Below are 72,089 nucleotides of genomic sequence, written 5' to 3'. Positions count from 1 at the left end.
TGATATCAGTTTATATAATTGCTGTCATGCTTACGTAAGAAACTCACAACGGTCCCTTCTTTTTTTTTACTTTAACTTTTATTATACCTAAATTTAAGATTTAATATCAATAAAAGATATAACTTTCAAAAAACAAAATGAACGTTTCAATTCTTTCATGTAGAATATTCTTCTACCATGCTTTGTATTTTTCTGTTGTGGTCATACATAATTCTTGACCTCAAGAACTACATAAAGAAATTATTTTTTACTTTTTTGTTCTTTACCGAAATATTTCCATTGATAATTTTTATAGCAATTTTTTTTAGCGATTTTAATGCGTATACAAAACAAATTAAAAATAAGATAATTTTATTGCCTTACGCTAACATTGTTCATAGAGCCTTTCTCTCTCTTTATCTCTCAGCTATCATAGGCAAATCAGAAACCTGTGCCCCTTTACGTGCTTATTATTACTTAAAATTATACTTATCACGTTACTTATTACGTAAAGTCTTAATAACTCCCAGTATATTTAGTGTGTGGTTTTTGTTTTTTGTTTTTTTAAAATTGTCCATATTGTTTTCTTGTTTATACGATCGACAAAGTTAGTCATGTAAACTCGTTTAAATTTAAATAAATAGTAATTTCACGTCTATTTGGTGTAGGAGAATTCATAAAAAAAATTGGTGGTTCGGATCCAAACCATAAAAAGTTGGCTGGAATAAGGTACTTCTCTTACCATACTATATTTAATACTTCTCTTACTTGTTCTATTAAATACTGAGGAAAACTTTTCTTTTCTTTGTATTTCATGCATACGGATTTTAACTCAATTTAATTTAAAATAAAAAAATATTTCTGGTTATTAAGAGCAAACACTTTTTAGAATACTACACGCGACTATCAATGTTTAATTCCGCGTTTTAAACAAGAGAAGTTCTAGATTAAGTAAAGGGACAACCTCGTGAAGAACTCACCCTCATTTGCGTTACACAGTGAAGAAGACCACGGAAATCTGTCTTGGTTTAGCTAATGCAAAGAGACTCAAATTCGTTATTTGTGTCTACCACTGAGAAAATTTAACTTAATCACTGTGATCAGGGCTAGTCGTCTAACTCAAAATTCTTGATGGTCCCATCTGGTGGTTTATGTTGGTTTCAGTGTGATTCATGATGGTTCAACACCATTTGATGGTCACCATCATTCAACATTACGTGTTCATGGTTTTTGATATGCCAACAAATTTCCATCATTCCATGATGGAAAATGCTACTTTAATACTATGATGATTAACCATCAAGAGAAGTTTGACTCTCATGAACCAACAATCCATGATGATCTGTGGTGGTTCCAACTATGGGAATTCTTGTTGGTTCTCAGGAATATACCCCATCAGAAAAATTTGTGTGTGTGTGTGTTTTTTATTGGACCATCATAAATCAGTCCGAATTCCTACATTGGGATGGTAATTGTTCCAACATTTGATTTCTAAGATGGAAATTCGTGATGGTTCAACCCGAACAAACCAAGTTGTTTCTCTTATGTTGGAGCATCATCATAAATCAGTCCTACATTGAGGTGATAATCACTTATGTTGGTTACCATCAAAAAGTATAATGGTTCATGATAAGCCGCAGTGGCTCAGGGGATAGAGCGTTCGCCTTCCAATGCAGTGGACCGAGTTCAAATCCCAGCGACGTCCAGTCGATACAAGTTCTGCATCCAGCTTGCACCGACCTCAGTGCTGACGTGAAATATCCTCAGTGGTAGACGGATCATGGGTTAGAGTCCCTTTGCCGTCAGGCTAACCGTGGGATGTTCTCGTGGTCTTCCTTTCCATGTAACACAAATGCGGGTTAGTTCCATAAGAAAGTCCTCCACGAAGACAAATTTCTCCCAATACTTAATCCAAGAGTTCGTTCCATTGTCTTCTGAATTGGGTTCAAAATGACAAGGCTACGTAGTTGGACATTGGTATTTTAATTTTAGCCTTTGCATTTTAATTTTATTTTATAACCGTCGTTGAACAGCCGACCCAAGTTTTAGGTTTACGACTACCAATGTTCAACTCCGTAGCCTTGTCATTTTGAACCCAATCCAGAAGACAAGGAAACTCTTGAATCAGCACCCCCAGAGGTATGATTTGTTGCGGGAACATGGAGGACTTTGAGATTCGGCAGATTTCACGTGCATCAGTCACCATTTACTACACGGGGAGTCTTCGGTCGGAGGGGATCGGACCTACGACCTTTTAGGCATGGACACAGTGCCCTACCAACCAGGCTACCCCGGCCCTAACTCATTAGCATTATAATTTTGAATCCAACGGAGAAGGCAAGTATTTGGATAAATCAGCCTTCATGGCGTAATTTTAGCCGCATTTGCGTTATATGAAGATGAATAAATCGGAAATCATCCACGGTTAGCCTTACGGCAAGGGGATTCTTACTCATGAGCTGCCTACCACTGAGGATACGTCAGTGCGAGCTGGGAGTAGACTGTTAGCCATCCCTTTGATTCGAACCTGGGTCAACTCATTACCATCAACTCATACGCGAGCGCTGTATCCCCTGATATAAGCATAGCTCGGAGCAAACTAATCATACAAGCAATCATCCGTGCAACTTTACCAACTTCACATTTTTTCGCGCCAGCCATAGTTTATGTCATCAAGTCGAACCGAAAAATCTTTTTAACTTTTTATGGTGACTTACATAATTAAGATCATCTTCTGAAACTAGTTATTTTATCATGAGTATGTAAAGTCTTTGAAAATTATTTTGCATTTCGTTATCGTATGTAGTGCTTCAAATGTGCTCATTTTTTGTCGAAAGATTTGGCTACGCACTCTGGGCAAGGGAACTCTAACCTATGATCCGTCTACCAATGAGGATATTTTACGTCAGCACTGTGGTCGGTGCGAGCAGGATGCGGAATTTGAACACGTTCACCTCATAGGAAGGCGAAAGCTCTATTCCCTGCAGAAGCGTATCCAGAGCCTGATTTAGGCAGGGACATAAGGGGGGTAGTTGCCTCGGACCCCCAAATCGAGTAGAAATTTTATTTTACGTTTCCTTCTTTAATGAACTTTTTTTAAACAAAATATCAGTATAATGTAAAATCCGTCAGTCTTACGTTCATTAATCTATCATATGAACGCAAAAAATCTATTTTTCGTAAATCCATGGCTTCCTAGGGCGTAATTCAACTAAATTTTCGCAATCACGGCGGATAAATTTAGTCTATCAAAAGCTTGTATTTTTACGTATCGCAAAATGCGATATGCTTGCAAAAATACGGGGTTTTAATTGGCACTATTGAGCCATCGTAAGTGCGAAAATTTTGTTGAATTCTGTCCTAGTGTCAGCAAGGATATGAATTTTTCACAGCTAGATGACAATCAGAAAAACTGCATTCGACATGATGGACCTGGAATTGTCAATCAATAAAATGGACGGAACGATTTTTTGTCTGACCATTGGAGGGGGGGGGGGAGATTTTACACCTATTTTAGGTTCTAGTCAATTTCCTTGTTTTGTTATCTATAATGAGGTGAAAAAATCAAATACCTCCATAAAGTTCGGTTCTTCATTACTGAAAAAGTGAAGCAGAGAGGGGGGCCCGAGCCCCAATTAGGCTAAGTCGGACAGTGGGAGTATCTATGGAAAGAAGCGCCTATGCATTGTATTTAAATAAAGTTAGATTAATAAATAAATACAAATTAACTATAACAATAAAATTACCTATTTTTAATTGTAATGCATTCAAGTGTATTCAAAATCATCATTGGTTAGAAATAAAAGTCTGTTTTAATCAGATTTATCTAAGATTCTATTGCGTTTTTTCAATTGTTAATAAAAATTTTGTCAATCAGTTTAAATGAGCACAATTATATTTGTTCAGTTTATAAAACTTTTCGCCGATAGATGGAGTGATATTCAATATCAATGAAAAACTTTTATTTTTACTTTAATGTCATTTAAAAAAAAAAAAAGATTCAGTTATATATTGGTTGCCATTAGAATCAAAAGCAAATCGATATTGTTACTAAATGTCTAAATCAAGATGTGAATCGAATTAAAATAGTAAAATTCATAGTCTCATTTCTTGGCATTTATATTTTCAGATAAATCCTTTTATTTATTTATTTTTTTTTTTGGCAGCAAGAAATCACAGGTAAGCCCATTTTAATAACATTTCAAAAACTTACCAATCGAAATATTTTAAAGTTTTACAAATATAATCTGGTAACAAAAGTACGCACACACGATAAATATAGCTCCGGGTTAAAAAAGAACTATAACATAAACTGATGATTACCCAATATTTTTAAAATTAAAATGGAAGGAAATTGATTTTTTTTTTAAAAAATAATCATGCTTTGCTAACATCAAAACAATAAAATCATCGCGATATAATAAAAATCTTTAAAGATCACAGTGTAAATAATTACGATTAGTTATGACAATCACAAGTAAAATAGTTGCAGTTAAATGATATATTTTGGTTAATTTATTAACTGTTCAATAAAAAAAAACCCGATGCTCTTAGTATAATTAAGTTTTACAAACAGATAATAAGAAAAAATATACACATAATTACATACAAAACTGTGAACTAAATAGTGATGATAATAAACTTTAATGAGAAATAAATTAGATGAAGTTGACGTTTTATTTTAAGAGTATCCAGAGAAATAATTAATTTGCTAACAGTGAAAAAAAAGGCACAAAATAAAGAAATGAATCAGAATACATTCTGATCTATTTAATAAAATCAAATTATAAATGTACGCCGGGTTCATGTTCGTGGGTTCAAACCCCACCGGCCAAAAACTCACAGTATAGTAAACTGGTGACTGGTGCACTTTAAATCTGTCGAGTCGCAAAGTCCTCCATGTTCCCATAACAAATCAAAACCTCTGGGGGTACTGGATTGGAGATTGATCATTCTCTGATTCATGTCTAGATTACGATCTGTGGATGAATGAATGAACGGGTCCGCCCTATAAACGGGTATGACTTATGGGTGCGGCAGAAGTCGAATTCTTGGCCATAGATGGCGCCACTAAGCCTTAACAGGCATACGAAGAGAGAAATTATGAATGATCCTCTTCGCATCAAAATGGAACAAATAACAGATAAAGCAAAAATATTAAAGAGATTCGAATTATAAATTTTTAGACGTTAAGTGCGCGAAAAAATATTAAATAGAATAAAACGGACAACCCTGATAACTTTTGATCAAATGAAGAGATCTCCACGTTCTAGGACTCATTCTTAAGGGGTGGGGGGTGACTTGAAATGTGCTAATTAGTAAGTGCAGGGGTGATATTTTAATTTACAAAATCAGACACTAAAACGTAATTTCTCTGAATGAACATGCCTTTTTTCCCCCGACGGATTCGGATTTCTGAACCCCAAAATAAGGGGGGTAGTCGTAATCTGAGAAATAATTCGAGAGCTTTTTAAGCGAATTGAAAAATTTTTGGGCACAATTATAAAGATCGTTTAAAATTGTACAAATTGTCTAAAAATAACTTTTCATAAATATTCATTTTTTTGCATAAAAATGGGAAATTTAAATGTAAGGTATACCATTTTTTTACATCGTTATAAAAGAAGGTAATTTAACAAGGTAAAAAATACAAAATTTGAGCGAAATCGATCGAATCAAATGTCCTGAGATATCAAATTTTAAAATATACGACTTTTTAAAATTCGATTTTGAAGGAATCCCAACTCCGTATTCGAACTATGAATTTAGACCAACCTGATTTAATAAATTTAGATGCATAACAAGTTTTTTTTTAAAAAAAAAAAAACAAAATACATTATAAGAATATAATGCTTCTTATTTAAACAAGCTCTATTTATTCTATGCATAAGATGCTTATTGTTTTTTCTTTATATTTTTAAAATAAAGTTAAATATTTAATGTAAAAAATTACTGTTATTGTTCCTTCAATGATACTACTTTTTTTTTCAGAAACTAAACTGTTATAATGGTTGGTTATGAACTACATATTACAGCCTTAATATTATTTTATTTTCATTTTACTTTGAGTATAAGAAACAAATATAATATATCAATAAATGACACGTCATGAACCCTTTTAAAAACAATTTTTCTTCAAGTAATATGATATGTAATGATATAAATGTGATACAGATAGTAAAAGACTTATAAAATTTAAAAAATGGTAATCATTCGATCGAATTCTTTTTTCAGAAAAAGAAAGAAAATGGCAATCAGAAATGAAAGAAAAGATATAGGAGAAAGATTACAAAATGTTGTGCTCGAGATGCTATGAAAGCGTGTTCCATAACTCAAAGAAAGTTTGAGAAATATTAAACAGAGATGATTGTGCTCCGGAAAAAAATCAGAATTTTTCGCTGACCGCGATCCTGAAATCCAAGGTCCAGAAGTTTAAAAAAAAAAATCATCGATCAAATTTATGTATAAAAATTCTTGTTAAAAATTTATTTAAAAGTATTAGAACTAGAATTTATACTTGCCATCTCTAGTATCATCTTCTAAATATTTTTTTTCTGGTAGAATAATAAATGTGATTAGAGATATAAGTAAACTAATACATAATTATTAATTTAAATGATGCTGCATATATTTTATTTAGAATTTCATGTTGCGAAAATATCAATGATTCAAATTTATAAAGACATTAATTTTTTGAAATGCGTCATAAATTATTCAAGAAATTTTCAGGATTCTCGAGTTGGGCTCACTGATTAAATAAATGTAATTTAAAAATACTAAGCAAACATGTTTTTATAAATTAAAAAAATTCTTTTTTCTTCTTCCAAATTGTAAGTAGAAGGATTATTGAAACTTATATTATAGAAGGGTTATAGAAATATTATATTTCTGTGACTTTTGTGGAGGCGAATATATCCTGTTATGCAAGGATTTGAAATCAATTCAACAGATTCCGAAAACGATTTTTCAAAGAGATTTTAACCCCTGATGAAATTGAAGATTTACAAGCCTTTCACTACTGACATACATTTTACTATCACATAATAATTAGTCTAGGCTTTAAAGTGGTTTTCCCATTTCTCTGTTCTCTAGTCATCACCAAAGATCTGTCTGTGCCTGAAGGGGTTCCATCCATTTCCTCCCCGGAAAATTGCAATTTGATATGAAGAGGAGGAACAAATTGTTTATCGTGTCTCTCTGCTCGTGGAAAAGTAAATAAATTAAAGATTTATTCGAGAATTATGGATTCTCTGCATTATGGTCTTTTTTTTTTAATTCCGCATTATTTTTTTTAAGAAAAATTGTCCTTTCCGTCTGGCAAACCGTGGGCAGTTCTCGTGGTCCTCCTCTCCATGTAACGCAAATGCGGGTTAATTTCATCAAAAAGTGGCTCGTTGGTCTAGGGGTAATATTCTCACTTAGGGTGCATGAGGTTTCGGGTTCAAATCCCGTCCAAGCCCTACATGTTATGTTTTAGTAGGCCGGGATAGCCTGGTTGATAGGGCACTGGGCTCCTGTCCAAGAGTTCGTGCGTTCGATCCCCGCCGGCCGAAGACTCCCGTGTAGTAAATGGTGACTGATGCACGTGAAATCAGTCGAGTCGCAAAGTCCTCCATGTTCCCATAACAAATCAATACCTCTGGGGGTATTGATCCAGGAGTTCCTTGTCTTCTGGATTGGCTCAAAATGAGCTGAATCATAGCAGAACATTAGTAGTTGTATACCCAATAATTGGGTCGGTTGTTCAACGACGGATATAAAAAAAAAATTATATAATTCTTGAGTAACAAAAAGGGTTGATTCTGATCGATTTTCCGCCTTTTTGAAATAATGCACATATGGCATTCGCACTACTAGATACGCCACTGATCCCCTGAACGATCACAGCCGAAGCACCTGCATTATCAAATGTCTTTAATTTTACTAGACATGTCATGTTAATATTCTGTATGCACAAATGTATTTTAATTGTAACTTATTATTCCATTGCCGATGTTTGCAGGGCTTCCTTTTTCCTCTCAGTGCATTTTTCCCTCCACTGTCTCAACTTCAAGTTGAGGCTTCCCCGAACTGACCGACTGTACGCCGAAATGGATTGTGAAAAGCACGCTTTTGCATATGTGGCGAAAAGCGATAACGAAAAAAGAATCTCACTTTTGAAAAGGGAAAATTAAGTACTTTTTAAAAACACTCAATGAAAAAATCACCTTTAAGAGCTTTTAAATAACGAAAATAAGCACTTTTTAAAAACGCTACGCACCATGTATCAGTAAAGTTTTTAAATCGAAATTAGGATTTTTCTAGTAAAATAACTTTATAAAGCAAGTTGATAAAGTTGCATTAAAGAACTTAACGCATCTATCCAAAAATTAATAACTGCAATGAAATGCATATTACTTAACATGGGGGTAGGGGGAGGGTACCAGAGGTTTTTTTTTTCTCGCTCAGGCAAGAATTGATTCGATATTGAAATTAAAATAGTTGTCTTTTTTTTTTCGATCTCTCTCACTCCACAAAATGTTCTAAGTAAACAAACGTTAAACTAAGACATTTTTATCATAAAAAGCCACAAAAGGGATTGTTGTAAAGGGTTTTTATCAAATTTATTTTAATTCATTCACTTTTTCACATTATTGTATATCGTGTTGACCCTTCGATGATCCGACCCTGAATATCTGAGAATCAGGATAAAAATTTCGCTTCCTGCAAAAATGCACGCATCAGAAAACGTAAAACCGTTTATAATTGCGCATTTTAGCACTTCATTGATTACAGTTGTCCTTCGATAGTTCTCATATGTGTGGCCCTAGAGTTATAATCGAAAATTATCAACGAATAACTTCTCCATTAATTGATGTGTTTGGTAAAACTGATAAAAATCTGGTTATTCTTAATTATTATCTCCGCACTTTTATTTCTGTTTCTAGTAGTGAAATATCATCTAGTGGCTTACGGCATTTTCACTGTCTATCAGATAAAACTCTAATAGACAGTCTCTACTACTCTTAATCAAATAATTTAGTCAGGCATTTATTATTTTATCTAATAATTTACATAGGCCTTAATAATTTACGAAAACCACTCTATTTGCCGATTATAATGTTACGAGTTTGAAGCAAAAGCCAGAGGACTATTTCAGAGGTCTGGTTCAGATTGGTGTTTGAACATAATAAAGTGAATATCGTCATGTCCAAGAGAAATGTTTTTGCCTCACTCTAAGGCTGGTATAAATTCATTTATGTTCAGTGGTGCATTGCATTCATCCAAAGATTGTAATAGGCTATTTAAGAATTTTTTCTCTCCTTCCAATTGCAGAATCTGTATTTATAATTTGATGTCCTTATCTTGACACATTATATTTAGGCCTTTTAGGTTTAGCTGCAAATGTTTCTTGCTCGTGCCTTTTTAAAAGTAATTAAATTTTCAAGGGTTGGTTGGCAACGAAACTCTCTCCCAGCCACTCTTCTTCGTGGCAGCCTTCATGGGATGACAGTTTGTTTTGAGTCACTTCTTCAGAGATAATATTATTTCGTTAAATGCTAAAGTTGTGCTTGAGATGGCTATTAATATGGGATCATCCTTCATTGACTTTTACATCTATGTATCTCCAAGAGGGAAATTTATTCTATCAATACATCGTTGCGTGTTATAAACAAAAGCATACTTTTTGTGTACATTAAACACACACAACATGTAAATAAATTTTAAAGGCTATCTCATTTTATAGCTTTCCCCCCCCCCCTTCAATTTATGCATCTACAAAACTAGAAATTTAATAAATATTTGAAATGTGAATATATTTCAGCTTTAAACTATCTTTTTTTAGGTGTAAATAAATACTTATTTTTTCCCCAGATATATAAACTCATTCTTTGCTCTTCGAGAGGGATAATTTTGCTACATATATTGCTGTTTGAAAAATAGTTATTTATCTATTCCCTATTGTGTCTGTATTTCTTTCAATAATTAAGTAGATAAAAGTTAGCTTTAAGAGTGCTGACGAAAGGTTTGAAGAATTTTGAAAAGATCTACGAAAGCAATTTGGGGATTGTAGAGCGATAGATAGCAGGGTGTGATAGCTACCTAGTCATATCATGAATAATTACAATTGGGCAACGGATAGTTAATTCGTAGCAACAGATGGCGCTACCTCTCTATCCGCAAAAACAATAACAATAGTCTTTGTTCTGACTCTTACCAAGTGACGCAAGAAGAGAAACCCAAGCCTTCCCTGGTTCCCGTTTTACCCCAATCAGTTTAATGGGTAAAACTTTAAGTTACTTTCTATTTTAGTCAATGTTATGTTGTTACTCAGTATTGTAAAAATGTATGTGCAAATGTATAATTAAAATACTGAGCTATTCTTGATGGTGTTCCTTTCCCTGATGGTAATAAAATAATGCACATCTAATCGCGTTTAGGTGTAACAGCGCTTTCTCTCTCTCTTTTTTTTAATTTAAGAAAAATTCTTTTAAACATATCCTGCATATTGTATCATCCAAGAAGAAAAATTAGTTTGACAGCATTTAGTATGAACTTAATATTATCAAACCCTCTTAAATCAAAATCACTTTAATTTCTTAAATCATTGTAGGTGCAGGAAATCTTATCCTTAATTCATATTCTTAAAAACATTTTTTTCTCTCCAACTACAAATTTGATAAAATTCTTTTTAATTTTAAATTTTTACTTTAGAGAAAACCGTAAAAATTTAGCTTCGGTTGAGCGCGAATTATATGACTTGCACATAAATATCAGTTATCATCATCATAGTTGGCCAGACAGCCCAATGGCTTCATCTGCAGATTTCTCCTTCACGACTTCTGATTTATCTTTGATCTCCAATTCTTTTCATTAATTGCAATAAAATCAGACTCCACTGAATCAGCCCATCTCAACTGCGACTTCCCCACTTTCTTGTCTAAAGAGCAATATCTTATTTATTGTATTGTCATCACTCATTCAAATCACATGGGCAATCCAATTCATTATATTTAATTTTATGTATTTAATAATATCTTATCAGGTTGCTTATAAATCGTGAACAGTTTAAAGTTAAATCTCCAGTTATTGTTTTCATATTTACACCATCAAATATACTCTGCAAAATATTTTTCTCAAATATTAGTGATTATAATTTTCTTCCAGTTTTGTCATTGTCAGAAGCATATGGTCAAAATCAACCTGACAAGAGTGTAAATTAAGAACTTTGTTTTTCTAGAAAGAAAATTAGATTTTACAAATCTTCTCAGCCCATTGGCTATATCGAGTCGGTTTTTTATTATGTATATAACTTTTTATAATGTTATGTACATATTTACTATGTATATAATATAAATATGGAGATTTTATGTTAATTGCTAAATTAAATTTTATTTTAGGATATGTAATTTTTGGTTTAATTTGTTACATTAAACTAATTATAGAATTATTAATTAAATGTTTGTTGACCTTTTTCTTGTAACTCCACAACAATACACCATTAATATTATATCAAATTTTTATTAAAAAAGACTAATATTTCTTAATTAAAAATCTGTAAAATTCAAGAAGAAAAATAATTTTCACAGAATAAATACTTATTTGTAAATAAATTAACAAATAATAAATTATATATTTGTTAATTGTTAAACCATATTATTATAAGCTTCATTGATTATTCTTTGATTATTATTAAAAGCACCAAGACGATAAATTAACAAACATTTTACGGTGTATTTGAAACATTTAAACCTGGTTGCATTTTTAAAAAAAGGTACTATTTTATTCATTTAAGCTAATTATTCCCTTCATTTATTAAAGTCTTTGCTTTATATTGTTTATTATTCATATCAAATGATTAAATATAAAATTAACATTTTGTAACTTCATAAATTTTAAAGTTTGTTTCAAATATCAGACCTATATTTATTAGAAATATTGCATATGATAAATAATACTTTAAAGTAATGATTTTTCTTTAAAAAAAATGTCATTGAATTTTTACAATTAAAAAAAAAACTATACTTCACTCTAAACAAAGTTTTTTGAAAAAAAAGGCAAATAAAAAAATGCTAACAGGGCATCATTTCTTATTAAATTAAACCAATGTATAGGATATTTCAAAAAAATATTTTTAGTTCTGAAAATATCCCTAAATAAATTTTTTTCACTTAATTGTAGATTGAACATTGTTTTGTTGGACTTGAATGTGATTTACTTTAAATAAAGAAAATTGAAGGTTATTTGGAGAAACTGTTTCAGTAATTTTGTATTAAGAAAACCTCCAAACACAATTGATCATGAAAAATATCGAGAATTTTAAATAAAGTAAATGAGAAAGATCCACGCATATTAAAAAAATTTTTTTTATTAAAATTATAATTTATTAGCAACAAGAATAGGAAAAATATAGAACATAGTGAATCATTGACTGTTTAACAAATATATATAAATGCAAGAAAGGAGAAAAATACAAAGATTAAGTAAACTTAGAAGAAGGATTGAAAAAAGTTGTAACAAATTTTTTTTTTAATTAATGTGCAGTATGTTGGAGGATAAAACAAATTATAGTCAAGGAGTGGCTCTAATAGATTTCATATTTTTTTTTACTTAAATTGAAGGGAGGTTTTAATTCATTTTTAAAAGACAAAGTACAAATTTCAAAATCAAAAATGATGCAGATATATATAACTTTATAGCATAAAAGGGTAAGAACATTTTAACATAACATACCAAAATGGTTATAACAGCCTAAGAAAGATTTCTTAAATATTTACAATACTAAAGCATGCACTTTAGCATCCAAATAGAGTCTCGGTGCTGCCATCTAGTGTGGCAGAAACTAGATGTCCAAATTAACATGACCTAGGGTATCTCACCCATTGTGGTGGTCCAGAAAGAGTGGATACCACCTCCAGAGAACGCACTAGGTCTGCTCATCGGCAAGAACGATTGTGTAGCTAATTGGGAAAAAAAAATACTAAAGTTAATAATTAAAATATTTAGAATATTCAAATTGAAATAATAATAATAAAAATTAAAAAAAAACAGTACAATAAATAAATTGCACAGAAGACAGAAATAAAGGAATTTTTTTAACTCTATTAAGGAAGATAAGAAAAAAATTTTAAGCATTGTTACAGAGGACAGGCAAATTTTTAAACTTAAAAATAAAAGAAAAGGAAAAAAAGTCATTAAACAATATTAAATATACAAAAAAAAAATTTTTGCAAATGAAAGTACACAACAATATTCGTTGTAAAATGCTCAATATTTAACTATATACAAGAATTAAATACAATTCTTCTTCAGATTACTACAAGCAATCCTGTTCAGAAAGTTTGATCTTCATTACAGGGTTGCCACAGAAAAAAATGAACAAAATAGTTGCTTTTAGTAGCCTAAAACATGAAAATAGTAGTCAAAAACTAGGAAAATAATTGCTTAAATAAGAACAAAAATTCACCAAAAATATGACTAAAATTTTGTTAATGACGTAATTGTCATATACCATGATCCATTCAGTCCAGTAGGTGGCAAATATGATAATTTTTATATAAGCGTAAATGTTTATATTTATGAAAAGTGACTACTCAAATTCGAAATTCACGCATCGTAATATCGTATTAAATTTTTTTTTTTTTTAAATCAAGCGGAATTTTGTAGAAATAATCATTGAAAAGGCGATAGAGAAATGAAATAGACTTACAATGGAGTCTGTGCAGATTGAACGATTTAAAAAGTGAAGACTCAAATTTGCAATTCAAAATTTTCTATTTTTTATGAAGAAAAAAAAGTTCAGTGTGTTCAGAAACTATCATGTGGGGTGCAGATTTTTCACTCAATTTAGGCTTAAAATAAAAAAATTTCGCTAGGAGTTTAGAAAAGTTTCCCAATAGTCTCCTTTTCCTGAAAATAGTTGCTTTTTTAGCTTTTTCAGGCATAAAAAGTTGCCATAGTCACCTTATGCCAAAAATAGTTGCATTTTAGTCGCCTGTGGCAACCCTGAAATTATTAGATACTAGTTTATAATATTTTCATACATCCACAATTACAGTTAGCTAAGATAATTAAGTACTTTAAAATACAAAACTAATTTTAATTAAAGCGAAGAGGATAGTATATTTTATATGACAAAAACATGTAAAGTCAAATGTAATCTTAATGATGATACTAAGAATTTTGTGACCGAAACAAAACTAGTTTTATTGAAGCTTAAATAAGAAAATCTAAAAGCTGTAAGTACATAGAAGTAATAAAATGTGATAAAAATATAAAGAGAACAAGGAATGAAAAAAAAATTAAAAAGCAAGAGAAAAAAATATTTAAGTCGTATAAACTTCCCGCCAGCTCACATAATTGCATTCGTAAATTAGAGTGCTTTTTAATATTGTACTAATATAGCAAAATATATTAAAACATATTTCGCTTTGGCTTTATTAATAGAATATTAAAAAGCACTTTAATTTATGGACATATTCATATGCGCTGGTGGGTAGTTTATATCACTTAATTAATTTTTTTTCTTGATCCTTAACTTTTCTAAAGTGAATTTTTAAAATATATTTAATTATTTCTGGTAGTTTTTTTTTGTGTGTTTAAAAAATGTAATTCTTTTTTATTTCTTTACTTGCATTTTTTTTGGTAAATTACAGGGGTGGCCAACCTGCGGCTCGCGAGCCACATGCGGCACTTTGAAGGATTATATATGGCTCTTGATAAATGTACCAGAGTTCCTTTTCCATTTTCGTGCTATTAAATTTAAAAAAATTATTATCATTCCGTATGTGTTTCAAAATGTATTTTAAACTACTGAGAACAAATATGAAAGACTAAGTGTAACGTTGTTCAATTCAAGGTGAGTTTTCCATTTCTAATATAATTATGACATAAAAAGCATCTGGAGAATTAGAATTAATAGAGATACAAGAAGATCAAGCTCTACAATGAAAATATAAGTCTACGTCGATTACTGAATTTTGGAAACTTGTACCAGAATCGAAGTTCCTGAATTAAAGAAGGGTGCCTGTCAAATTATTTCAATATTCGGAACAACGTACTTATGTGAATCATTTCATTCCACTTTAAAATTTGTGAAATGCAAACTCCAATCAGTATTAACTGACCAGCATCTCAAAGAATTACTGAGAAGTGCTGTCACCAAATATTCACAAAATTTTAAAGAATTATCAAGAAAAGTAAAATAAATGTGTTTAATTTTTAATATTTAAATTCAATACACATATTTGGTACTTTTACTTTCTTATATATGTTTTCAATAAATATAATTTATGTAAAAAAAAAATCTTTAATACCTTTTTGGCATACCTTTTAAATATGTATTTAATTACGGCTCGCGAAAAATTTTAAATTTTGAAAAATGCCTCGACTATCAAGGAGCTTGGCCACCCCTGGTATATATATATATATATATATATATATATATATATGTATGTATGTATGTATGTATGTATGTATGTATGTATGTATATATATATATATATATATATATATATATATATATATGTATGTATGTATGTATGTATGTATGTATGTATGTATGTATGTATGTATGTATGTATATATATATATATATATATATATATATATATATATATATATATATATATATATATATATATATATATATACATACAGTAGAGCGCCGATAATCCGAACCCTTATTATCCGAACGTTCAATTATCCAAACTATGTCTGAATTCGTTTTTTTCTCTTTTTTTTTTAAAGTTTAGAATACTTTTTAAGATCTTGACAATATTTCTAAATTAAGAAGAATAAATAATATCCCTTACATCCGAAGACCATATTTAATTTACAACCTTTTTAGCAGTTTTCTTAGAGCAGCCATACATACATATATGGTGATACAGTTATACCTACCTACCCCTTTACAACTGAAAATTATCTTCCAAGAATGCGAGCTTCATTTTGATAGTCTACAATGGTTGGAATGCAGAAGGAGTTTATGAATAGATAAGTGCTGAAGTTTTATAATTGGGAAATGGGTAGTTGTCACTTATGTTTAATGATTAGTGATTACAGTGCTTGGAATAATAAATCTTGGAATAAAATTCTTAACAAAAAAACTGAAGTTTCTGAACCAGTAGATCTTTTGGATGAAAATGATGAAATTGTTGATTTTGAATGAAAATCGGAACTCCACAGACGAAGATGAAGAAGCAAGTGATCAAGTTCAAGATAGAAGCATGCGATTCATTAGATATTGCAATGAACTGGCTAAAACGTCAAAATGATGTTGATCCAGTTTATTTAAAAAGAATAAGGGATATATGGCTGCTGAAAAAAACGCATCTTCTTTGAAACGAAATCTTTGCTGGATTTCATTTTCAATGGAAAATAATGAAAAATGTGGTAAAATCAGTAATTGACCAAAAAAATTATGAAAAACTGAAATATGATAAAAATAATTGAAAATGAAAAAAAAGTTTTAAAAAAGGTTAATTAAAAATATTTAAAAATTGAAGAAAAAAAAACTTTTAAACACGCCAAAGCTATTTTAGATAGTACAACCAGTCCTAAGCCTACAAAAGGTGCGATGGAAAGTTAGTGCATAAATAATAATCATGTACACTAGGTTTTAAACAGTTTTCCAATTATCCGAACTTTTCATTATCCCAACCATGTTCGGTCCCGAGCAGTTCGGATAATCGGCGCTCTACTGTATATATATATATATATATATATATATATATATAAATACACAAAAAGGACAACAACAAAAAAAAAAGAGAGAGAGAAACGAAGGAAATTAAAAAAAAGCAATAGGTCTCAATACTGTGCATAAGCTGCAAGTATATAGAACTCATAAAATAAGTTCAAAATACAATACAAATCAACAAGAAAAAACATGGGAAAAAATTACAAAACAATGAAAAAAAAGGAAAAGAAAATTATTAACATTATTAAAAAATTATAAAAATCCAGAAAAAAAGAAGATATTTCTTCATCAGCTCTCATCATCAGTCTGCAAAAAGGAGTGCTTTTTTTAAGTGCTCTTAATGTCATTGTATTGATATATTTTGCTCTGGCTATATTGATACAATATTAGAAAGCACTTTTTTTGCGGATATAACTGTGTGAGCTGATGAAAATATTATTTATATATATTTTTTTTTTCAGATTTCTGTTAATTTTTTTTGAAATAATTTTCTTTTTCTCTTTTTCTATTATTCTGCAATTTTTTCCATGTTTTCTTTACATTTTGAACTCATATATGATATACATACTACCAATAACTTATTTCTTCAAAAATTTGAGTCTAGTATATGAAAAAAAAAATTCTGTACTGGATATATGTATATGCTCTTTTATTGCCTTATAACTTGAAATTTAGAAGCATGCCAACATCCAGTAATAGTTTCAAATCCATTTTTGTGTGTTTTGAATATGTTTTTTTAATTTGTTTTGAAAATTTGGTTTAAAAAAATTACAAATAAATATTAATTCCAGGAGAGAATTCAGCCCATTGATCTTTTCTCAAGACTGATTTCAGTCCTCAAGACAAAAGAGTGGGATGTGAGAGTGTAATAGGTGTGGTCTGTTAATTGTTTAAAACACCATTGCCAAAATTATCATACCAAATTTAATAAAACCTTTAATTAATGAGAAATATAACTAATTTTAATTTCATTTTAGGGATTCCTCAAATATATTTTTAAATTTTTAAGATCATCTATTCCCAGAAAAGCATAAGCAAAAGATGTAATTAGAATTTTTTTAAAGTTTTGAACTGATAGAATAAAAACAAATTTTCTAAATAATGGAGAGAAAAAAATTGTGATGAATAAATAAATAAAAAAAACTTATTTTACTTATCTTGCAATAAATTTGGTAATAAATGTAAGAATTATTGTTACAACAAATCATGACTACCACCTCCTAGAGACCGAAACAAGGCTCTCAAAAGAAGGAAATAATTATATGGTTCTTTAGAACTTAAAGCTAGCTTCATGGATCTATTTACTATATGATGTAAATAGGGCTAGAAAGGGGAAAAAAGTTTACTTTAACAATTAAAAACAACAAAAAAGTACATTTCAAATATTTTTTAAATATAAGTAATTATTAAAGAATGTAAAAATTACTTTTAGTATTTCCTCATTTTAAGCAGGAAACAAAGACACTGATCCAAAAACCAGTTCAAAAAGCTTCAAGTACAAGTTAGATCTGTCCATATTTGCTTTGAAGAATATATAATGTTATGAAATAAGTTTATTTGTTTAAAAATAAAATGTGCAGAATAAGTTTTTCTTTACACATGTAAAACATATATTTGTTAATCACAAAACCTTAAGAAATTCATTTAACAAAAAATATTTTAAACGAAATTCCTACTTAACAAATATACATTCACATGATGAAAATGTACCATTTTGTTGTCTATCATCAGTACCCAAATGACAATTATTTGTTTAAACATTATAGAAAATAACTGTTTATAAAGGAATTGAATAGATCAAAAAATTGTAACATTTGTTCAATGACAATGCAGATAATGCTAAACAGATAAGTGTTAACAGTTATGCTTCATAATAAGTAAATATATAAGCATTTATCACTTTTAATGTAATTATTATTTTGTACATTGAAAATTCACCAGTACACATTTAATTTTGTGAGGCACATATGCTAAAATAATTCTTTGCAAAAAAAAAAGAATAAAAAAAAAAGAAGAAGAAGAATAAACAAAGTTATTTGAAAAAGCTATCAGAGTAAATATTACTTACATCTATTTCTTCCATCTTTTTTAGGAGATATTCTACTAGCATTGTTGAAAATATGGGGGAGGTGGCAGTATTAGCAAGAAAAGAATTTGCTAGAATTTGAAATATAGACACACTCTATCTTATCAAACCAAGAGGTTTTGTATTTACAAAAATTATGACTATAGTTAAACACTTTTAACTGATTGACTGTTTCACATTTGAACAAATCTGCATAGAAATATCTCGCAAACACACAGCTTTTTCATTTAATTACAAAATAAAAAATAGCTGAAAGAACGTTTTTAATTACTTGAAACATTCACTGTTACTCTTCTCCCATATAGTTTAATAATCTATACTATAATAATTATTATGAAAGCAATAAACATACTTGCAATGCAGGATTCTTGAAAATTTGTTCAACCATGTACTGAAACAATATAAAGTTTAAAAATTATAATGAATAGTATTTAAATTGTAATAAATAGCATTAAAATATTATAAGGCATTTAGAGCTTACATGTATAGATGTTGAAAATACTTCTCTATGTTAATGGATGTATGTTACTATGTTAATGGATGTATCATGGTATACTGAAATGAAATTTTATTTTAGACAATCTAAAATAATTTTTTTAAATAAGTGATATATAGTAGAAGATCAATAAATTCAATTCGAAAAACCCCACAAATCTCCATCACCTACATTAACTTTACAATATTTAAAGAAATCAAAACAGATAAGTAAATTTGTTGGATATTATTTCTAATTCCTCTTGATAACTTTCAATATAAAAGTGCATATTTTTGTGTTATAAAGTATTTTTATTTAAAAACTATTGTAAGACATTAATATTGATCTATCCTTTAATATTAATATGCTTAGAATTTAAATTTAATGATGTGTGAATAAATCTATATAACACAAACTTCTATATAACGCAAAGTCTCAGCATTCAATGCTTGCATTATAAAGATCTTTTATTGTACATCTAGATTCTAAAAATATTTTTTTTCAGTTACTATTACTAATATTTAAAGAAAAAATCTATAAAATCATTTAGAAATTACTTTAATCCTGCTGTTGGATATGAAGCAGAAAATTTTATTACTGACTACACTAGGCCTATATTTTAGTTTCTAATAATTTTGGTAAGCAAATGTTAGGAAATATATTTGAGAATCTTATAAAAATTCGCTTGAATATTTCTTTTAATCAAAAATTTTTAAGATTTACCTTTCAATTTTGCAAGATTAAATATAATTTGAAAAGAAACTGATTCAGAAATTGGAAAAAAATTAACATAAATTACATACAATATGGTTGAGCTTGAAGAACATTTTTATAATTTCCCTACACCAATTAGTGCAGCATAAAAAACTCTATCAAAGGTAAAAGGTAAATTGAATTAAAAACACATATGAGTCTTCTTCAGCTCGACACTAAATATTGACACAATCACAAAATAAAAAATCGCTTTCTATATCAGATATCTTTTAAACTCTCTCCACCTTATCTTAACTAAAAAGGATGGACCACTCAAGCAAGATGTTCTAAAATTTCCTTTTCTTCCTTGGAGCGAAAAGTTGCATGCTGAAAAAATTATTCATACACGGGTGAATTGAATAATAGCAGTAATTCATAGTGTTACAATTAAAGTGGAAAAATAGACTCAAAATATTTAAAAGCAACATATGTATTATGCAAGCAATATATGTAAAAGCAACATATTAATAAAACAATTGTAGACAGTATCATTGGTGATTATCAGTGTGGCTTCCGCAAAGGAAGGTCCACAGTTGACCAAATCTTCACCCTACGACAAACTTGGAGAAATGTAGAGAATTTGGAATAGAGACCCATCATTTATTTGTGGATTTTAAGGCGGCATATGATAGTATTAATAGGACTGAGCTATTGAAGACCCTATCTGATTTTAATATTCCATCAAAATTAATCAGACTTGTAATGCTCACACTCACTGAAACCATTTCAACTGTACAAATTCAGGGGGAACTATCTACCTCTTTTGAAGTTTATAATGGAGTTATGACAGGGAGATGCATTGGCATGTCATCTGTTTAACATAGCCTTAGAAAAAGTTATTAGAGATGCTGGCATAAATACTACAGGTACTATATTTAATATATCAGTGCAGATTTTGGCATACGCCGATGATGTAGACATCATCGCAAGATCTAGGACTACACTGAGTGAAAATTTTTTGGCACTGGAAAATCAGCTAGAAAAATGAACTTAAGAGTGAATGTGGAGAAAACAAAATATATGTATTGTGGTACAATGGAAACCATCCCTAAATTGTTTGAAATAGATTCTTTTAAATTTGAATCTGTAAAAAATTTTACTAATCTAGGATAAGAACTAAACTATCAAAATGACATTAATCCTGAAATCAGAAAAAGAATAATCACAGCCAATCGCTGCTTCTATGGTTTAAGATCATTATTGAAATCCCACTTAATAAAAAGAAAGACGAAGATTTTACTTTATAAGGTATTAATTAAGTCAGTTTTGACTTATGCTTCAGAGACATGGACTTTAACAAAAAGGGAAGAGAAGTTATTAGCAACCTTCGTAAGGAAGGTCCTACGCACCATCTTCGGTGCTATCCTCGATAACAAGAACGGGAGAAAAAGATATATTTTTGAAATATAAGATCTTTAATAGTGATGATATCATTAAATCTATTAAACAAAGTAGAATGAGATGGGCCGGGCATGTAGTGAGAATGAGCCCAGAATGAACAGCATTAAGAGTCTTTAATGCAACCCCCTCCAATAAAAGGCCAAGAAGAAGGTCCAAAAAGATGGCTGGTCAATATGAATTTCGCAACCGGCTTCGCTATATGAATTCTGCACACCACAGTGCTGACACAAAATATCCTCTGTGGTAGACAGATTATGGGTTAGAATTCCCTTGCCGTCAAACTAACTGGTAGGTTTTTGTGGTTTTCCTCTCCATGCAACACAAATGCGGGTTAGTTCTATCAAAAAGTTCTCCAAGAAGGCATACCGATACTGATTACAATACTTGATTCTGGAGTTCTCTTGTCTTCTGGATTGGGTTCAAAATTACAAAGTAACAGAGTTTAACATTAGTAGTCATTAACTGAAAATTAGATCAGCTGTTCAACGATGGTTAAGAAAAAAAATTAGAGCCCTGAATTCTAAAGTGAAATACAGGGTATTACAATGAGCAATAGAGGGATGCTCTGAAGAAAAGCACATAAGTAAGAATGAGGCTATTCTATGAGCAGATCTATTGACAGTCTAAATTATATGGGAGAAAAATTAATTTAAAATAAAAGCAGTATCAGGGGTCTGTCCAAACCAAATTTACTGCCATTTAGCGGTACCTTCACAAATTCAACTTTAGGAAAAACAGTAGGAATACTTTTTCTTAAAATTTCATTTTTGTGTCTCGTAAGAAACGATAAATCCATATTTTTACCATATTTTTGTGTTGATTTTTTAATATAATTTTTAATTTTTCACAAATTTTGTCTAAATTTTCACAAAATAGGTACCGCTCAGAAAAACCTAGACAGACCCCTGAGTATTATAATTGACACAATACTTACGTCATTGGTTGCTGCTGAACAGCTTGTCCAGGAGTAGGGGCTGTTAACTTATAAATATCCTAAGTTCGTGGAGCATACTTGATCAATCTAATAAGTTCCTTTAAGTTGGTACTGCTTACTTGGATTAGTGTTTGAATCTGAAACAATTTAAATAAAGGAACAAAATTAAATGTATAATTTGATAGGAAACACCTATTAAAAAAATAGTGATGGCAAGTTAAATATTCAGACAAAAATAGTACTTAAATTGTAAAGAAATAGCATAAAACACAAAAAATATTTTTTTATAATGATAAAGGAAAAAAATAACTCAAATTTTATGAGGATAGCATGATAGAAGAAACACGAACAACTTTCACTTTTTTTTAAAGAAGAATGTAATCTTAGAAATTTTTTTATAATTCTGAAAACTATATAATTTTTACCAAAGGAATATATTACTATCAAATTTTATACTTGCACCCTATGGTGACAACAGAAGCATTGCAAAATAGCACAAAAAAATGTTGCAAAAAGATTAAGAAAGTATGCCACTAGTTATTTGCTATATTTTTTATGAGTTACAACAACGAGCAGCAAAAAAAAAAGGGGGGGGGGAAACTCTATTCAAAGTGAGATTTTATAAAATCATAGAGACATGCAATTTTAATGGTGTATTAATATAGAAATAAGGATGATTCTGGCCATATTTTTTTCAGTGTAAATAACAAAAATTTAAAAACTACTTTTTTAAAGTAATTTGTTTAAATAGTTTTGATAAACTATGTAATGCAATTCCAATAAAGCATGTACATTGAGGAATATGTAAAACAGTTTGAAATATCCCTTTAGGATTAAAATTAATATTAGACTTCTAAAGCATTAAAATGAGCTAAATATAGCTTAAAAATATAAAGAAAATTACATATAAAGGTTTATATTCATCAATGAGAATAATTTTGTTTCTTAAATATTAAAAATCAATTTTAAATTCAAAAAAAGAAATTATAGGAAATTAAGAAGCTCTGTTAAACATAACATGCATTTCATGATAAACAGAACCATACCATTAAAAAAAAACCATAAAATCACATGAAAAAAATATTTAACTTTAAAAAAAACTATTTTAAGCACTATTTCTGATATTAAAGTCTCATCACACAGAATATAAGCTAGCTTAAAATTTCACCAAAAAATATTTTTTTGAAAATATGTATAAAATAGAAAGTTTAAATATGCCTATAAATTAAGATATAAATAAATAACTGCTTTCGAAACTGTCACACAATTTGAAGGTTTAATACACATTTTATGTATTGATAATAAAATTAATAGGAAAATTAAGAAAAAAAATTTATAAACACTTATTTATTGATTCAAAAAGTCAAATAATTCATAAAAATTTGTGATGTAATGCAAAATGTTAAATATCTAAATCTAAAATTATTCTTAACTTTAAAAAAGCTTAAAATCATGCTTAACCAAGAAAAGTTACAATTGTGTTTACTTTATTAAAATATTCTCTGAATACTAATTAATAAATAAATTTAACAGCTTAATAACTTCTGGACACAAGAAAAAAAAATTTAAGTCAAACTAAAAAACATAAAAAGGCTATATGCCTTATATCTTTAAAGATATATATGCCTATATACCTTTAAGTATGATACCTAAAAATAGTTTATATCTATTTAATTAAAAAAAAAACTATCTTTGAATTTCTGATACACTTTAAGAACGGTACCAAAAAATAGACAGGGAAATAAATGGACTAAGCTCAGAAAAATTTATAGTTATTAATATCACCTCATTTTAAATTCTGTTTACTTTTACTATCTAAGAGATAAGGTAAGTAGGAAAAAATCACATTCCATCCAGTACCTTATTAGGGTCATTTTCACATAGGGAAAGAATACTTCCTTTAATGTTAAATAAGGGATAATTATTTTGAACACAAATATTAAATGACTAAAAATATTTTGATATAATTTTTGTTCAATTTTATTTAATTAAATGTAGCAAGAACTGACTTGCTACTGAAGGTAATTATAATCATAAGAACCTTAATTACCTTCACCTTAACTCAATTGAACATAATTATTTTTTCAATGAATAATAAGAAAGAAAAGATATCAATATTCAACATAAATTCAGAAATTACATTTATATATTTCTCTGACAGTTAATATGAAATCCTTTTTCTGTCTGTACCCTTAACGTCAGATGACTGACCTGAAGTTCATTGAGTTATCATTTTTACATTAGAATTAATTTAAATTCAATACAGTGTAGGGATAAGCTACTGACAATGTCAACTGTCATCTATCCAAAGGTACCTTTAGATAGAATTGAGTTAGCATGTCGTCTATATTAGTGAATTGGAATTGGATGATTGTAGTGGTAGCTATGCTACAATACTCCTCACCAGAATTTTATCTGTGATAGAATTCAATGAACGTATGCCACTAGTTGATACATTGCTGTTTTGCCAGAGGCCAGAAGAGTTATATTAAAATCACGGTTGTTAGAGAGGTCGCTCTTGTCTTGCAATTAGCAGTCGAGTGTGTATGGGCTGCTGTTGTGTTTCATCAAGGCTGTGTAGCAATAGCGTGAGGAAAACAATGTCGCAGTTGCAAATATCAAGTCAACTGTTCTCAGTGTTCCATCCATCATAGAAGGCATGTTCATATCAAAGTGGGCATTTCTGTTGAGGTATGTGTGTTCAGATCAAGTTAAAAAGTCACCAATGTAGTGCTAGGCTACAGTGTCAACTGTTATCTATCCAAAGGTACCTCCAGATAGAATCAAGTTAACATGTCTTATATACAAGTAAATTGGAATTAAATAATTCTAGTGGTAGCTAAATTACACCAGATAATAAAACTTGTAATAAAAGAAATAATTAAAATATTTATGAAAAAAACCTAGGTACTTTGAATAAATATTTTTTTGTGACTATGGTTAATGTTTTTAAACCTCAATACATACCTTTCAACTACTATAAAATCTCTATAGTTTTAGAATACATTTTTCTTAGTGGTGTCAAGTTATGAGTTTAATGAATTCCAAGAATTTTTCACCATTTCATATAAATAATTTAAATAGATATATTAAAGCTCATATATATAAAGAAAAGGTTGTGCTCTAAAGTTATGGTAAAAGTTTTATAAAAATTTTATTTGCTTTAATTTTTTTTTATTTAGTTCACTACCATTGATAAATATATTTTGTACAATATTTAAATGTTAGAGGATATGTCATTATAACAGAAAAATCAAATAATATAAATACTTTGCAAGTGAAAAAAAATCACATTTTTAAACACTTAATTTAGGTTATGAATATGTCTATAGTCATATTAAAACAAAATTTTCTAAGGGGTAAATAAAGTTTAACGCCAGAAAACTTGCAAGCCGTAATTCCCCAAGTAACTGTTTTCGCTGAACATACTAAAGTTTTGACTAAGTTTCTACATTCTGCAATGTTATAATTAGCTGCCTGAGAAGCAGGAAAACCAAATTTTGCCTGAAACTAAAGAAAACTATTAGAAAATATATTCATTTAAAGCAATGAAACATTTCACTAATATTAAAAAAAATTACTAACAAAATAACAATTTTCTTAATAGTTAATAAATAATGATTTAATGAAATATACAGAAGCATTCATGTGTATGTGTGACTACAGTACTTTTAACACCTTAATGATAGACTTTTTTTTGCATACCTGTTTCCTTATTTAGAATGAATAAAAATATAAGTTTCTAAATGCATTCTTTAAATCTATTGCAACATTTTTCAAAAAACTATTAAGAAATTACTCTAATAGAAGATATACTTTGAAATACCTTGACTTTCATTTTATTTAAACTTATACTTATTAACCTGAAACTTATGAGCCCTGTCAAGACATATATGGATGGGTACACGTACAATTAATGTCAAGGAACAAAAATTAATAAAATATTCTTAAAGTTGATTGTAAAATTATTATATGTTAAAAATTAGGAAGAAAAAGAAACTAAAAATGTTTGAGCCTGCTTTTTTAAATACTGTTGTTTCAAAATTCTAGCGTATAAACTTTTGTTTGAATGCAGAGAAAAATGATTGATTCTGCCGTTAATGAAAAAAATATTACGAATACACAGAAGTGGAGATTTTATACATCAATTATATTCAAAGTTCCAAGTCATTTATAGGATTAAAACACAGGTTTCACAGATTTTCAATAAAATTTCAAGATTATAAATCGATTAGAAATCATTCAATTTCAAGATTATATTTCTTTAGAAATATATATATTTTTTTTTTAGTCAAACTAATTTTTTAATAGGAAATATGCCTAATATTAATTTTTGTAAAATGTATTTTATTTCCCTAGAAGGGTTTTACACAAATATAAATATAAATTATAGACAAAAGCAATATTTTGCATAAAAACTAGAAACTGAAAAACTCAATGAAACATAATTTATTAATACAGTCATATCAATCATACAGTCTGCTATCAAACTTCTTACTAATGATTAAAAACCAACATTTATTTATACAGAAAACTTAATTTTCAAGAACTTTTTTAGTGTTGATTTGGATTTATAGTTATATTTAAGAAAAATTTTGAAACCATAAATTGTTAAACCAAGAAATTAGAACATTGAAATTAGAATGTTAACATTCTAATTTCAATGTTCTAAAAAGATTCAACTATGTTACAGTAAACTTGTAACAAAAAAAATTAATAAATAAAAGTAATAGATATTGGACTTATTTATTTTGAAATTCATTGGCTACATATTGTTACTGCAAATTTTGAAATTGGTTATTTACACTCAAGGACCTGCAAAATGTTTACAAAATTTTAAAACATTCGAAATTTAGCATCATTCCCCCCTGACTCTCCCCAAATAAAAGTCCCAGACATTTCTAGGTCTTTCTTATCCAGTGAAAACCCTGATATTTTAAAGAACAAAAACAAAAGCACATGCAAGCATTTCTAATTATTTAATTATTAGAAAATGCTGTTGCAGTTGTAGTTAATTTACGTTGCACTAGAGCTGCACAATGAGCTATTGGCGACGGTCTGGGAAGCATGATCCTGATCCAAATGGTCACCCACCTACACACTGACCGCAGCCAGTGATGCTTGACTTCGGTGATCTACTAGGAACTGAGTCTTACAGTCCACTGCGGGACTATTAGAAAATGCAGAGCTAATTTTGCCTTATTTATTTTTTTGCTACAGAAACAATTATAAAAAGATAACACAAATTAGTACTTTAATTTCGATAAATTCAAAAATTCAACAATGTTACTACAAAATTTTAACAACAAAAAAATAAAAACAGATGTTGAACTTATTTACTTTGAACCTTATTGGCTATTTAGTGCTATAGACCAATTTGAAATAGGTTGTTTAGTTTCTAGGTTTGCTGAAAGATTTTTCCAGGTTCCAACCTAACATTGTATTTTTCCATCCCTTATTTTTCTTTAAATAAAATTCCAAGACAATTAAAAGGTTTTTCTTAGTCTATAAGATTTTTGAAATTTTAAAGAATAAAAACATAAAAGGATATGGAAGTACAATTAAACCCCTGAATAGCAAAATGTTTAAGAATCCAGCAAAGAGTCTACTATAAAACAGAAGTTCACTATATCCAAATTCTTTGAAAAATTATTTTTTAGCATATGACAATTATAAATATGTGTGTGACAAGAATGATTTCTAAAATGCATTTGCAGTTATCAGCACTTAACAAATACAAATTCTTTAAGACAATATTTAGTTTTGAAATATTTTTCAAGTTTTTTTTTCTACTCTAAATGACTAATACTAATCAATAGTTGTAGAAAACAGTGGATATAATTTTTTTCCCTTCTTTTTTTCAAGGAGATTCCATATTTTCAAGTTTTGTTTTGAATACAAGCACTATAAGCAACTATATAAATTTAACAGAAAGTATATGTATGTTTATGCTTTTTTCTGCAGGACAACCAGTTGCAGCTTTGCAATAATTTTAAAACCAAAAACTTCAAGCCTCCTCTTTAACAACTCACGGCCCTAAATAAAGCATAATTTTTTTTCAAAATATAATAAACATCATAGATGACTTTTTACTGCTTCATACATATTATACCAGAGCTAATGTTGGTACAAATATTATTCTCATAGAAATTACTAATTTTCAAAAAAAAATTCTTGAAAATTTCTAGAATAGTTAATAGTTAGCAAAGCACAATTTTCATTACCAGAACAACAAAACTAGTTATAAGATCAGGAATTATAAACTAGTAATAATACCATGAAATAATCTGAACTGAAATACCCTTTAAGAATATTTAAGGTTTAAAAATAGTTGAAATTCATAGCTAGAAGCTAATGTGAAAATAAATGGCTGAAAGTATAAGGCCTTGATATCCTGCCAGATTCTCATGGTTTATGACATCACATTTTTATAGACATAAGAAGTGTAACAAAATAAATTTAACTGCACAAGCAACTCTCATGATTTTAGTAAAATGCAACTATTATTCATACAATAAAAATTCTTCACAATTTAAAAGCATTATTGCCTTGAATTACAATAAATTTAATTAGTGGCATAAAATGTATATTTCAATTAATAAGAAAAAAAGAACTTACATTGACATTTTCTTGATCAGATCTTATTCTAATGCATTCAATTAAATTCAGAATAAGCATGCAAGACATTGTTTGAATTGTAGTTACTAAAGATTCATCATGAGCATTTTTTGAGAACACATTTACAGCCTTAGCCAGAACCTTCAACTATAAATGTTGCCCTACATGATGCATAAGATCAGCTAAAGTACTATAAGCAAAAGGCCTAAAAATATACAAGATTCTTACATTAAAATAAGTAATACTACAGTCAGAAAAGGAAATGAAAGCACTGTGAACATAATACATTTAACGAAAATTATAATTTAGAATATATTTTCCAAGCCAAATCAAAGAAAAAATCGGAACAATTTTCAAGAAAAAAAAATCAAGATATACTTTGGAACAGTGCACATTGTTAAACTAATTTTTTAAAAAAAAGCAAATGACAAAGTAAAAAAGTATATTTTGTTCTACTAAAACAAACATCATTAAATGTTACAAAATGTTGGTTGTTAAAAATTAAAATAAAGTTAGAGTAGAATCAATTAATGCATAGGCAAAATTACTATGATACTGAGATACGAAATACACTATTTTGCAAAAAGAAAGGAGAGAAAAAAAACTTATATTACAATACAAAAATTGTCATTCTATAAACCTTTCCTTTTTCCAAGTAGTTTATTATTATTTTAAACAAAATGAGATAATTCAAAGAGCAACTAAAATCTAAGTGCTTCTATTAGCCCACAAACCACACAATAAAAGATCTCTAATATATGTAGTTGATAGACGGTCCTTAAGTAGGAACTGTTAAATTCTGAAATTTTTACTAGCATCATCAATCTATATTAAAATAATAAATAACAAAAAATGTTTGAAAACCAAAATCACTTTATTCTACAAATCAAATCTTTTAAAGTTCATGCTTGTAGAAAATGGGATGATCAGAAAATACACGAAAATCGGGAATATTAGATCAAAAAGTTAAAAACAAGATCACATTTTTTTTATCACGTCAATCTGGAATATCAGGACAACTGTGAACTCTAAGGTTTTTCAGGACAAGAAACATTGATGATGTTTTTGTGTCTCACTGAATCATCTCATTCAGTTTAAAACAATTTGATAAGAAAATAAAAAAAATTTGTACAAATAAATTTATTGCAGATAACTTGAAATACAAAATTTAAAGCAGAGGCTTAGAAGATTATAAAACTAGATGCCAAGTAAGCATAACAGAACACTTAATTATGAATAATATATTTGACAAATTAGCATTTAGAGGATACTTTGAGAATTGCAATAAAACACAATTCATTAAATATTGGCATGTTAAGTAAAGCAAAATCAGAGTTTAAAAAGTCACAAAATCTATTTAATTAAACTTTTATGTAATTTTTTCATGCTGTTATATTGTAGATATTTTTAGCATCTCTGCATATTATGATTCATTCATTTCAAAGAGCAGTAAATAGATAAACTAAACTGATTATATCTTAATTTAATCTAAATTTTTAACAAAACACAAATATGTTAGAATTAGAAACTTAAGAACCTATATTAAAATCAATTATCAATTGAATTTCTAACTTGCAATTGAATTTCTAACTATATAGAAAACTGTAACTTCTCTTGAAAGAAGGGTTAAAATAAATTAAAAATAAATTTTCTTTGCAATCCCCCCCCCCCTCTATTAAAATATAGATACTGTACTGGACATGACAGAAACAAACCTGTTAATTGATATATGATTTAAAAAGTGCTTGATAAAATAACTAGAGGAAAGGAGTTTAGAGTTTTTGGAAAGAGCATGCAACCCTTTTTTTGCCTTTTAAAAAACTTACAAACATTTCTAGTTTGAATTCAAGTTTTTCTCAAAATAAACAGAAGTTTTATATAGATTTTTATAACAATAAACCAAACATTAAAAAAAAATTCCAGATAACATATGGGAATTCGTTAAATTAAGGTAAGCAATCTTTTTCAAAAACTCTAAGAACTAACTGCAACAACTGTATATTTTCAACAGTAAAACAGGATGATAAACAAGACTCAATATTCTAAAATAAATATCATTTGTCATCGTAAACTCTTTTAGAGAATGATTTTCTTTAAAACAATAGTAATTTGTGTTGAAATTATGTTTAAAGTGAAACTTAAGAATTGGAGAAATCTGAGAGTTTGATAAGCTCAGCTCCAAGGAAATGAGATGCTCTAAATAGCAACTAGCAGTTCAGGAAGACCCCTAATTTTCAAGTAAAATACATAAATTTAAAAAAAAAAATTCTTGAATAGCTCTTCTGGAATTGTTTGTTTTTAAACACTAGTGATCTTCAAAGCACCTTTGAGCATTAGTCTGTTTTTGAATTGTAAGCTGAAAATAATAAAATCATCATAAAATCATTTTCCCCCTTGTTATTTAATAGAAAAGTGGGTAGTAAGGAAATTTTGGAATATTTATCTCAAAGGCTCAACCCTTGGAGGACTAATAACATTCTTGAAACTAAAAACCAATTAAATATTAAAATTATTATAAATTAATGCTAATAATACATACAGTCCCCCTTTTTGTGGTAAACATAGTTGATCTATAACTACTAATATTTAAATATTTGAATTCCAACTTCCACAAACCAAAATAAACTAAAAGCAAAAATAAGAAACAAAAAGCTTTAAATTTTTTTAATAATACATATTTACTCGAGTATTCTTTATAGGATATTTAAGGCTTATTAACTTGACTCACTTAAAAAATGAATTTTTATTTACTGTTCTAATTAGACATGTAAGACTTTTTTGGAGGAAAACATAATTCACATTGAATAAATATATAAAGAAATAGTTATTAATGTTGAAAATTTTTTAAGACTTTTACATTATTGAATTTTTGTAATATCGTAAGAACTATACAAGGATATTTTTTCAAATGAAACATTTTTTATATTATATTTTTTAATTTAAATATTGATAGCAACTATGCCATTAAGTTCATAGTTATGAAAAGTATTTTACTCTCTCTTAGCAAATAATAGATATATAACAACATAGTTTATTTTTAAAATAACAGTATTTAAATTATAGATTATTTTAGACTGAGAAAGACTTTTAAAATATAATTTTGCTATTCTTGTTTCAAAAAATGCTGCTATTACAAAAACTTCTACAAATTTCCTTTTCTTAGAGTCATTAATTTTTAGATATAATTAGTGAGATATGCACAATTCTGAAAATGACGCAAAAATTAAAGAATTTCTCAAAAATAAGGAAAACTCGTACACACAGAGAACATTTTAAACAGAAATATTTTTTAAATAGTATCTAAAGTAAAAAAATTTTTTAAAAAATGAGTCATTTATAAAAAAAACATGTTTTAGAATAAAGGAAAAAACAAGACATATTTAAGAAATAAAAAAAAGCATTTACTATCTCAGCTCTGTGGCTAAAATATGATGGGCTGCTACGAGCAATTCTTTGCACAAGTGGGCAACTTCTTGAGGACATAGATACAACAATCCTATCATTCCTTTAGCAAACTGTGAGGAATGTTCATTCACAAAATACTACAAAAAAATAATCAAATTAAAATCACAGCTGGGTTAAATTATTATCATAATTTGAATTAAAATTAAATTTGCAACTAATTTGGGTTAATGTTACTCAGATAAACATAAATACAGTGCATGCTGCCTATTAAAATCACATCCATTTTGAGAAAACTTGATTGTAAAAAGCAGCAAATTTTAAAAACCAAAATGCAGGAAAAAGTAATTTCAAAGTTGAATTTCAAACTAAACTAAATTGATTAAAAACTAAATTGATTACTACATTTATGTTTTATTTTTACAAAACCTACATTTGACATTAACATTAGCTACATTTTTTAACTTAGAGGAGGATTATAAAATATTATATTTGATAAGCAAAATTTCAAATTAAAAATTCACCATAGTTTGAAAGCATATAAGAGTTTCTAAAACATTAAATATCCTTTTCTTTTCTGTAAAGTTCATTTTAAGAAATCAAGAGCTCTTTTGAAATCCATTGAAGTTAGATTTACCTCATTGAATGATTGAGGATCCTTGATATTGAATGATAGGCATTATAAAATTTTTCTTAGTACGTAAATAGTTTTCTTTTGGATTCCTTTAGACTCTCTTTTTTCTAATTTTTTTAACTTTTGCTCTTCAATTTCAACACAAAATGCAATCAACACCAGAAACTTTGTTCATAGAGAACAGACAAAAAAATTATTATTTATATGTATTCAAAACTTGAGAATATAGAAAATTCTAATCATTCAAACAAAAAACAGCAAAGTTTTTTATTGTTATAAACAAAAACCTTACAAAATGTTGTCTTTACATAATGGTAATAATAATTTTATTAGAAGATGGTTTTCACATAGTTTGATATTAAAATGATTCCGTTCTTGCAGATTTAATAGTAAAAAGCAGCTAATTTTACAATTCAGTGATTTTATAATTGGAGGTTCCAGTATTAATGATACAGTTAAATCACAGTAGTAAAAAATAAAATAAAATGGGCAGAAATTTTTTTTGTGTTCACAACATAATAAAATGATTTTAATAATCAGAAAATATTCCAGTAGTCAGAATAGTTCTAAAAAAAATAAATTTCCTCCTTCATTTTGAACCAATAAACAAGTAAGCAAGGAAATAAGGGGGGGAATTAATCAAATATATCATATCAAGTTCACTTTATTTTTATTAGCATGACTTTAATGAGTTCTAGATAATATATTTTGTAATATACTTTGCACATTACCTCTATTTAATGTTCAAAGAGCAAATAGTTCAGCATCAGGGCCATTTAATTTATAAAGTCAAAAATTTGATTCCTAATGCATTGTGCAGAATTTTTTTTATCATATTCCATGTTTCATTATATAATTACCAAAAAAAATTCTAACTAGCAATTAATATGTTAAGCGCAAAATGTATTGAAAAAATGAGCCTGGAAAATTAATTTTTCAACTAACATTATTAAGTACTCAATGTAAAGATAGCTCATTAATTTGCTTGAAAGTAATCCCCCTGTTGACAACAAATCATATATTCAGAAATCATTAAAGTGTAGTAAATCACTCTCACAACAGCCTGTTGTAGGTCAGGAGGGTCATAAAAGCTAAAATTCTACAATTCCTAACCAATGGCATGATTTTGTCAATGTTAAGCACAAGTTGCTTTTTCTTCCTAAAACAGCTCACACTTATGGATCTAAAATCTCATGCCAAGATTGAGAATCCATCCCCACTCCAGCACATGGATAGCTTGGTGCCTTTGACCTCTGAGTCGATTTTGAAATCATTTCTGTGAGTATTAAAGTGTCTTTTAACATGTTGAGGTTCACATCAGCCATCAGTGACTGACACTGAACCTTTTGTTTTGGTCGTGTCAGTCACCGGTGAGTGACAATGTTTGATATAAAACAGAAAAAATTATACAGGTTACATTATTATTTATTTAAAATTTCTTAGTAGTGTGCTCAACATTGTTATACCACATTAGAGTACTTCTCAGCAGCAAAGGGATTTCCTTAAAAACACAGGATAAAAAATATTTATTCAAAAAATAATGAATAATTCTTAGTATATTAGTCATTAACCTACTCACTTGATATATTTTAACTAGGTAAGCTAGAAAGGATAATGTTTTTATCTATGCAGCCATAAAGTTAACATAAACTTCTTTGTTGAAAGATGGATTGCTCCTAAAATAAAACAAAACAAAAAATAAAATTTCTGCAAACATTCTGCATTTTGTCTGCTTTTTCTCCCCAAGAACAAATTAAATGCACAAAATTTAATGTTTAACTTTGTCCCACCTAGTCATTGAACATAAAATTCTTTCACAGAATACAATTGAATGAGCAAAAACAATAATGTAGAGTTTTACTGTATAAAACCACTCTGACTTGATCATTTTGGTATAAAATATAAAATAAGTAAAAAAGAAAGACATTAAGGTATATCCTGCATGCAAATAGTTAATTTATAAAGTTTTTCTCTATATTTTCTGCAATATTTTGGCTGTAAACATTATGAAAATAAAATTAAAATGACAAGCGAGCCAAGGATAAAAACAACAATCAAGATAAAAATCAAAATCAATAAAATAGATTTTACAGCGAAAATCACGCAAGTTGACCATTTGTAATGTACCAATTTGATGGCCTAGTTTGAGAAGTGGTCAGTATATTAAGAGGTGATGCAAGAGTAGTGTTAATTATAGCCTTGGTATACCTAGTGGGCTGATCACTTAATAGGTTATATTGTACTCCATAGTAAAATGTTTGTTTCAATTAAGAAAGTTTTATTTTTAATAAGTGTAACAATGTAATAAAATACATTATACACAATGTCGTCAATATTCTTTAGACTATTTTTTGAGTTAAATATATGACATTGTTTTAAGATATTTGGAAAAAAACTTACTCACATTATGCAATATTTTTGCTGCAAGCCTTTTCAAAGAAAAAAAAAAGACATTCCAGCTTTAATCAAGTATAAGAATAATGAGACCAATAAAATAAATCTGATTTCATTTGGATACAAGATTTGCTTTAATTAAAAAAGATTAACAAGCTTTTATTTTTTAAAAAGATTTAAAAATATAAAATTTTTTGTAATATTGACAAATATTTCTCAGATTAACTATTTCTTAATTAAATTATGAGCTGGTTGTAAGATATTTAAAAAAAAATTATATTCTAAGTTTAGGTGATTTGATCCAAACAGAATAAGAATTTGAAAATTATATATCCAAATTCAGATGTATTTTATCAAAGAGAATACATTATCGTTATCTTATATAGGACATGCTGTGAATTAATTGAAACTTTATTGGATGTATGAGTTTTTCTATAAAATTAGAAAATTATTTTTTAATGAGTGTTCTGAAATTAATCAAAATTATATATTTTAGTGATATTTTACACATCAAAACTTAAATTAGTTTTTATTTAGAAACAGGAAAATTTTAATAAAACAAATACTTAATAGCAAATATGAGAATCAATGCCAGATTAATCAAAAGCTATGTAAATATTGACAATGATCATTATCAACTGAAAACTGCTTCCAATTTCTGGAATTTAAAGCAAGTGCAACATTTTTAATACTTCCAGAGATTTCTTAGTTATCTTATATAGATAAATTATCATCTAAGAGTAATTTGGCAAACAAAGAGACAATTATTCAATTATTTATCACTCCATAGACTATTTCAACATTGAAGCATAGTCACTAATATTAAACTTTCTATTATCAAAAAATATGTAAGTAATATTAAAATTAAGTTACCTCTGTTGAGTTGTGGGTTGTAAAGTAATAGTTGTCATTATCAATAGTTTAAATTCTTAGACATCTTTATGAACACTCATTTTATATAGCTGGTACATCAAGACAAAAATTATAGGTAGATCTGCCAGTGCCTTTAAGGACATAGCTTTTGGGATTAAAATGACCTGCAAATTAAATCAAACATATAAACAATATATAAAAAAAAAAAGAAAAATCACAAAGTAACAATTCTTAGTGTAAGAAAGTATAGAAGAAAGTAATTTTTTAATTTTTAGTTTAAAATTTTTTTAAACACACATAAAACTGGAGAACCATGTTATTTAATTTGACTAAGAGAACTACCAGTAAAACTTTATTGATACAATAGATTGTTATGCCTTCATTATGGATTCAAACCAACAAAGTATGACATTTATAAAAGTATGGGTGAGTTCAGGGACAGGGAGCTTGCTCAAAGTCCCTTCGGTTTCTGAAAAGCAAACAATCATTTGAAAGTTGACTTTTTGAATGATCCAGCTCATATTTTTCCCGTGACATTTTTCTTAATTTAATAATTCTTTTAACAATATTTTAAATAATTCTATTAAGAAATACAAACGACAAGAAAAAAATTCAAAATTTTTAAAAATAATAAAATACAATTCACGAGCTTTGGAAACCTAAGGAATATTCTTACTGATTCTGGCTTGATCCTTCTGTTTAAAATGCATCAATCAAATTTTCAATTTCTAAGTTTCATATGAATTTTTATTTTTTTGGAAAGGATAAATTAAAAAATTGTCTGTGTATCATAGAAAATACTTGTATAAAAATTAAAGTTTATTTTCAAAATATTTTAATTCAAAACAAAATTGTTTGGTAATAAAAAAAATTTAACAACTCTAATCTTTATCTCAAGATTTAAAAAAAAAAAAAACAGGTTTTGAATTATATAGCTAGAATATCTAAGAGCAAGTTCCAAAATCTCCAAGGCAGAGAGCTAACCCAATGTAAAAGGACACAGATAAAGAAATAATTACATTAAAACAGTGTCTTGTCAATGACTTAACAAGGTCATTTTTCAATTTTTGTAAGTCATTCAAATTGAAACACAATAAAAACTTAGCTTGTAAAGTAAATTTCCAAATTCTAAATTTAAATTCCTTTTTTAAGCTTGAATATATAATTAAAGACAGTTAAGTCAGCTGCATGTTTTAAAAAAAATTATAAAACATAAATGTAAAAAAAAAATTTATGCAATCTGTAGTCAAAAGAAATTGTATGTAAATCTTTCATATTTATTTAATTTAATGTTTATACAGTGAAAGATTAACAATGCTTGACTTTCTAAACAATATTTTAATTTTCATGAAAATAAACATATTGTTATCATTAAAATTAAAATATCTTCAGCTTAATTTAGAACAAGTTTACTCTTAAAAACTTTGTATAAAAAATGCAACAAAAAAGCTAGATAAGTAGAGGAAATTCAAAACTGTGGGATAAGACATCGAACAAAGGATTAAAATTTTTAAATAAAAATTTTTAAAAGTTTAATTTTTTAAGGTTTGTACTGTATCTAATTATTCCAAAATAGTATAATTAAAATTTAAAATCGTAGGTAGCTCCGTAAGTTCTTGTAATTAAGTTGATAAATCCATAGATTAAATTGATACTATTTAATAATAATTAAAAAATAGATTCTTAAGATCAAAATTAATGTTTTCTGTTTCTTTTCTCTTCTAGCTCCTGCTCTTATAATTTATATAAAATTAAAGTTTTAAAGTTGGAGTATATTCCCTACTAAATGTTGAATCTTATTTCCCACTGAATGGGTCTTGTTTTAATTATAATCATTTTTAATCCTACAAACTTTCCATAAACAAAAGAATTTAACTTGCATTTATTTCATTAACTAGAATACTTTTTTTTCTTTTTTAAATTTAATTCTATGAACGTTAAAAATTTTTAATGTTAAAATGTATGTTTAAATGGATTTCTGCATTATGTAATGTGATAAAAAAAAATATGAATTTTCCTATTATTTTTATTTATTTCTATTTATCTGTTTTTTTTTCTTTCTCATAAATTGATTCTGGTTTTCTGATTGTGTTTTGTTTCCTTGGGTAATCAGTTTTTAATTTTAAACATTTAAAAGCATTTAATTTTACACAAATATATTGCAAGGTTAACTGATAAAAAGAATTTAGTGCCTAGAACAACGATGTTTATAAAAAATTTACTACCTATAATTGCTGTCAACATGCCTGTCTAAATTCTTGGGCATGCAACTCTTCATAGGTCAATCTGCTGCGCATGTGGCCCTTCACTTCAAAAGGTAGTGCACCCCTATTATAATAATAGTAAAATTTTTCCTTAACTTTGAAGGCTTATACAGATTGAAATCATGCATACTTGATTTTTTTTAGATCATGTATGCATGCTTTTGAGATGTTAAAGCAGGGCTTAATCCAGGGCGATTTTGGTACCGTTTTTCGGTACCTTCACAAAATTAAAAAAAAAAAATCGGTACCTTCACAAAATTAAAAAAAAAAAAAATCGGTACCTTCACAAAAAAAATCAGTACTTCAACAAACTTTGAAAAAAAAACGCATCTTCACGAAAATAAAAAAGAAAGTTAGAAGGAATTAAAGTGCTGAATAGTTTTCCGAGCGGTTCACGGAAAAGTGGATTCACAGTGAACGCCGTATGGTATGCCATCAGACGGCGTTCCGCGCAACCGCACTAGCTCGAAAACAGGCTTGATATACTGACGTCACTTCTCCTAAATACGCCATTCAATCGGAGTGAGTGGTGAATTTTTTATACTAGGCAACCGGCTAAATTGAGCCAGCGCATAAACAACTCAACTCATTTTCCCAGACAAGTGTTTTTGTTATGATTTAGCGTAAAACGTGTTCTATTCGTATTTTTTAACAAGATTTATGAAAAGTTTTTATAATGAAGAGAGGAAGAAATTTAAGTGGAGCGGGTGGCTCACGGAATAGCGATTATTATATGAAGCGTTTACGCACAATCGATAGTATAGGAACGAAATCAATTAAAAAAAATTTTCAGTCTGAAAAAACTGAGGAGAAACCGTCATAACAGTCGCCGTCTGAAAAAACCGTCACAGTTGATAACGAGGCACAGTGTATTAAAAATGCTACGGAACCAATGATTTAAGAGCAAAACAATTCAAGTTTTGTTACAAAAAAAAATATTTTTTTTTTTTAATCAATACTTAATTTTCACAAAAATAAAAAAAATTTTCACAAAAATAGGTACTAGGATTGAAAACCTGGATTAAGCCCTGGTTAAAGTAAATACTACCAAAAATTGACCCGAAGTTCGAATTAATAAAGCAAGAAAAAAGATTTTAAGCATGTTTAAGAATTAAATTAGAAAAAAAAAATGCTCCTCACATTAAATTTTTTAATGAAGTTACTTCATAACTTTTTTAATCTTACTTGAATATCACTTTTGAAATTTAATAGCATTAAGAATAATAATGAAAACAATTATAAAATGCAATTGAAGTCATCAAAATTAAAATATGAATGAGCTTTAAAAAGGTTTAGAAAGAAAAACAGACCTTTTTATGGGCTCCTAAAACCATATTTAAATTTAAGGCTTCTTAGGAATAGAAACCCTTTTATACTTGTGAATAAGCAAATTTTTAAATATTACCACAGCTACAGCAAATAGCTTAAATTTTATAATGGTTTAGCCTAATAACTATTTTTATTGCTTACTCAGGAAATGAAAGCGCAAAAAAAAATTTAATAATGTAATCTACATGCATTTAAAAAGGTTTTAAACACAAGACTTGAAATTTTCATATTATATGAACTAATGATTATTTTAATAACTAATAAAACTGATTCACAGACGTTAAAATTATTTTTACTCACCATCTGGGTAGTTGAATTCGGGATTCTTTTTCCACTTTTCTCAATTTGAATCTGTGTTATGGTAAATGTTTCTTTCAATAAAAGTTCCAACGTAGTTGCCGATAAATCTTTTACATTTGGAGTAGGCCGTAGTTCAAATATAAGATGCAAGTGATTAGGCAGTTCTTTGTAAATATTCTTTACATAAAGCAGAAACATCTGTATCTAAAAATAATTGAAAAATCACAAAAGCTTAATATTTTTTGCAATTTAGAATATATTTTCTTCTTTCAATCGGTATGTAGCATGATAATGTAACCAACTGATTTCATGATTCTGTTAAGAATCATACTATTAATAATCATACATTATATTAATGCTCTTTCAAATATTTTGCCTTTTTTAATATAATCATAATTAATATCATGATGTTATATATGATAATTATACGATATGGTAAATACATCATATAATTATTATAATTTCATATGTTATCACAATAAAGGTGGAGCATGTTTATATATCACAAAACTGTATTCATATTGAACAATGCAGAGTATTAAATATTTATACACAATATTTTTTCTTCTTCAATAGAGAGTTTGTCATAAACCAATTCTGATTAAATAAGCAACAGACACTACAAAAGAAAGCACCTGTAGTCAATCATTTTTAATTAAAATTTTAAAAGAAAAAAAAACACATAAACGTTTCATAAAATTTCGACAAGAAATTAAAAAGAATATAGTTTTTTTTTAAAAAAAAACTACTGCAGAAAATTGCATTGAGTTAAAATATTTACAAGTGATTAAATTTATGATGAAATCTACTTTATTTTAATACACAGATTTTAATTTGTTGAACCCTATTTTTAAGCGATACAACCATATCATAATTAATATTTTACATGTTTTCTTTTGTTTTGAAGTCACATGTTGATTATACTATTCTTCATAATTTTTTTTTTTTTTTGTAAGTTGAAGAGGTGTTAGTAATAGCTAAATTTTTTAAATATATCATTATTTTCACATCACTGTATGCAACCTTTAGATTTCCCACATTTTAATATGCTTGATGTTTTGGTATATTGTGGTTTAACAGGCCTCGCAGGTGAAGAGTACCAGAACAAACAATATAAAATAAGTGAATAAAAAAAGGATTTAAACCATAGAAATAAAAATAAGAGGTTTTAATTACATTAAAAAGATTTATTTAGAACAAATTACCAATGAATGGAGAAACTTATAAACACTGAATGGAGAGAATTTCTATATTTCTCCATAATTCTTTTTTTAATTTATTTTTCTCTACTTAATAAATCATGAAAATTTTGAAGATTTATTTCACACTGGACTTTATACACATAATCAAAAAAGTATAAATAATTCAAAGTACTAATAAAATCTTCCTGTTGTGTTGTGGGGGAATCATTGATTTCATATCCCCTAATATTTTGAGTCAGTCATTCTAAAATTAAAAAGAACCCACAATATATTCATTTTTTTTTCATTAAGACTTTCATTTAAATTAAGTGCAAAAATAACATTTTATAATATTTAAAAAATAAATTTATGATTAAGACTCGTTATAATTATAATTATCGTTATAATTATAATAAGACTCGTTATTATTTTAAACATTTTTTAAGGATCATTGCAATTTGGATTGGGAAAACAATACTCATTGATATTCCTCAGAATTTTTCATTAAATGAAAGCAATATGGAATTCTTTTAACCAATATCTATTAAAAACCTTGAGAAATTTAAACAAGAACATTTTAGGAACAATTTGTCAAGAAATTTCTGTACAGAGAATTTAAAATGAGTTAACTTTGTGTGATCATTGACATTTATATCGCAAATTACAGGCTTATAAACTTTATTTCAGAACTATTATCGTCCTCTCTTTCCTTCTTTCATTTTATGAAGAATTATTCATAGAAGCATTTATCATTGTAATGGAAGGCTATATTTAAACTTTTAAGTGCAAAATAACTAATTAAACAAACAAGTGAAAAATCTAAAAAAAAAATCTCTTATAAGATATATAATAAAAAAAATCAGTAGCTGGAGTAATGTAAAATGATAAATAACTAGTAGTATTATGTATCCTATTAAATGACATCCACTCAAGTCAACATTCTTTTCCCCGTGCAAATGTAAGTTAATAAACCTACAGAAACACATTCCAATCAATGTAATGCAAAAATTTACAAAAGTTGATTAATAAAATAGTTTTCCATGAATCTGTACATTTGTGAAATATATTAATACAAAAGCGAATTCATTGAAAAAGATAAATCATATAAATAACACATTCTTACTTCGAAGCTGCATGGTGGCCTGAAGGTCTTAAGAAATTCTATGATTATTCTTAAAACTACTGATATGTTTTCCTCATTTTCCACCTAAAATATGAATATTTGAATAAAAATAAAACATCAATAAAATCAGTATAGGAGAAGTCATAAAATTCCAACATTAAACGTATAGAGGAAATATAAGTTGAGAAAAATATCTGCATAGTTTCTCAAAGTTTTTATGAAAGCAACAAAATTCTAAGTTAATAAATAGCAACATTTTATTAGCTAATCTGTTCAGATGTAAACATCAATCTAATGTAGTTAAGCAATTTCAGAAAAAATAAAAAATTTAAAAATTAGTCAAGTATTTAAAATTAAAAATTCAGTTTTGATATGTCAAATTTTATTTTCACTTTAAATTCTGTAACAAAAAGTGCCATTATTTTCCCACAATATGAAGGAAATACAAACTCTTAATCTTTTATTTATTATTATAAAATGTAGAGCTAGAGAAGAAAATTTTCAGTTTTCAAAAAATATTTTCAGCTAGTCAAAATTTTTACCAAATAAACTTTACTTTGCATAATTTTTGTACCAGTATTACCTCGGAAAGATAAATGTAATTTTAATTAGAATATTATTTATAATTACGGGCTTACAAATCCTGGGCACACGTTTGCCTAAAGACTTACAGCCCAATATTTCAGAAAAATTTAACACTTTTTTTAATCAAACAGCATGTCTCATAAAAATGAAATCCTAGAAGTTTAAACTTTTCTAGATCCATGCTCTTGATTTTTAAGTATTTCAATTATACTCGACAAATAACAATGCATGCAGAACAAACACATACTGTAAGTTCTTGTTCTGCCTATAATGTTAGGGAAATTAAATTGATCAATAATTGTTACTAATTGAAAATATGCATACCTGCTGGTTGATTTACAGACAACTTATTAATTAAAGTTTTTTTTTTTAAATAATATATATTATATATATAATTGAGTCATTTATTAAGAAGATAGTTGTTACTTCCTTTCAATGATTTGAATATTAAAGACAAGATTGGTTTGCTATGAGGTAACAAATGATTATTTGTAGGGAGCCTGTGAATTATTTCTAAAATTGTCTTACGAAGTTGCCGAAAACAATAATACAGTTCAGTGGAAATATTTTTAAAGGAAATTGTAATAAAAAAGCAAATTAAAATATATAATTAGATAATAATTTTAAACAAATATTTTCAAAACCACACCAAGAATCATATTAGTTACTAGGGTTGAGCAACAAAACATTTATTCTTAACCATTGTGATAACAATATTTGATTTATATTAAGTAAATTTGAATACATATTGAGTATATGATAATTTTCAATAATGATAAATATCAAAAACACAATTATCAATTACAGTTCTTGAACATCAAAAAATTGCACTCCTTATTGAAAATGATAAATATAGAATGTGATAATTTTAGGAGTATTATTGACATTGATAATTATAGATTATAATATTACGCAGAATTTTATATTTTGTTTGGTTAACAAAAACTTGACCAAAGTCAATAGTTAAATTTTAAAAATATTGTAATACACTGTGAAATATGTATGTTTCGTGACAATATATCACAATATTAAAATTCTAATTAGGTTCGATTAGTTACCTTTTAAAAAAATTGTCAATAAAATATTAGACAACAGACAGATTTTTATGCTTAAAATATTATATAACAAGAAGTAGAGTTCTTAAATTTAATTTTGAAATTATATGATGAAAATATGAAATATCCCATTTGCTAGTAAATTTAAAAACATTTAATAAATCTCTAAAAACTTAACTAAAAACTATAAAACAGACAAAAAACTAATTAAAATATATTTAAATAAAAAAAAAGGTTATACACATTATTATTAAATAAAATGCCCAAGCTGAAGACATTAAGCAAGCTTTGTAACAGGGCAAAGAACAAATCAAGACAGCAATTTAAAAATTAAAAAAAAAAAAAACAGGACAAAATTTAGAACAGATTTGGAACAGCAGAGCATTTTTTGGAACAGTTAGTTAAAAAGTACAATTTACTCTACTTAATAGTAACAAAATAAAATTTTACAGCAAAAAATTATTTGTTCATGGCAAAAAGTTTTAACAGTTTCCAGAATAATTTTATCAATACAGAACAACAAATAATAGTTCCAAATCAAAACATGGAAAAATTTGATGAGGCTGTAGCATTAAAAAAATGAACAGTATCAATTCGTCAATATTTTACTCATACCAATATATAATTCAAATGTGTAATTGAGTTGAAGACTTCTTTCATCTCCTTAAAGTAGGGTTTCAATGATCTCAAAACAAAAATGCAATGAATATGCCGCTTAACATTTATGTAGAACACTAATTTTAGTAAGCAATCCCCTAATTTATCATTTAAAAGTTTTATAACTGCTTGTTGACTGAAATCACATGAAAGAAAACAATCAATATTTGTGCAACTGGGAAATCTTACAAGATTTTTTATTGTATTTGGTGAAAATATTAAGTAAGCATATCGCCCTTGAAATCGACATCATAAAAATTTGATGCTGCAAAATTGCTTATCAATTTTCCTTTCCATTGAATGACTTAATTCCCAAAGAGGTTGAAACAATGAATTCTCTGGGTAAGACTCTAAATATCTAAACCATGTAAATAATCAATAGACAGTCCCTATATTGGAACTATCAAATATTGCGATAATGACAAGCATTTAAAAAAGAAAAAGGATATTGGATCAAAATTTTTCAAATCTTTAAATCTACTTTCTCAAAAATCTGCATTTTCATTCCTGGAAAATCGAATATTCAATACACACACAAAATTCAGGACAAATACGGATAAAATACTTTATATCAGGAACATCAAGATCATCAGGACAATTACTAACCCTGATTTAATCTAATTTTTAAAAACAGCAGTCTTGAATATAAAAACAAACTGAGATCAAGCGTAAATAGAGAAAACCTGATTATTCTGCCAAGACATTAAAATGAGGTTGATTTCATACACACACAACCTACCGACATTAGCAACAATGGGATTATTTTTTTAAATACTGCTCAAATTTTGTTATTTTAAACCCATATCAATGACTATTAACTGTGTTCATTAAGTTCATCAGTTATGTAAACTAAATAATAGACAATGTATGAATAAAAAAAATATAAAAGAGTAAAGGAAAAAAATTTAGATTGGCTACCTTCATAAAAAGTAATACAGGATATATATAAAAATACGTACATTAAAATATACAAAATGACCCTTCGGCATGACATGAAAATACATACATGGGTGGTTTTTTCAGCAATGAACTGTGGTTCTTCATCTCATAAAATTCTGATGAAAATTTTTATATCCTGATCCAAAAATGAAGGATATTGTGGATTACTAGCAATAGTCTGAAAAAATAAAAGGATACTTTTATTACAAAATTAAAACACAAATATTTTATTAAAATATTCTTTTTACTATTGTTAGTTAAACATCAATTCAAATTCTTTTGTTTTTATTTATTATTTAAAAAAGATTTTTATAAACATTGCACGCTTGATTTCAATGGTGTGCCTCTAGTCTTCAGGTTTCAAATTCAAACTGTAATGTATCAAAATAAATATTTTTTTTTTCTTAATTAGAGTAATAAAACTAATAACATGTTTATCATTAATAGTCTATTAATACTAATATATGAGGGAGGATAAATAGTGTTTTTATGTCTCAGCTTGCTTAAACAGTTTTTAAAAAGCTTTTGAGCCAATCACTTGAATGCTCCTTAATTCTTAGAATTTAAATTCTTATTTGCCATTCAGTTAAATTCAATGATCTTCATACAATTGGTGCTAAAACATTAATTTCTAAATAAATAAATTTATCAATATATGGGAAACTAAACTGCCAATTGCATTTAATGTAAAAGAAAAAAAATTGGTAAAAAAGTGATAAATGAAACCAAAAAATAGGAGGCAAATATAAATATCCAGAAAATGGGGAGGAGTTTAAAAAGGTTCCTGTAATTCGGTAGTCAAAATTGAATTGAATGCTGGGCTTAACGGCACAATGACTTTAATTGTGGCATATATAATCTGCGAAATTATGAAAAATGAACTGTCATTTCTGAAACTGAAAAAATAAATTTCGAATCCCCCATACAATGACATTCTGAATATAGCATTTTACTATACCTATTAAATTTAAACCTTACTTCAAGCTCTCCACTCAATTCTGGCAAAGCTTTCAATTAGGGATGCAACGAATATTCGGCCACTATTCGGAATTCGGCCCTTTTGCCGAATATTCGGTCTAGCCGAATACTGAAGTTATTCGGCCGAATAATGAAGTATATGCTATTATTAATTATTTAGATTTGTGAAAGCCTTATTGTTGGCATCAAGATATTTAAAATATTACAAAACATACATCAAGTTGTTACATTTTTTTTAAAATATAGGAAGTTTAAAAAAGAAAATTTGTTAATATTTATTTCATTTTTAATTTAATATTTGAAAATTATTTAATTACAAAATTAAAATTTCAAAAGTGAAACTTTTTAAAAAGTTCTTAATTTTCTGAGTTTTAATAATTTTTCTGACAAAAAAGAAAGTTAAGAATACATTTAACGGTAGTAAGTAATGAGTTCTTATCTTAAATAAAATAGCATATAAATTACAAGTATAACTATAACTAAAATATGCTATTATTAATTATTTAGATTTATAAAAGCCATATTGCCTTGTTATTGGCATCAAGATATTTAAATTACTACAAAAAATAAATCAAGTTGTTAAAATTTTTTTAAATATACAAAGATTAAAAAAGCAATTTTGTTAATATTTATTTTATTTTTAATTTAAAATTTGAAAATTACTTTAATTACAATGAAAAGAGAAATTTTTAAAAAGTAAGTATTCGGCCACCGAATATTCGGTATTCGGCCCCATCACTATTCGTTACATCACTACTTTCAATTTACTTTCATCCTCTATAAAAGAATTGAAAAGAGAAAATTAAAGTTATGCAATATAAAAATCAATAGGAAAAGTGCATCAAGACAGATAAATAAATAAAAAATAAAATAAGCTGTAATTACAAATTACTACAATAAATGCATAAAATATATTTGATCAAGGTTTTGCTTTAAAAAGAAATGTGGATTTGATTAAATTAAAAATGGGAAGTAAGAATATTTAAGTATGATTTCTGATCAGGTGCAGATAAATACAATGATTTATTTATAGGTATATAGTTATCTTTAAGTAAGTAAGATTTAAGTAGATAAGTAAGATTTATTTATAAGAATATTACTTTGGTTATTTTATTTTTTGTGAACATCAATGTATGAGAATTGTAAACATTACCAACAAAGTAACATGAACCATAAGTATATAATTGTTCATTAGCTACATCCTTAGTACTAAATATAATATCTATATAATCTCAAATACTAAATTGCTATGAGAAATTTTCAAGTGAAAATAAATTCTGATTTTTCAATTCCCAATGACTAATTATTAAACTTTCTTGCAACAGGATCTTTGAGCATTGATACATATGAGCGGAAAGTATTCATAACAGCAACAGGATCATTAATGGGTGCTGATACACTCATTACTGCTGGTATCCTTGCCATGCTTAAGGACTCCAAAAAAAGCTATTCAATGATAAAACTCACCTCAAATTTTAACAATTCTATAAAAAAAATGTAAATATTCTTAAGAATTTGCATGAATTGTAAGGACTGCAATAATTAATAGGCAAAATTAGTAAACATGTATTAGAAATTTTTAAAAAAAACAGAGATTATTCTGTTTTATAAGAACAAGAAATGTTATATTAGAGTTTTCACTTAACGCCACTTAAAGCTTCAGTCTCTAGCTGAGTTATATTCCATAAAATAATATAAATACAGTTGACGCTCAATATAATGACTCCTCTGGTCCAAACAAAAGCGAATTTATATGTAGTGCACATATTTACTTAGATTTTATACTAGATACCTTTTTAAAAAGTAGAGTTTCAGTTATTTTGAGATTTATAATCCAAAATCAAAACACTATATAACTACAAACTTATATTGCTTTAGGAACTGTGGATTTACATGCTCGCACTTTCAGATCTGGTCAATATTTATTAGGTCTTTAGTACACATTCTCACAAACACATAACAACAACTAAGACATGCATACATTTTTAGTGACTATTCGCTTGCGCCCAGTGAAGCGAAAAGTACCGGTAGTTATACTCCAACAGCCATGAACTTGGTTACCCTTGATTAGTTTACCCTCACATAAGGTTCAACAATTGTGTAATATTTTCACACAGATTAACTAAGAAAGCAGAATTTTATTTACAATCATTAGTTAAGTTTCTATATAGTAATAATAAGGGGAATATTTCCGTATCCTGATCTGTCATACCGACTATAAGGTAACAAAATTATTTTAAATTTGCAAACTAAAAAAAATAAATCAAACAAGTAGAAATTTGTCTGAGGATGGCTATGAGTAATATCCTTTCTGTAAGCCCCTTTTATTTTATTTTTTTTAGTTTCTCAAGGACCACTGCATGAAAGCTGCCAAAACTAGGCATTTATTCAGCTATAGATCATGATACAGAAATCTTCCCATAATGAGCTACTTGATATAACAAGGTAAAATAAACGGACTGCAATAAGTGATTAAGGTAATAAAAGTTTAATAGGGTTGCAAAAACTACGGTTAACCAATTTTAAAAAGGGAGAAAAAAAGGAATTAAAAAGATTATAGAAAAACGGTCATTACAGCAATTTAGACTCATTGAACTTGTATAATTATAAAGATAAAGCAACTGCATTTATACCGGAACTAGGTTTGATAAATTTCCACGGCCCAAAAGTAAAAAAATGTTACACAAAATTTTCTTCGAAAATATTAGTTGCATTTAAATGTGCAATGCAAAATTGATGAGCTTTTATATAAATAATTCCTATGTTGAAAGATTAAGAGCACGTTATTCCGCTTATTACTATGAGAAAGAAAAAAAAAGAACTCACACCATTCTTAATTGACATTGACTAATGCTGATGCACATATTGGAATATTTCAAACTATTTTCATTAAATAATTAAGGGTATGCTTAGTGAAATGTTCATCACAGCCTTTTGTTTGTTTACGAACTGATTTCATAATTATGTAAAGCATCCGGTTGCCTATTTCTGCAAATGTTACTAACCCGTTCAAATGGAAGTACTAAATTTATAAAAAGTTGTTGTTGTTGATTTACGTCGCACTAGAGCTGCACAATGGGCTATTGGCGACGGTCTGGGAAACATCCCTGAGGATGATCCGAAGACATGCCATCACAATTTTGATCCTCTGCAGAGGGGATGGCACCCCCGCTTCGGTAGCCCAACGACCTGCACGCGAAGTCGAGCACTTTATGGTAGCACAGTTTAACGAGGACCAATACCGCACACCCTCGGTCCCTACGCAGACTGATCCAAGTGGGTCACCCACCCGCACACTGACCGCAGCCAGTGATGCTTGACTTCGGTGATCTGATGAGAACCGTGTCTTAACGATCAGTCCACTGCGGGACAATTTATAAAAAGCCATTGTCACTGAAGACCGGAATTACGTATAAGCTAAATAAGCTGTAGCTTGGGGCCCCGAGATGACAAGGGCACCCAGATCCTACTTTCCCCCCTTTTTTTTAAAAGTTTTATTCGGGGCTGGAGCCCTCAGAAGCCCAAAATGCATTCCCAGCAGATCACCGAAGTCAAGCACCACTGGCTGCGGCCAGTGTGCGGGTGGGTGACCACTTGGATAAGTCTGCGTAGGGACCCAGGGTATGCGGTATTGGTCTTCGTTAAACTGTGCTACCGTAAATTGCTCGATTTCGCACGCAGGTCGTCGGGCTACCGAAGCGGGGGTGTCATCCCCTCCGCAGAGGATCAAAATTGTGATGGCATGTCTTCGTATCATCCTCCGGGATGTTTCCCAGAGCGCCGCCAATAGCCCATTGTGCAGCTCTAGTGCGACGCAAATTAACAACAGCAACAGTCGGACATAATAAATATAAATAAATGACTGAATAAAACAAAAAAACTTCATTGTCATTAGTAGGGAACATATCATCTTTCCAACAATTTGAGTAATTATATTGGCGTGTCGCAGTTGGTAGCGCTGTGGGCAAGGTTGATACGTAGTCCCGGGAGTCCTGGGTTCGAAACCCTGCAAAGATCGACTTTAAATTTTTTTATTTATTTTATATTATGTTTTTCAATAGATATTTCGACAATTTAGCGTGAATGAAGTGTTCTGTATATAGAAAAACAACTATTTTTCCTTTATGAAATAGCGAATAAACAGATAAATTTTTATTATTTTTTATTTATTTATTTATTGTATTTTATGTTATTTTTTTTAACTTCTTTCTCAATATTTTTTAATGAATAAAGTGTTTTATATATGAAAAGACTTATTTTTCTTTGTTAAAGAGCGAATAATGGCTGAAAAAGGGACAGAAGTCGTATCAGGAGGCACGCACACATCACACCCCGTTACTCCCTATAATATTAACCTATAAATTTCATATTCGGCCTGAAATAAGAGTCTAATGTAACAAACAATTGTACCAAAGGAATTTTCATATAGACTAATTAGTGGGCCCACAATGTTCCAAAATATGTTTTGTTGATTAACCGGGAGGAGGTGCTTTAGGCCAAATATACGCGGAGCAGGTATGTCAAGCGTGGTGCAGTTGGTAGCGCTGCGGGCAAGGATGATATGTAGCCCCGGAAGTCCTAGGTTCGATACCCTGCAAGGGTCGACTATAAATTTTTTTTATTTATTATTATTTTATATTATGTTTTTTAATATACTTTTCGACAATTTAGCGTGAATGAAGTGTTCTGTACATAGAAATAATTATTTTTCCTTTATGAAATAGCGAATAATAGGTAATAAACAGATAAATTTTGATTATTTTTTATTTATTTACTTATTTTATTTAATATTACTTTTTTAACTTCTTTCTTAACATTTTTAAGTGAATAAAGTGTTTTATATATGAAAAGAAATATGTTTCTTTGTAAAATAGCGAATAATAGCTGAAAAAAAAGACAAAAGTCGCAACAGGAAGCACGCACACATCACACCCCGTTACTCACTATAATATTAACCTATAAATTTCAAACTCCGCCCAAAATTAGAATTTAATGTATCAAACAATTGTACCGAAGGATTTTTTTATATACCAATTAGTGGGCCCACAATCTGCCAAAATAAGTTTTGTTTACTAACCGGGAGGTGGTGTTTTAAGCTAAATATTCGTGGGCATGCATATGAATCATGCCGCAGTTGGTAAAGCTGTGTGGCAAGTAAAATTTGTTGTTCCGGGGGCCATGGGTTCGAAACCCTGCGACGGTAACATTCAAATATTTTCTTTTTCTTAATATTATTTTTTTAATATATATTTTTATATTTTAACGCGAATCAAGTGTTCTGTATATAAAAAAAAACTATTTTTTCTTTGGGAAATAGCGAATAATAGCTAATAATCGAATAAATTTCGGATAAATTTTATTTATTTATTTATTTTAATTTATATTATTTTTTTAACTTCTTTTCAATATTTTAAAGCGAATAAAATCTTCTATATGTGAAAAAAAATATTTTTCTTTGTTAAGGAGCGAATAAAGGCTGAAAACGGGACAGAAGTCATATCAGGAGGCACGCACAAATCACACCCCGTAACTGCCTATAATATTAACCTATAAATTTCAAACTTCGCCCAAAATTAGAGTTTAATGTATCAAACAACTGTGCCGAAGGATTTTTTTATATACCAATTAGTGGGCACACAATCTGCCAAAATAAGTTTTGTTTACTAACCGGGAGGAGGTGTTTTAAGTTAAATATTCGCGGGGCAGGCATATGAATCTTGGCGCAGTTGGTAAAGCTGTGTGGCAAGTTAGATTTGTTGTCCCGGGGGCTATGGGCTCGAAACCCTGCGAGGTCAAATTTCAAATTTTTTCTTTTTTTATGTATTATTTTTTTAATATATTTTTTGATATTTTAATGTGAAGAATCAAGCGTTCTGTATATAAAAAAAATCTATTTTTTCTTTGGGAAATAGCGAATAATAGCTAATAATAGGATAAATTTTATTTATTTATTTATTTTAATTTATATTATTTTTTTAACTTCTTTTCAATATTTTAAAGCGAATAAAGTATTCTATATGTGAATAAAGGCTGAAAACGGGACGGAAGTTATATCAGGAGGCACGCACACATCACACCCCTTAACTCCCAATAATATTAACCTACAAATTTCAAACTCCGCCCAATATTCGAATTTTATGTATTCAACAATTGTACCGAAGGATTTTTTTATATACCAATTAGTGGGCCCACAATCTGCCAAAATAAGTTTTGTTTACTAACAGGGAGGTGGTGCTTTAAGCTAAATATTCGCGGTCAGGCATGTGAATCATGCCGCAGTTGGTAAAGCTGTGTGGCAAGTTAAATTTGTTATTCCGAGGGGCCATGGGTTCGAAACCCTGCGACGTTCAGCATTCAAATTTTTTCTTTTTTTTTATATTATTTTTTTAATATGAATTTTTATATTTTAACGTGAATCAAGTGTTCCATATACAAAAAAACTACTTTTTCTTTTGGGAAATAGCGAATAATAGCTAATAATCGGATAAAATTAGGAAAAATTTTATTTATTTATTTATTTTAATTTATATTACTTTTTTAACTTCTTTTCAATATTTTAAGGCGAATAAAGTCTTCTATATGTGAAAAAAAATATTTTTCTTTGTTAAAGAGCGAATAAAGGCTGAAAACGGGACAGAAGTCATATCAGGAGGCACGCACACATCACACCCCGTAACTCTCTATAATATTAACCTATAAATTTCAAACTCCGCCCAAAATTAGAATTTAATGTATCCAACAATTGTACCGAAGGATTTTTTTATATACCAATTAGTGGGCCCACAATCTGCCAAAATAAGTTTTGTTTACTAACCGGGAGGTGCTGTTTTAAGCTAAATATTCGCGGGCAGGCATGTGAATCATGGCGCAGTTGGTAAAGCTGTGTTTCAAGTTAGATTTGTTGTTCCGGGGGCCATGGGTTTGAAACCCTACGGCAGTCAACATTCAAATTTTTTCTTTTTTTTATATTATTTTTTTAATATATTTTTTGATATTTTAATCTGAATCAAGTGTTCCGTATATAAAAAAAAAAAAACAATTTTTTCTTTGGGAAATAGCGAATAATAGCTAATAATGGGATAAATTTTATTTATTTATTTATTTTAATTTATATTATTTTTTTAACTTCTTTTCAATATTTTAAAGCGAATAAAGTCTTCTATATGTGAATAAAGGCTGAAAACGGGACGGAAGTTATATCAGGAGGCACGCACACATCACACCCCTTAACTCCCAATAATATTAACCTATAAATTTCAAACTCCGCCCAATATTAGAATTTTATGTATTCAACAATTGTACCGAAGGATTTTTTTATATACCAATTAGTGGGCCCACAATCTGCCAAAATAAGTTTTGTTTACTAACAGGGAGGTGGTGTTTTAAGCTAAATATTCGCGGTCAGGCATGTGAATCATGCCGCAGTTGGTAAAGCTGTGTGGCAAGTTAAATTTGTTATTCCGGGGGCCGTGGGTTCGAAACCCTGCGACGTTCAGCATTCAAATTTTTTCTTTTTTTTTATATTATTTTTTTAATATGAATTTTTATATTTTAACGTGAATCAAGTGTTCTGTATATAAAAAAAAAACTACTTTTTCTTTTGGGAAATAGCGAATAATAGCTAATAATCGGATAAAATTAGGAAAAATTTTATTTATTTATTTATTTTAATTTATATTACTTTTTTAACTTCTTTTCAATATTTTAAGGCGAATAAAGTCTTCTATATGTGAAAAAAAATATTTTTCTTTGTTAAAGAGCGAATAAAGGCTGAAAACGGGACAGAAGTCATATCAGGAGGCACGCACACATCACACCCCGTAACTCTCTATAATATTAACCTATAAATTTCAAACTCCGCCCAAAATTAGAATTTAATGTATCCAACAATTGTACCGAAGGATTTTTTTATATACCAATTAGTGGGCCCACAATCTGCCAAAATAAGTTTTGTTTACTAACCGGGAGGTGCTGTTTTAAGCTAAATATTCGCGGGCAGGCATGTGAATCATGGCGCAGTTGGTAAAGCTGTGTTTCAAGTTAGATTTGTTGTTCCGGGGGCCATGGGTTTGAAACCCTACGGCAGTCAACATTCAAATTTTTTCTTTTTTTTATATTATTTTTTTAATATATTTTTTGATATTTTAATCTGAATCAAGTGTTCCGTATATAAAAAAAAAAACAATTTTTTCTTTGGGAAATAGCGAATAATAGCTAATAATAGGATAAATTTTATTTATTTATTTATTTTAATTTATATTATTTTTTTAACTTCTTTTCAATATTTTAAAGCGAATAAAGTCTTCTATATGTGAATAAAGGCTGAAAACGGGACGGAAGTTATATCAGGAGGCACGCACACATCACACCCCTTAACTCCCAATAATATTAACCTATAAATTTCAAACTCCGCCCAATATTAGAATTTTATGTATTCAACAATTGTACCGAAGGATTTTTTTATATACCAATTAGTGGGCCCACAATCTGCCAAAATAAGTTTTGTTTACTAACAGGGAGGTGGTGTTTTAAGCTAAATATTCGCGGTCAGGCATGTGAATCATGCCGCAGTTGGTAAAGCTGTGTGGCAAGTTAAATTTGTTATTCCGGGGGCCGTGGGTTCGAAACCCTGCGACGTTCAGCATTCAAATTTTTTCTTTTTTTTTATATTATTTTTTTAATATGAATTTTTATATTTTAACGTGAATCAAGTGTTCTGTATATAAAAAAAAAACTATTTTTTCTTTGGGAAATAGCGAATAATAACTAATAGCGAACTTTTTTTAACTTCTTTCCAATATTTTAAAGCGAATAAAGTCTTCTATATGTGAATAAAGGCTGAAAACGGGACAGAAGTCATATCAGGAGTCACGCACACATCACACCCCGTAACTCCCTATAATATTAACCTATAAATTTCAAACTCCGCCCAAACGTGGAATTTAATGTATCCTGCAATTGTACCGAAGGATTTTTTTATATACCAATTAGTGGGCCCACAATCTGCCAAAATAAGTTTTGTTTACTAACCGGGTGGTGGTGTTTTAAGCTAAATATTCGCGGTCAGGCATGTGAATCATGGCGCAGTTGGTAAAGCTGTGTGGCAAGTTAAATTTGTAGTCCACGATACCATGGGTTCGAAACCCTGCGACGGTCAACATTCAAATTTTTTCTTTTTTTTAATATTATTTTTTTAATATATATTTTTATTTTTAAACGTGAATCAAGTGTTCTGTATATAAAAAAAAATCTATTTTTTCTTTGGGAAATAGCGAATAATAACTAATAGCGAACTTTTTTTAACTTCTTTCCAATATTTTAAAGCGAATAAAGTCTTCTATATGTGAATAAAGGCTGAAAACGGGACGGAAGTTATATCAGGAGGCACGCACACATCACACCCCTTAACTCCCAATAATATTAACCTATAAATTTCAAACTCCGCCCAATATTAGAATTTTATGTATTCAACAATTGTACCGAAGGATTTTTTTATATACCAATTAGTGGGCCCACAATCTGCCAAAATAAGTTTTGTTTACTAACAGGGAGGTGGTGTTTTAAGCTAAATATTCGCGGTCAGGCATGTGAATCATGCCGCAGTTGGTAAAGCTGTGTGGCAAGTTAAATTTGTTATTCCGGGGGCCGTGGGTTCGAAACCCTGCGACGTTCAGCATTCAAATTTTTTCTTTTTTTTTATATTATTTTTTTAATATGAATTTTTATATTTTAACGTGAATCAAGTGTTCTGTATATAAAAAAAAAACTATTTTTTCTTTGGGAAATAGCGAATAATAGCTAATAAACGGATAAATTTCGGATAATTTTTATTTATTTATTTATTTTAATTTATATTACTTTTTTAACTTCTTTTCAATATTTAAAGGCGAATAAAGTCTTCTATATGTGAAAAAAAATATTTTTCTTTGTTAAAGAGCGAATAAAGGCTGAAAACGGGACAGAAGTCACATCAGGAGGCACGCACACATCACACCCCGTAACTGCCTATAATATTAACCTATAAATTTCAAACTCCGCCCAAAATTAGAGTTTAATGTATCGAACGATTGTACTGAAGGATTTTTTTATATACCAAATAGTGGGCCCACAATCTGCCAAAATAAGTTTTGTTTACTAACCGGGTGGTGGTGTTTTAAGCTAAATATTCGCGGTCAGGCATGTGAATCGTGGCGCAGTTGGTAAAGCTGTGTGGCAAGTTAAATTTGTAGTCCACGATACCATGGGTTCGAAACCCTGCGACGGTCAACATTCAAATTTTTTCTTTTTTTTAATATTATTTTTTTAATATATATTTTTATTTTTAAACGTGAATCAAGTGTTCTGTATATAAAAAAAAATCTATTTTTTCTTTGGGAAATAGCGAATAATAACTAATAGCGAACTTTTTTTAACTTCTTTCCAATATTTTAAAGCGAATAAAGTCTTCTATATGTGAAAAGAGACTGAAAACGGGACAGAAGTCATATCAGGATACACGCACACATCACACCCCGTAACTCCCTATAATATTAACCTATAAATTTCAAACTCCGCCCAAACTTAGAATTTAATGTATTCAGCAATTGTACCGAAGGATTTTTTTATATACCAATTAGTGGGCCCACAATCTGCCAAAATAAGTTTTGTTTACTAACCGGGTGGTGGTGTTTTAAGCTAAATATTCGCGGTCAGGCATGTGAATCATGGCGCAGTTGGTAAATCTGTGTGGCAAGTTAAATTTGTAGTCCACGATACCATGGGTTCGAAACCCTGCGACGGTCAACATTCAAATTTTTTCTTTTTTTTTAATATTATTTTTTTAATAAATATTTTTATTTTTAAACGTGAATCAAGTGTTCTGTATATAAAAAAAAATCCATTTTTTCTTTGGGAAATAGCGAACAATAACTAATAGCGAACTTTTTTTAACTTCTTTCCAATATTTTAAAGCGAATAAAGTCTTCTATATGTGAATAAAGGCTGAAAACGGGACAGAAGTCATATCAGGAGTCACGCACACATCACACCCCGTAACTCCCTATAATATGAACCTATAAATTTCAAACTCCGCCCAAACTTAGAATTTAATGTATCCAGCAATTGTACCGAAGGATTTTTTTATATACCAATTAGTGGGCCCACAATCTGCCAAAATAAGTTTTGTTTACTAACCGGGCGGTGGTGTTTTAAGCTAAATATTCGCGGTCAGGCATGTGAATCATGGCGCAGTTGGTAAAGCTGTGTGGCAAGTTAAATTTGTAGTCCACGATACCATGGGTTCGAAACCCTGCGACGGTCAACATTCAAATTTTTTCTTTTTTTTAATATTATTTTTTTAATATATATTTTTATTTTTAAACGTGAATCAAGTGTTCTGTATATAAAAAAAAATCTATTTTTTCTTTGGGAAATAGCGAATAATAACTAATAGCGAACTTTTTTTAACTTCTTTCCAATATTTTAAAGCGAATAAAGTCTTCTATATGTGAATAAAGGCTGAAAACGGGACGGAAGTTATATCAGGAGGCACGCACACATCACACCCCTTAACTCCCAATAATATTAACCTATAAATTTCAAACTCCGCCCAATATTAGAATTTTATGTATTCAACAATTGTACCGAAGGATTTTTTTATATACCAATTAGTGGGCCCACAATCTGCCAAAATAAGTTTTGTTTACTAACAGGGAGGTGGTGTTTTAAGCTAAATATTCGCGGTCAGGCATGTGAATCATGCCGCAGTTGGTAAAGCTGTGTGGCAAGTTAAATTTGTTATTCCGGGGGCCGTGGGTTCGAAACCCTGCGACGTTCAGCATTCAAATTTTTTCTTTTTTTTTATATTATTTTTTTAATATGAATTTTTATATTTTAACGTGAATCAAGTGTTCTGTATATAAAAAAAAAACTATTTTTTCTTTGGGAAATAGCGAATAATAGCTAATAAACGGATAAATTTCGGATAATTTTTATTTATTTATTTATTTTAATTTATATTACTTTTTTAACTTCTTTTCAATATTTAAAGGCGAATAAAGTCTTCTATATGTGAAAAAAAATATTTTTCTTTGTTAAAGAGCGAATAAAGGCTGAAAACGGGACAGAAGTCACATCAGGAGGCACGCACACATCACACCCCGTAACTGCCTATAATATTAACCTATAAATTTCAAACTCCGCCCAAAATTAGAGTTTAATGTATCGAACGATTGTACTGAAGGATTTTTTTATATACCAAATAGTGGGCCCACAATCTGCCAAAATAAGTTTTGTTTACTAACCGGGTGGTGGTGTTTTAAGCTAAATATTCGCGGTCAGGCATGTGAATCGTGGCGCAGTTGGTAAAGCTGTGTGGCAAGTTAAATTTGTAGTCCACGATACCATGGGTTCGAAACCCTGCGACGGTCAACATTCAAATTTTTTCTTTTTTTTAATATTATTTTTTTAATATATATTTTTATTTTTAAACGTGAATCAAGTGTTCTGTATATAAAAAAAAATCTATTTTTTCTTTGGGAAATAACGAATAATAACTAATAGCGAACTTTTTTTAACTTCTTTCCAATATTTTAAAGCGAATAAAGTCTTCTATATGTGAAAAGAGACTGAAAACGGGACAGAAGTCATATCAGGATACACGCACACATCACACCCCGTAACTCCCTATAATATTAACCTATAAATTTCAAACTCCGCCCAAACTTAGAATTTAATGTATTCAGCAATTGTACCGAAGGATTTTTTTATATACCAATTAGTGGGCCCACAATCTGCCAAAATAAGTTTTGTTTACTAACCGGGTGGTGGTGTTTTAAGCTAAATATTCGCGGTCAGGCATGTGAATCATGGCGCAGTTGGTAAATCTGTGTGGCAAGTTAAATTTGTAGTCCACGATACCATGGGTTCGAAACCCTGCGACGGTCAACATTCAAATTTTTTCTTTTTTTTTAATATTATTTTTTTAATAAATATTTTTATTTTTAAACGTGAATCAAGTGTTCTGTATATAAAAAAAAATCCATTTTTTCTTTGGGAAATAGCGAACAATAACTAATAGCGAACTTTTTTTAACTTCTTTCCAATATTTTAAAGCGAATAAAGTCTTCTATATGTGAATAAAGGCTGAAAACGGGACAGAAGTCATATCAGGAGTCACGCACACATCACACCCCGTAACTCCCTATAATATGAACCTATAAATTTCAAACTCCGCCCAAACTTAGAATTTAATGTATCCAGCAATTGTACCGAAGGATTTTTTTATATACCAATTAGTGGGCCCACAATCTGCCAAAATAAGTTTTGTTTACTAACCGGGCGGTGGTGTTTTAAGCTAAATATTCGCGGTCAGGCATGTGAATCATGGCGCAGTTGGTAAAGCTGTGTGGCAAGTTAAATTTGTAGTCCACGATACCATGGGTTCGAAACCCTGCGACGGTCAACATTCAAATTTTTTTTTTTTTTAATATTATTTTTTTAATATATATTTTTATTTTTAAACGTGAATCAAGTGTTCTGTATATAAAAAAAAGTCTATTTTTACTTTGGGAAATAGCGAATAATAACTAATAGCGAACTTTTTTTAACTTCTTTCCAATATTTTAAAGCGAATAAAGTCTTCTATATGTGAATAAAGGCTGAAAACGGGACAGAAGTCATATCAGGAGTCACGCACACATCACACCCCGTAACTCCCTATAATATTAACCTATAAATTTCAAACTCCGCCCAAACGTGGAATTTAATGTATCCTGCAATTGTACCGAAGGATTTTTTTATATACCAATTAGTGGGCCCACAATCTGCCAAAATAAGTTTTGTTTACTAACCGGGTGGTGGTGTTTTAAGCTAAATATTCGCGGTCAGGCATGTGAATCATGGCGCAGTTGGTAAAGCTGTGTGGCAAGTTAAATTTGTAGTCCACGATACCATGGGTTCGAAACCCTGCGACGGTCAACATTCAAATTTTTTCTTTTTTTTAATATTATTTTTTTAATATATATTTTTATTTTTAAACGTGAATCAAGTGTTCTGTATATAAAAAAAAATCTATTTTTTCTTTGGGAAATAGCGAATAATAACTAATAGCGAACTTTTTTTAACTTCTTTCCAATATTTTAAAGCGAATAAAGTCTTCTATATGTGAATAAAGGCTGAAAACGGGACAGAAGTCATATCAGGAGTCACGCACACATCACACCCCGTAACTCCCTGTAATATTAACCTATAAATTTCAAACTCCGCCCAAACTTAGAATTTAATGTATCCAGCAATTGTACCGAAGGATTTTTTTATATACCAATTAGTGGGCCCACAATCTGCCAAAATAAGTTTTGTTTACTAACCGGGCGGTGGTGTTTTAAGCTAAATATTCGCGGTCAGGCATGTGAATCATGGCGCAGTTGGTAAAGCTGTGTGGCAAGTTAAATTTGTAGTCCACGATACCATGGGTTCGAAACCCTGCGACGGTCAACATTCAAATTTTTTCTTTTTTTTAATATTATTTTTTTAATATATATTTTTATTTTTAAACGTGAATCAAGTGTTCTGTATATCAAAAAAAATTTTTTTTTCTTTGGGAAAGAGCGAATAATAACTAATAGCGAACTTTTTTTAACTTCTTTCCAATATTTTAAAGCGAATAAAGTCTTCTATATGTGAAAAGAGACTGAAAACGGGACAGAAGTCATATCAGGAGTCACGCACACATCACACCCCGTAACTCCCTATAATATTAACCTATAAATTTCAAACTCCGCCCAAACTTAGAATTTAATGTATTCAGCAATTGTACCGAAGGATTTTTTTATATACCAATTAGTGGGCCCACAATCTGCCAAAATAAGTTTTGTTTACTAACCGGGTGGTGGTGTTTTAAGCTAAATATTCGCGGTCAGGCATGTGAATCATGGCGCAGTTGTTAAAGCTGTGTGGCAAGTTAAATTTGTAGTCCACGATACCATGGGTTCGAAACCCTGCGACGGTCAACATTCAAATTTTTTCTTTTTTTTTAATATTATTTTTTTAATAAATATTTTTATTTTTAAACGTGAATCAAGTGTTCTGTATATAAAAAAAAATCTATTTTTTCTTTGGGAAAGAGCGAATAATAACTAATAGCGAACTTTTTTTAACTTCTTTCCAATATTTTAAAGCGAATAAAGTCTTCTATATGTGAATAAAGACTGAAAACGGGACAGAAGTCATATCAGGAGTCACGCACACATCACACCCCGTAACTCCCTATAATATTAACCTATAAATTTCAAACTCCGTCCAAACTTAGAATTTAATGTATTCAGCAATTGTACCGAAGGATTTTTTTATATACCAATTAGTGGGCCCACAATCTGCCAAAATAAGTTTTGTTTACTAACCGGGCGGTGGTGTTTTAAGCTAAATATTCGCGGTCAGGCATGTGAATCATGGCGCAGTTGGTAAAGCTGTGTGGCAAGTTAAATTTGTAGTCCACGATACCATGGGTTCGAAACCCTGCGACGGTCAACATTCAAATTTTTTCTTTTTTTTTAATATTATTTTTTTAACATATATTTTTATTTTTAAACGTGAATCAAGTGTTCTGTATATAAAAAAAAATCCATTTTTTCTTTGGGAAATAGCGAACAATAACTAATAGCGAACTTTTTTTAACTTCTTTCCAATATTTTAAAGCGAATAAAGTCTTCTATATGTGAATAAAGGCTGAAAACGGGACAGAAGTCATATCAGGAGTCACGCACACATCACACCCCGTAACTCCCTATAATATTAACCTATAAATTTCAAACTCCGCCCAAACGTAGAATTTAATGTATCCTGCAATTGTACCGAAGGATTTTTTTATATACCAATTAGTGGGCCCACAATCTGCCAAAATAAGTTTTGTTTACTAACCGGGTGGTGGTGTTTTAAGCTAAATATTCGCGGTCAGGCATGTGAATCATGGCGCAGTTGGTAAAGCTGTGTGGCAAGTTAAATTTGTAGTCCACGATACCATGGGTTCGAAACCCTGCGACGGTCAACATTCAAATTTTTTCTTTTTTTTAATATTATTTTTTTAATATATATTTTTATTTTTAAACGTGAATCAAGTGTTCTGTATATAAAAAAAAATCTATTTTTTCTTTGGGAAATAGCGAATAATAACTAATAGCGAACTTTTTTTAACTTCTTTCCAATATTTTAAAGCGAATAAAGTCTTCTATATGTGAATAAAGGCTGAAAACGGGACAGAAGTCATATCAGGAGTCACGCACACATCACACCCCGTAACTCCCTGTAATATTAACCTATAAATTTCAAACTCCGCCCAAACTTAGAATTTAATGTATCCAGCAATTGTACCGAAGGATTTTTTTATATACCAATTAGTGGGCCCACAATCTGCCAAAATAAGTTTTGTTTACTAACCGGGCGGTGGTGTTTTAAGCTAAATATTCGCGGTCAGGCATGTGAATCATGGCGCAGTTGGTAAAGCTGTGTGGCAAGTTAAATTTGTAGTCCACGATACCATGGGTTCGAAACCCTGCGACGGTCAACATTCAAATTTTTTCTTTTTTTTAATATTATTTTTTTAATATATATTTTTATTTTTAAACGTGAATCAAGTGTTCTGTATATCAAAAAAAATTTTTTTTTCTTTGGGAAAGAGCGAATAATAACTAATAGCGAACTTTTTTTAACTTCTTTCCAATATTTTAAAGCGAATAAAGTCTTCTATATGTGAAAAGAGACTGAAAACGGGACAGAAGTCATATCAGGAGTCACGCACACATCACACCCCGTAACTCCCTATAATATTAACCTATAAATTTCAAACTCCGCCCAAACTTAGAATTTAATGTATTCAGCAATTGTACCGAAGGATTTTTTTATATACCAATTAGTGGGCCCACAATCTGCCAAAATAAGTTTTGTTTACTAACCGGGTGGTGGTGTTTTAAGCTAAATATTCGCGGTCAGGCATGTGAATCATGGCGCAGTTGTTAAAGCTGTGTGGCAAGTTAAATTTGTAGTCCACGATACCATGGGTTCGAAACCCTGCGACGGTCAACATTCAAATTTTTTCTTTTTTTTTAATATTATTTTTTTAATAAATATTTTTATTTTTAAACGTGAATCAAGTGTTCTGTATATAAAAAAAAATCTATTTTTTCTTTGGGAAAGAGCGAATAATAACTAATAGCGAACTTTTTTTAACTTCTTTCCAATATTTTAAAGCGAATAAAGTCTTCTATATGTGAATAAAGACTGAAAACGGGACAGAAGTCATATCAGGAGTCACGCACACATCACACCCCGTAACTCCCTATAATATTAACCTATAAATTTCAAACTCCGTCCAAACTTAGAATTTAATGTATTCAGCAATTGTACCGAAGGATTTTTTTATATACCAATTAGTGGGCCCACAATCTGCCAAAATAAGTTTTGTTTACTAACCGGGCGGTGGTGTTTTAAGCTAAATATTCGCGGTCAGGCATGTGAATCATGGCGCAGTTGGTAAAGCTGTGTGGCAAGTTAAATTTGTAGTCCACGATACCATGGGTTCGAAGCCCTGCGACGGTCAACATTCAAATTTTTTCTTTTTTTTTAATATTATTTTTTTAACATATATTTTTATTTTTAAACGTGAATCAAGTGTTCTGTATATAAAAAAAAATCCATTTTTTCTTTGGGAAATAGCGAACAATAACTAATAGCGAACTTTTTTTAACTTCTTTCCAATATTTTAAAGCGAATAAAGTCTTCTATATGTGAATAAAGGCTGAAAACGGGACAGAAGTCATATCAGGAGTCACGCACACATCACACCCCGTAACTCCCTATAATATTAACCTATAAATTTCAAACTCCGCCCAAACGTAGAATTTAATGTATCCTGCAATTGTACCGAAGGATTTTTTTATATACCAATTAGTGGGCCCACAATCTGCCAAAATAAGTTTTGTTTACTAACCGGGCGGTGGCGTTTTAAGCTAAATATTCGCGGTCAGGCATGTGAATCATGGCGCAGTTGGCAAAGCTGTGTGGCAAGTTAAATTTGTAGTCCACGATACCATGGGTTCGAAACCCTGCGACGGTCAACATTCAAATTTTTACTTTTTTTTAATATTAATTTTTTAATATATATTTTTATTTTTAAACGTGAATCAGGTGTTCTGTATATAAAAAAAAATCTATTTTTTCTTTGGGAAATAGCGAATAATAACTAATAGCGAACTTTTTTTTAACTTCTTTCCAATATTTTAAAGCGAATAAAGTCTTCTATATGTGAATAAAGGCTGAAAACGGGACAGAAGTCATATCAGGAGTCACGCACACCTCACACCCCGTAACTCCCTATAATATTAACCTATAAATTTCAAACTCCGCCCAAATTTAGAATTTAATGTATCCAGCAATTGTACCGAAGGATTTTTTTATATACCAATTAGTGGGCCCACAATCTGCCAAAATAAGTTTTGTTTACTAACCGGGCGGTGGTGAAGCTAAATATTCGCGATCAGGCATGTGAATCATGGCGCAGTTGGTAAAGCTGTGTGGCAAGTTAAATTTGTAGTCCACGGTTAAATGGGTTCGAAACCCTGCGACGGTCAACATTCAAATTTGTTCTTTTTTTTAATATTATTTTTTTAATATATATTTTTATTTTTAAACGTGAATCAAGTGTTCTGTATATAAAAAAAAATCTATTTTTTCTTTGGGAAATAGCGAATAATAACTAATAGCGAACTTTTTTTTAACTTCTTTCCAATATTTTAAAGCGAATAAAGTCTTCTATATGTGAATAAAGGCTGAAAACGGGACAGAAGTCATATCAGGAGTCACGCACACCTCACACCCCGTAACTGCCTATAATATTAACCTATAAATTTCAAACTCCGCCCAAAATTAGAGTTTAATGTATCGAACAATTGTACTGAAGGATTTTTTTATATACCAATTAGTGGGCCCACAATCTGCCAAAATAAGTTTTGTTTACTAACCGGGTGGTGGTGTTTTAAGCTAAATATTCGCGGTCAGGCATGTGAATCATGGCGCAGTTGGTAAAGCTGTGTGGCAAGTTAAATTTGTAGTCCACGATACCATGGGTTCGAAACCCTGCGACGGTCAACATTCAAATTTTTTCTTTTTTTTAATATTATTTTTTTAATATATATTTTTATTTTTAAACGTGAATCAAGTGTTCTGTATATAAAAAAAAATCTATTTTTTCTTTGGGAAATAGCGAATAATAACTAATAGCGAACTTTTTTTAACTTCTTTCCAATATTTTAAAGCGAATAAAGTCTTCTATATGTGAATAAAGGCTGAAAACGGGACAGAAGTCATATCAGGAGTTACGCACACATCACACCCCGTAACTCCCTATAATATTAACCTATAAATTTCAAACTCCACCCAAACTTAGAATTTAATGTATCCAGCAATTGTACCGAAGGATTTTTTTATATACCAATTAGTGGGCCCACAATCTGCCAAAATAAGTTTTGTTTACTAACCGGGCGGTGGTCTTTTAAGCTAAATATTCGCGGTCAGGCATGTGAATCATGGCGCAGTTGGTAAAGCTGTGTGGCAAGTTAAATTTGTAGTCCACGATACCATGGGTTCGAAACCCTGCGACGGTCAACATTCAAATTTTTTCTTTTTTTTAATATTATTTTTTTAATATATATTTTTATTTTTAAACGTGAATCAAGTGTTCTGTATATCAAAAAAAATCTATTTTTTCTTTGGGAAAGAGCGAATAATAACTAATAGCGAACTTTTTTTAACTTCTTTCCAATATTTTAAAGCGAATAAAGTCTTCTATATGTGAAAAGAGACTGAAAACGGGACAGAAGTCATATCAGGAGTCACGCACACATCACACCCCGTAACTCCCTATAATATTAACCTATAAATTTCAAACTCCGCCCAAACTTAGAATTTAATGTATCCAGCAATTGTACCGAAGGATTTTTTTATATACCAATTAGTGGGCCCACAATCTGCCAAAATAAGTTTTGTTTACTAACCGGGCGGTGGTGTTTTAAGCTAAATATTCGCGGTCAGGCATGTGAATCATGGCGCAGTTGGTAAAGCTGTGTGGCAAGTTAAATTTGTAGTCCACGATACCATGGGTTCGAAACCCTGCGACGGTCAACATTCAAATTTTTTTTTTTTTTAATATTATTTTTTTAATATATATTTTTATTTTTAAACGTGAATCAAGTGTTCTGTATATAAAAAAAAGTCTATTTTTTCTTTGGGAAATAGCGAATAATAACTAATAGCGAACTTTTTTTAACTTCTTTCCAATATTTTAAAGCGAATAAAGTCTTCTATATGTGAATAAAGGCTGAAAACGGGACAGAAGTCATATCAGGAGTCACGCACACATCACACCCCGTAACTCCCTATAATATTAACCTATAAATTTCAAACTCCGCCCAAACGTAGAATTTAATGTATCCTGCAATTGTACCGAAGGATTTTTTTATATACCAATTAGTGGGCCCACAATCTGCCAAAATAAGTTTTGTTTACTAACCGGGTGGTGGTGTTTTAAGCTAAATATTCGCGGTCAGGCATGTGAATCATGGCGCAGTTGGTAAAGCTGTGTGGCAAGTTAAATTTGTAGTCCACGATACCATGGGTTCGAAACCCTGCTACGGTCAACATTCAAATTTTTTCTTTTTTTTAATATTATTTTTTTAATATATATTTTTATTTTTAAACGTGAATCAAGTGTTCTGTATATAAAAAAAAATCTATTTTTTCTTTGGGAAATAGCGAATAATAACTAATAGCGAACTTTTTTTAACTTCTTTCCAATATTTTAAAGCGAATAAAGTCTTCTATATGTGAATAAAGGCTGAAAACGGGACAGAAGTCATATCAGGAGTCACGCACACATCACACCCCGTAACTCCCTATAATATTAACCTATAAATTTCAAACTCCGCCCAAACTTAGAATTTAATGTATCCAGCAATTGTACCGAAGGATTTTTTTATATACCAATTAGTGGGCCCACAATCTGCCAAAATAAGTTTTGTTTACTAACCGGGCGGTGGTGTTTTAAGCTAAATATTCGCGGTCAGGCATGTGAATCATGGCGCAGTTGGTAAAGCTGTGTGGCAAGTTAAATTTGTAGTCCACGATACCATGGGTTCGAAACCCTGCGACGGTCAACATTCAAATTTTTTCTTTTTTTTAATATTATTTTTTTAATATATATTTTTATTTTTAAACGTGAATCAAGTGTTCTGTATATCAAAAAAAATCTATTTTTTCTTTGGGAAAGAGCGAATAATAACTAATAGCGAACTTTTTTTAACTTCTTTCCAATATTTTAAAGCGAATAAAGTCTTCTATATGTGAAAAGAGACTGAAAACGGGACAGAAGTCATATCAGGAGTCACGCACACATCACACCCCGTAACTCCCTATAATATTAACCTATAAATTTCAAACTCCGCCCAAATTTAGAATTTAATGTATCCAGCAATTGTACCGAAGGATTTTTTTATATACCAATTAGTGGGCCCACAATCTGCCAAAATAAGTTTTGTTTACTAACCGGGCGGTGGTGAAGCTAAATATTCGCGGTCAGGCATGTGAATCATGGCGCAGTTGGCAAAGCTGTGTGGCAAGTTAAATTTGTAGTCCACGATACCATGGGTTCGAAACCCTGCGACGGTCAACATTCAAATTTTTACTTTTTTTTAATATTAATTTTTTAATATATATTTTTATTTTTAAACGTGAATCAGGTGTTCTGTATATAAAAAAAAATCTATTTTTTCTTTGGGAAATAGCGAATAATAACTAATAGCGAACTCTTTTTTAACTTCTTTCCAATATTTTAAAGCGAATAAAGTCTTCTATATGTGAATAAAGGCTGAAAACGGGACAGAAGTCATATCAGGAGTCACGCACACCTCACACCCCGTAACTCCCTATAATATTAACCTATAAATTTCAAACTCCGCCCAAATTTAGAATTTAATGTATCCAGCAATTGTACCGAAGGATTTTTTTATATACCAATTAGTGGGCCCACAATCTGCCAAAATAAGTTTTGTTTACTAACCGGGCGGTGGTGAAGCTAAATATTCGCGATCAGGCATGTGAATCATGGCGCAGTTGGTAAAGCTGTGTGGCAAGTTAAATTTGTAGTCCACGGTTAAATGGGTTCGAAACCCTGCGACGGTCAACATTCAAATTTGTTCTTTTTTTTAATATTATTTTTTTAATATATATTTTTATTTTTAAACGTGAATCAAGTGTTCTGTATATAAAAAAAAATCTATTTTTTCTTTGGGAAATAGCGAATAATAACTAATAGCGAACTTTTTTTTAACTTCTTTCCAATATTTTAAAGCGAATAAAGTCTTCTATATGTGAATAAAGGCTGAAAACGGGACAGAAGTCATATCAGGAGTCACGCACACCTCACACCCCGTAACTGCCTATAATATTAACCTATAAATTTCAAACTCCGCCCAAAATTAGAGTTTAATGTATCGAACAATTGTACTGAAGGATTTTTTTATATACCAATTAGTGGGCCCACAATCTGCCAAAATAAGTTTTGTTTACTAACCGGGTGGTGGTGTTTTAAGCTAAATATTCGCGGTCAGGCATGTGAATCATGGCGCAGTTGGTAAAGCTGTGTGGCAAGTTAAATTTGTAGTCCACGATACCATGGGTTCGAAACCCTGCGACGGTCAACATTCAAATTTTTTCTTTTTTTTAATATTATTTTTTTAATATATATTTTTATTTTTAAACGTGAATCAAGTGTTCTGTATATAAAAAAAAATCTATTTTTTCTTTGGGAAATAGCGAATAATAACTAATAGCGAACTTTTTTTAACTTCTTTCCAATATTTTAAAGCGAATAAAGTCTTCTATATGTGAATAAAGGCTGAAAACGGGACAGAAGTCATATCAGGAGTCACGCACACCTCACACCCCGTAACTCCCTATAATATTAACCTATAAATTTCAAACTCCGCCCAAATTTAGAATTTAATGTATCCAGCAATTGTACCGAAGGATTTTTTTATATACCAATTAGTGGGCCCACAATCTGCCAAAATAAGTTTTGTTTACTAACTGGGCGGTGGTCTTTTAAGCTAAATATTCGCGGTCAGGCATGTGAATCATGGCGCAGTTGGTAAAGCTGTGTGGCAAGTTAAATTTGTAGTCCACGATACCATGGGTTCGAAACCCTGCGACGGTCAACATTCAAATTTTTTCTTTTTTTTAATATTATTTTTTTAATATATATTTTTATTTTTAAACGTGAATCAAGTGTTCTGTATATCAAAAAAAATCTATTTTTTCTTTGGGAAAGAGCGAATAATAACTAATAGCGAACTTTTTTTAACTTCTTTCCAATATTTTAAAGCGAATAAAGTCTTCTATATGTGAAAAGAGACTGAAAACGGGACAGAAGTCATATCAGGAGTCACGCACACATCACACCCCGTAACTCCCTATAATATTAACCTATAAATTTCAAACTCCGCCCAAACTTAGAATTTAATGTATCCAGCAATTGTACCGAAGGATTTTTTTATATACCAATTAGTGGGCCCACAATCTGCCAAAATAAGTTTTGTTTACTAACCGGGCGGTGGTGTTTTAAGCTAAATATTCGCGGTCAGGCATGTGAATCATGGCGCAGTTGGTAAAGCTGTGTGGCAAGTTAAATTTGTAGTCCACGATACCATGGGTTCGAAACCCTGCGACGGTCAACATTCAAATTTTTTTTTTTTTTTAATATTATTTTTTTAATATATATTTTTATTTTTAAACGTGAATCAAGTGTTCTGTATATAAAAAAAAGTCTATTTTTTCTTTGGGAAATAGCGAATAATAACTAATAGCGAACTTTTTTTAACTTCTTTCCAATATTTTAAAGCGAATAAAGTCTTCTATATGTGAATAAAGGCTGAAAACGGGACAGAAGTCATATCAGGAGTCACGCACACATCACACCCCGTAACTCCCTATAATATTAACCTATAAATTTCAAACTCCGCCCAAACGTAGAATTTAATGTATCCTGCAATTGTACCGAAGGATTTTTTTATATACCAATTAGTGGGCCCACAATCTGCCAAAATAAGTTTTGTTTACTAACCGGGTGGTGGTGTTTTAAGCTAAATATTCGCGGTCAGGCATGTGAATCATGGCGCAGTTGGTAAAGCTGTGTGGCAAGTTAAATTTGTAGTCCACGATACCATGGGTTCGAAACCCTGCTACGGTCAACATTCAAATTTTTTCTTTTTTTTAATATTATTTTTTTAATATATATTTTTATTTTTAAACGTGAATCAAGTGTTCTGTATATCAAAAAAAATCTATTTTTTCTTTGGGAAAGAGCGAATAATAACTAATAGCGAACTTTTTTTAACTTCTTTCCAATATTTTAAAGCGAATAAAGTCTTCTATATGTGAAAAGAGACTGAAAACGGGACAGAAGTCATATCAGGAGTCACGCACACATCACACCCCGTAACTCCCTATAATATTAACCTATAAATTTCAAACTCCGCCCAAACTTAGAATTTAATGTATTCAGCAATTGTACCGAAGGATTTTTTTATATACCAATTAGTGGGCCCACAATCTGCCAAAATAAGTTTTGTTTACTAACCGGGTGGTGGTGTTTTAAGCTAAATATTCGCGGTCAGGCATGTGAATCATGGCGCAGTTGGTAAAGCTGTGTGGCAAGTTAAATTTGTAGTCCACGATACCATGGGTTCGAAACCCTGCGACGGTCAACATTCAAATTTTTTCTTTTTTTTTAATATTATTTTTTTAATAAATATTTTTATTTTTAAACGTGAATCAAGTGTTCTGTATATAAAAAAAATCTATTTTTTCTTTGGGAAAGAGCGAATAATAACTAATAGCGAACTTTTTTTAACTTCTTTCCAATATTTTAAAGCGAATAAAGTCTTCTATATGTGAATAAAGACTGAAAACGGGACAGAAGTCATATCAGGAGTCACGCACACATCACACCCCGTAACTCCCTATAATATTAACCTATAAATTTCAAACTCCGTCCAAACTTAGAATTTAATGTATTCAGCAATTGTACCGAAGGATTTTTTTATATACCAATTAGTGGGCCCACAATCTGCCAAAATAAGTTTTGTTTACTAACCGGGCGGTGGCGTTTTAAGCTAAATATTCGCGGTCAGGCATGTGAATCATGGCGCAGTTGGCAAAGCTGTGTGGCAAGTTAAATTTGTAGTCCACGATACCATGGGTTCGAAACCCTGCGACGGTCAACATTCAAATTTTTACTTTTTTTTAATATTAATTTTTTAATATATATTTTTATTTTTAAACGTGAATCAGGTGTTCTGTATATAAAAAAAAATCTATTTTTTCTTTGGGAAATAGCGAATAATAACTAATAGCGAACTTTTTTTTAA

General features: G+C 29.5%; 1 protein-coding gene across 16 annotated transcripts; it reads right to left on the bottom strand.

Moving 5' to 3' along the window:
• Nucleotides 1-12,312: 12,312 nt before the first annotated feature.
• LOC147816786 (transcription-associated protein 1-like) lies at nucleotides 12,313-49,624 on the bottom strand. 16 transcript variants are annotated; one of them, XM_087151316.1, is made up of 14 exons: nucleotides 49,468-49,620; nucleotides 46,642-47,418; nucleotides 45,684-45,841; nucleotides 42,428-42,511; nucleotides 40,124-40,327; nucleotides 38,456-38,558; nucleotides 36,231-36,394; nucleotides 34,543-34,639; nucleotides 32,333-32,469; nucleotides 28,928-29,132; nucleotides 22,310-22,446; nucleotides 19,228-19,301; nucleotides 19,099-19,137; nucleotides 12,313-12,920 (listed from the first exon to the last, which is right to left on the bottom strand). In XM_087151316.1, the coding sequence occupies exons 3-6, from the start codon at nucleotides 45,726-45,728 to the stop codon at nucleotides 38,541-38,543; spliced, it is 351 nt and encodes a 116-aa protein (XP_087007442.1). In that variant the 5' UTR covers nucleotides 45,729-45,841; nucleotides 46,642-47,418; nucleotides 49,468-49,620; the 3' UTR covers nucleotides 12,313-12,920; nucleotides 19,099-19,137; nucleotides 19,228-19,301; nucleotides 22,310-22,446; nucleotides 28,928-29,132; nucleotides 32,333-32,469; nucleotides 34,543-34,639; nucleotides 36,231-36,394; nucleotides 38,456-38,540. The 16 variants fall into 16 exon arrangements, with proteins under 16 accessions (XP_087007442.1, XP_087007395.1, XP_087007398.1 ...); XM_087151269.1 differs by lacking the exon at nucleotides 38,456-38,558 and adding an exon at nucleotides 24,714-25,819; XM_087151272.1 differs by lacking the exon at nucleotides 38,456-38,558 and adding an exon at nucleotides 25,739-25,819.
• Between the last annotated feature and the right edge of the window lie 22,465 nt (nucleotides 49,625-72,089).

The sequence above is a fragment of the Parasteatoda tepidariorum genome, chromosome 1, assembly GCF_982258835.1.
Source record: "Parasteatoda tepidariorum strain Cologne lab strain chromosome 1, Ptep-v5.0, whole genome shotgun sequence".
Lineage (NCBI taxonomy): Eukaryota > Metazoa > Arthropoda > Arachnida > Araneae > Theridiidae > Parasteatoda > Parasteatoda tepidariorum.
This window is presented reverse-complemented; position numbering and strand designations above follow the sequence as displayed.

Coding starts and splice junctions, on each gene's coding strand:
- LOC147816786 (XM_087151274.1), bottom strand. CDS start 45,728: ATGTATTTTCATGTCATGCCGAAGGGTCATTTTGTATATTTTAAT. Junction 42,512..45,683: donor GTCATTTTGTATATTTTAAT/GTACGTATTTTT, acceptor TTCATATTTTAG/GTGGAAAATGAGGAAAACAT. Junction 40,328..42,427: donor GGCCACCATGCAGCTTCGAA/GTAAGAATGTGT, acceptor AATTATTTTTAG/ATACAGATGTTTCTGCTTTA.